Source organism: Chenopodium album, chromosome 14 (genome assembly GCF_948465745.1).
Source record: "Chenopodium album chromosome 14, dcCheAlbu1.1, whole genome shotgun sequence".
In the NCBI taxonomy this organism is placed as follows: Eukaryota; Viridiplantae; Streptophyta; class Magnoliopsida; order Caryophyllales; family Amaranthaceae; genus Chenopodium; species Chenopodium album.
The window spans coordinates 9,564,040-9,633,934 of record NC_137847.1 but is presented as its reverse complement, the minus strand read 5'-3'; the positions used below and the strand labels follow the sequence as shown (position 1 = coordinate 9,633,934).

General features: G+C 32.8%; 5 protein-coding genes and 1 pseudogene across 5 annotated transcripts; 5 read left to right on the top strand and 1 right to left on the bottom strand.

Moving 5' to 3' along the window:
- Window positions 1-5,090: 5,090 nt before the first annotated feature.
- On the top strand, window positions 5,091-5,960 carry LOC145578851 (auxin-binding protein ABP19b-like). Its single transcript, XM_081636150.1, has one exon. The coding sequence runs from the start codon at window positions 5,165-5,167 to the stop codon at window positions 5,795-5,797; it is 633 nt and encodes a 210-aa protein (XP_081492276.1). The 5' UTR covers window positions 5,091-5,164; the 3' UTR covers window positions 5,798-5,960.
- Window positions 5,961-18,560: 12,600 nt separating this feature from the next.
- LOC145578850 (auxin-binding protein ABP19a-like) lies at window positions 18,561-19,202 on the top strand. Its single transcript, XM_081636148.1, has one exon. The coding sequence runs from the start codon at window positions 18,561-18,563 to the stop codon at window positions 19,191-19,193; it is 633 nt and encodes a 210-aa protein (XP_081492274.1). The 3' UTR covers window positions 19,194-19,202.
- A 4,708-nt stretch (window positions 19,203-23,910) lies between these two features.
- Window positions 23,911-24,598, top strand: LOC145578849 (auxin-binding protein ABP19a-like). The gene has a single exon (XM_081636147.1). The coding sequence runs from the start codon at window positions 23,937-23,939 to the stop codon at window positions 24,573-24,575; it is 639 nt and encodes a 212-aa protein (XP_081492273.1). The 5' UTR covers window positions 23,911-23,936; the 3' UTR covers window positions 24,576-24,598.
- Window positions 24,599-26,583: 1,985 nt separating this feature from the next.
- On the top strand, window positions 26,584-27,262 carry LOC145578848 (auxin-binding protein ABP19a-like). Its single transcript, XM_081636146.1, has one exon. It carries the CDS (start codon window positions 26,584-26,586, stop codon window positions 27,226-27,228), a length of 645 nt encoding a protein of 214 aa, XP_081492272.1. The 3' UTR covers window positions 27,229-27,262.
- Window positions 27,263-32,816: 5,554 nt separating this feature from the next.
- LOC145577748 (uncharacterized) lies at window positions 32,817-33,911 on the bottom strand. The gene has a single exon (XM_081635203.1). It carries the CDS (start codon window positions 33,909-33,911, stop codon window positions 32,817-32,819), a length of 1,095 nt encoding a protein of 364 aa, XP_081491329.1.
- Window positions 33,912-36,329: 2,418 nt separating this feature from the next.
- On the top strand, window positions 36,330-58,748 carry LOC145577746 (indole-3-acetic acid-amido synthetase GH3.2-like; annotated as a pseudogene).
- The last annotated feature ends 11,147 nt before the right edge of the window (window positions 58,749-69,895 follow it).

Genomic DNA, 69,895 nt, shown 5'->3' with positions numbered 1-69,895 from the left:
ACTTATAAAAAAACTTGATATTCTAAATCCATATTTGCTAGATTCGACCTCCAAATCTAAATTCAAATCCAATCCACCTATACATTTTTTTTTTGGTATGTTTTATAGTAAATTGTAATAATCTAGGAAATTTTTTTATAATTTTTTTTTTATTATTTGGATTGTGGATGCATGTGAATATGTCATATTTAGGTTGTATCGGGCTCTGAGTCAACCTGAATCAGAGTCCATATCCAATTCAAAGCTGGACTTGCTTTTTATTTAGACTCGAATTTGGATTTTTTTTTTAGAGGACTCGAGCTCAATTACCATCCTTCTATGTTTATGTCTATGGGTGCTCACAAATGAAGTGATAAGTGATTAAGTAGCAATCTTGTCCAAATAAAAAAGGTTCACTACCCTTTTCCTTCTATGTTTATGGGTGCTCACAAATGGGTTGTGATTAAGTAGCAATCTTGTCCAAATAAAATAGGTTTACCACCCTTTTCATTCTATGTCTATGGGTGCTCACAAATGGGTTCTACTATATGGGCAACCGTTAACTTTGCTCTTAGGTGTGAATGTGTGAATGTGTGATAGACAATTCTTGCAACAAATTTCCTCTTTTTAACATAAAGAAATTCCTTCTAATATTAAATCCTACATAATCTAGCTTTTAATCTCTAATCACCTAAATAATGATTCACCAATGCATTAACATATCTCCTTTAATTAGGCCTGTTCACGGATCGGATATCCGATCCGAAATGGGATTTCGGATCGGATATCCGAAGCTTCGGATATCTAAAATTGATATCCGAACCCGATCCGAAAATTTCGGATATCCGATATCCGAAATCATTCGGATCGGATATTTCGGATATCTATTATCCGATAATATTAAAAAGTTGATTATGCTTATCTAATAAATCTCATTAATTATATCAATTTTGTAACATTAAGCCTTCCTGACGTTCCTGTACAATATATATGAGCATTGTAGTCTTTTTTTGCAAATTAAATTATCAAAAGACCACCTAAGTTTTAATTTCGGATATTAGTTCGGATATCCGATATCCAATATCCGATACCCGAAAATTTTCGGAGATCGGATATCCGAAAATTTGAAAACCAGTATCCGAATTCGTATCCGATATCCGATTTTTCGGATCGGATATCCGATCCGAAATGAAAACTCGGATCGGATATCCTAAAATTCGGATCGGTTGCGGATCGGATTTTCGGATTCTCGGATAGTTTTGTACAGGCCTATCTTTAATTGCATAACTATATTTTACTAAATTTTTTAATATAGATCCGGGTGCAAGATGTACCAAGGTTATTTTTGATCATTTAATCAAATCAACAAACTAAGCAAAAAAATATATCTTGGGTGAATCATCCTACCAGGTATATATAACAATCATTTGATATTTCACGCTTATCAAAGTAAACCTTTGGCTATTAATATCTTTAATTTACTATTAATAAATTCATCGATATTGATGTTTGAAAAACATAAAATTAGATGAATATGTTACATGTAAAACGTAAATGATAGTCATAAAGAAATATGTGAAGTGAAAAAGTCCAAATGATGCCAATAAAAAAAAAAAAAAGGAAATAATATTAAAATCACATAATGAAGCTTAACGTTTGATTCCAAGACCATCCAAGTACAGTAAATAATATATATATAGCATCTTTGTAATATAATTTTCTTGTCAATGAGGCATATCCATTGAAGATTTAAGGAGCTGAACGAGATAGGATATCGATCGTTGTCTCAATCATACGAAGTAAATAATTTGTGTGGTCCAACTGTCCAAGTTAGTTTATGGTCAAAATCCGTAGTTAAAATCCATATTTTATATCTATCACTTATGATTATCCTAAAGTATCTTATACATTAGATAATTTCGACTTTAAGTTCTTTACATTTCTAATTGCAAGTTTGCAACCCTATTACGTACAACAGACTTGGTCTTAAAATAAATAATATAAAAAAAAAAAAAGCATATAAACTTGTGTGGACTTGACTTATATTATTGTGAATCTAAGGTCTATATACGCAAACTGATGTTATGTTGAATGTAGTGAATCTAATTATAACATAGTGACCTTTATTCAAACTTGTATGACCTTTATATTATTGTAAACTTGAAATACACACATGCCAACTGATGTTATGTTGAACATATTGACCCTAGTTTTAACACAGTAACCTTTATTGTTAACATTGACAAGTATTTTAAAACTTTCATTAAAAAAAAAAAAAAACTTCTTCTAACATTTATAATAACACAATGACTTTTATTTTAACATAAAAACCTTTATTTTAATGGTGATTTTAAAAAAATGACCAGGCTAGTGTCTCTAATATTAGTGGTTCATAATAAATTAATATGATTATATCTAATATAGGAGTTTGTTAATAAATAGGGGTGTCCATCATTCGTATTAAAACCAAATTTAATTCAATCTAATCTAAATTATTAATGCTGATTGGATTGAATTTTTATTACGGAGTATTTTTTTTAACAAAGATTTTTAGAGTGGATCGGATTGACCTTGTTTGAAACAAATAAAGCAAAATATTAAATCGTGTATTTATAAATATGGACCATCTCCTTAGTCGTAATTGTAGCCAATTCGATATTGAAGTTAACTATTGGTATTAATCATGCAAAACTATTGTTATGCTTTTACCAATGTCAAAAAATTAAATAAAATCATCATAATAAAAAAAAATCATGCAAAACTATTATGTAGTCTATATTCTTCTAAAAGCTCAATAAAACCTAATCTTGCTTCCATGTAGACATATATAATTGATTCATCGTTAGTGAATAGTCTAATCTGTTCATAAGAATCATAACCCAAAAGTGTGTGGTTGGGATTTATATGATATTCATATTCTTATTGGTAGAGTATAAACATATTTTTGTGCTTTAACGATCAGCTTAAATTTTTTATTGAGTTGGTAAATTAATATGATATCGGAGCTACATGACACAAAGGTCAAGGGTTCGAATCTCATCCACACATCAAGTCCAATGAGCTCTTGTATGAGAAGGCGTGATAGAGTATAAAACATATTTATGGCCTTTAACCATTAGTTTTATAAGTACTAAAATAAAAATTGCTGACATTATCCGTTTCCCCAAATTGTACAGGTTTCACCTTCTCCTTTAATTTTTTCCTGTCTAAATTTTTTTTTTTTCCTTCCAATATTATTTTGGGAAAACTAAATATTGATTGCAAGATAAGTACATTATTTTAGGGTACATAAAGTTGATTGACCGAAGAAAAGTAAACCAGTATGTTACTAAAAAGAAATTAAAGAATTAGTGATTAAGGAAAAGAAACAAAATTGGGTCGATTATAAAAAAACACTTTGGTTAATTATTTAGCCGAAAGTGAGTATTTAATTATATAAGATGGGTAACTAATAATATTGATATAATAGACTATATGTGTACTGTTTAACTGATCCCAGAAGCTAATTTACTTTTTTTATTATGTCGTGTATTTTTTAATTAAGAGTCATTCAATATTCAACGTTCTTCTTTAACTAAATATTTAACATTCTTCTTTAACTAAATATTTAACATTCAATATTCAACATTCTTCTTTAACTAAATATTTAACATTCAAAATTCTTCTTTAAACTAATCAACATTCAACGTATTCTTAAGCTTTGAGTAATGAACTTATTTTATACAAAGTACGGAGTATTAAAAAAGAAGAAAACTAATTATTCAGAAAAAAAAAAATTCATGGTAAGTTATAGCTTTATCCTGGTCAAATTTCTTGCAATAATGATACATGAATAATATGTGTTATTCCAAAGAACCTTATGATGCTAAACAAACAATTTTTTTTTTTTTTTCATGTGATAAAGACTCACAAGAGTATAAAATAAATGTTTCAAAATTAATATGTTCGATCAATTCTTTGCACTTATTGTAAAGCATTAACTAAACTTAAAGCTTAAGTAATTTGTTCAGGTCCGGTAACATGTTTTATATACTCTATCACGTCACCTAACACGCCCGAGAGCCCATTAACTAAGCTTGAGGAATGGATGCAGTAGCTTGAATTGGGTCTAGCATTTCCTCATATCCAACACGAAAAAAAAACTCACTTTGAAAGGAGAGAGAGAGGGGGGGGGGGGGGAATATGTATGTTATGGTTGAGCTAATGGTTGAAACTAAGGAATATGTATGTTATGTACTCTATCACAAATGATTTGATTTTATACCTCTGAAACAATGAAACATGCTTCCTTTTACTAATAACTAATTCTCGTAAATTCATGTTAAAAGTAAGGTATGTGAATAAAATTATTTTATATACATATTTTTTTTATGAGAAAATGAAGAATCAAAGAAAGGCAGGGGTGAACAATTCAAGTACGTTGAAATATGCTTTTTGTAAAACCAGTGAAATGGCATACATGTATTATGTGCTATGTAGAAATCGAAAGGTTGTGAAATTGAGCCAAATTATGAGTTGCTTATGTTTTAAATACATTGAAGGATAATTTAATGAAATAGTATATGTGGTTTTTAATTGATGTAAAAGGAGAGGTAAACATGAAAAAAAAAAAGAAAAAAAAAGAATGTGTTCATGTTCTCTTCACTTTTTTTTTTTTTTTTTTTTTTTTTTTTTTTTTTTTTTTTTTTTTTTTTTTTTTTTTTTAACTTGAAATAAGGTATGTTGATCTAAATAATTCTTCTACTTTGTAATTTGTTCTACTACTATGATCTTATTTATTGACTTATAATTTGCCGTATTTGTAGGTGGCTACTGGCTTAATACATAAGAAACCAATTATTTAGTAGGATCTTGTTATATGAAGTAAGTTTTATCCTAATGAATTTATTTAATCATTATAATAATTATTATTATTATTATTATGGTTTCCTTATTTCCCAAGAAAATCCCATTCAAACAAACAGTATTAAAAATAGTACGTAGTATAATGAAAGATTTCCTTGTTTACCAAGAAAACACATAAAATAAAATAATACTTCCTCATACGGCCTTATACTACTATATAAACGAGCCTAAATTAGCACAACGAGAGACAAAAAAACCAACATAAGCACTACTACGTTACTATACTTGTACTAACCCACATCATTTTACACTCCTAACCTTCAAAACATTTTGCAAGCACATGGAACTTTCAAAAATTTGCATCATCTTCTCCCTTCTTGTTTCTTTCTCGTCCGCCACTAGTGTTGTTGAGTTTTGTGTTGCGGACTTTAACTTTCCTGTTACACCAGCAGGATATCCTTGTAGGAATCCTGCTAACTTGACCGTGGATGACTTTGTTTTTTCCGGTTTAGGTGTCGCAGGTAACACATCAAACATCTTCAATGTTGCTGTAACCTCAGCTTTCGATCTCACTTTCCCAGCTGTGAACGGCCTAGGTATTACCCTAGCGAGGTTAGACATAGGAGTGGGTGGAGTTGTTCCGATTCACTCACATAGAGTATCAGAAGTTATCTTAGTTACTGAAGGGACAATAATTGCAGGATTTATAGGCTCAGATAACACTGCGTACTTTAAAACATTAAAAAAGGGGGATATTATGATCTTCCCACATACATTGCTTCACTTCCAAGTTAACGTGGGTGATTCTCCCGCGGTTGCATTCGTTAGCTTGAACAGCGCAAATCCTGGTTTTCAATTTATTACTACTTCAATAGGAGCAAATAACCTACCAACTGAAATTATTCAAAAGATCACTTTGTTTGATGCTGCACAAGTACAAAAGGTGAAGAAACTCTTTGGTGGAACAAATTAGTAAGAAAATATACATCATTTACATCAATATGCCTCATGAAGACATGATATTGTGTGTTACCAATGTAGTATGCAACTTATAAATAAAATCATGTGTTGTAAAATAGAATAACATGATGTACAATAAAACGAAGTATCATATTACTTGTACTAGTTAATTTAATTTCAGCTTTATCAATTTAATAAAATATATATGTACGTAATGTTGAACTTTATAATATGTATATTTTTACTACCTCATTCGAGTTTTCTCATTGATTATTGATTTATAATTTACACAATATCTTAGTTCTTACATAATTAAAATTTACACAATAATATTTCTACAAATTAAAACATACAAGTATACAAATTCTCTAACAAAGAATGTAAATGCGCTGTAAAAGTCCACTATCATTCCTGAATAGTTAGTTGTGCATGTAATTTTTAATCATGTAATCTAATAATTATCAATTTTTTTTACAACTACTCTTAAGTCATATAGCGGCTTTCAAATATTATTAAATTACTAATCAATCCACAAAGTGAAATCCCAAAAGTGACAATCAAATGTCATGAAAGGGTAAAGATTTTAATTTATTTTTTACGTACCAAAAATTTACAAAGAGAAATCCAATTCAATTGGCAGGTCAATCCTCTTACAACTCTCAAAAATAGCAACTTTACAAAATTTAAATAGATACTTTCTCTGAGTAACATCAATGTAGCTTCATCTATCTATACTGTTAGATATCTCCTCAGATTGGAGTGTATTCCATTGGCTCATTACAAAGATGAGTCCTAATTACGTTAGAAAATGTCAAAAGAAATTTACACAATATTTACAAAATATATCCTTCTATAACTGAATATCTATCGTGTATTCTATCACACCCTCGTAGTCATAGCGGGAGGAAAACAAATGCTAAGACTAGATCTAAAATCCAATAATAGTTGTCGAGGTAGGCCTTACGTGAAGATGTATGCAAACTAATACCGAGAAGGTCATACATGCCCCAACGCCACCTTTTCTCGGACGAAATGAATATTCATTTCGACATGCTTGGTGCGTTGGTGCTGTACGAGATTGTGAGATAGATAAATAGCGCTGACATTATCACAAACAATAATAGCCTGCCAGAGAGGATAATGTAACTCCAAAAGAAGATTACGAAGCCAACAAGCCTCGGCAACAGCATTTGCGGCGCCCCTGTATTCTGCCTCTGCACTTGATTTAGAAAGAGTAGCCTGACGCTTAGAAGACCATGAAATCAGATTGTCACCTAAACATCAACAATAGCCAGAAGTTGAACGATGAGTGTCAGGACACCCGCCCCAATCTTCATCAGTATAAGTGATCAAGTTCATCTGAGCTGAAGGATATAAGTATAACCTGTGATCAAAAGAGCCCTGAATGTAATGCATGACGCGTTTTAATGCATCATAATGAGCCTCTCTAGGATCATGCATGAATAAGCAAACCTACTGAACTACATAAGCTATGTAAGGGCGAGGAAAAGTAAGGTGTTGTAAAGCACCTGCAAGACTGAGATAAATTGTTGGATTATGAAATTTAGATCCAGAGTCTGCACTAAGCTTGGATTGAATATTCACTGAAGTTTTCGTAGGTTTACAACTGCTTATGCCCGCACATTCTAGAATTTCTTGTGCATAATTTTGCTGAGATAGAAACAAGCGAGTATGATGGAGTACGAGTGACAGCAATGCCCAGAAAAAAATTCATAGGACCTAATTCATTCATCAAAAAACCGTTCCGCAAGTGAGAAATAATACTCCCACGTAGCCGATCTGATGATGTAACCAACACAATATCATCAACATAAAATAGCAAATATGCCATATCATTTCATGTTGGAAAATGAATAAAGAATTGTCACTCTTCGTAATGACAAACCCCATCTGCAAAAGATAGTTATCAAACCGTTGATATCAAGCTCGTCGAGCTTGTTTTAGGCCATAAAAAGCCTTGCAAAGTCTACAAACATAGCCTAGCTAGTAACCTCTTGTCAACTAACCCTAGGGGTTGATGCATACACACAAACTTATTTAAATCACTATGCAAAAAGGAATTTTTTACATCAAGTTGGTGAATAAACCACTTACGAGCCATAGCCAAACTCAACACCGTTCGAATAGTGGCAGGTTTAACAACCGGGCTAAATCTTTCATCACAGTTAATGCCTACAACTTGAGACCTTCCATCACAAACTAAATGAGCTTTGTGTTTTTCGAGATCACCATTAGCTTTCAATTTATTACAAAATAACCACATGCAATTAACAATATTAACCCTTGTTGGCCTTTGGAACCAATTCCCATGTCCTCATATCAATTAAATCACTATATTTATCACGCATCGCAGCATTCCAATTTGGGTAAAAGAAGAGCTTGTCTTTGAATTTTAGGAAGTGGGAATGAGTAGACACGTTTAAACCGGACTTCGGGTTAGATTTAAATGTGAGTGTGTTTGCATTTGGGGTGAGAGTGGTGGTGGTAGAGTAGGTGAAATGGGAGTATGACCTTGAAGGGTGGGGGGTGTAAGTGACGTTTGTGTTGCTAAAGGGTGGAGAGGTATAGGGGGTGCCTTCGGCCGGGATGGGCATTTGTGGGGTTGTTGTGCTCGTGCCAGTAAGAGGGGGTTGTGTGGGGAGCCAGCGAGAGTTGGGCGATGTTGAGCATTGCTGCTCGCATTAGCAAGTGCTGGGCTGGTCTGGGCGTGGCAGTGTTGCCTGGAAAGTCTGCTTGGCCCGCTGGATAGCCAGTGTGCGTTGGGCTACGCGAGGAAGCATATTTAGCCAGGCCACTCCATAAGTTTCTATGGCACACAACCCTGAGTCGCGGCCTGCCTGTGATGTAGGCTGTCCGGGTGTGTGATTGGGTTACTCGGGATAATGAGATGAGGCTTGCAAGGCGTTGCGAAATTGGGTTTATGAATATGGATTATTGGACGATAAAAAATCATATTCTGTGGATTAGAACAAAGAAATGTCATGAAAAAGAAGAGTGTTCTCATTGAATGTAACATGACGAGATATGATAATTTTATGAGTTTTTAGATCCGTAAACCTACCTCTATGCTCGGAAGGGTAACCCAAAAACAGACAAGGTATGGTAAGAGGTGCTAGTTTGTGAGGAATGGTATCAGACAAGTTCAGAAAGCAGAGACACCCAAAGACCGGAGGTGACTATATGACAGAACAACCCCAAATAGAGATTGAGTTAGAGTAATTTGATTGAGTGTTCTAGTAGGTAAGATGTTTAGGAGAAAAGTAGCCGTCTCCAAGGCATAAAACCAAAAAAAAAAAAAAACGGTGGATTAGAAGCTTGAAACATTAGTTTACGTTTAACATTGTTAATAGTATGGATCATTCGTTCAGCTTTGCCATTTTGTGATGATGTATGTGGACAAGAAAAGCGAAAAACCAACCATTTTAACATAAATAATTTGAACGGATCATTGTCGAAGTCACAACCATTTTCAGATTGAAAAGATTTGATAGGACGTTCAAATTGAGTGAGCACATATTGTCAAAAACTAAGAAAGGTTTGAAAGACTTGAGACATGTAAACAAGAGTAGAAGTCCACAAATAAGCACGAATAATCTCAAATGCAGAAAAACTTGTACTATTAGAATCATGAAACGGAAAATTAAACGAGCATGTATTCCCAATTGACAACCTACTCAAAAACTATTGGAGACTTGCTCCTTATTACGATCAATCAAATTTCGATTTTTAAGAAAGCTTAAAGTGGGGGCTCTAGGAGGACCCAAGTGATTGTGCCAAGTGGATGGAGACAAGGCTGTGAGAGAAGTGGCTAGCCAGGCTGACGGTGGTGTGGTGACAAGATAAAGATTTCCCGGCACTATTGCATCTGGTTATAATTTCCCCCGTTCGAAGATCCTTCACAGAAAAACCACTAGGATCAAACTTTATTGACACGGAATTATTAGAAGTAAATTTTCTAACTGAAATTAAATTTTTGATAATTTGTGGAGCTAAATAGACCCATCACGTAAAGAAAGGGATTTATTATCAATAATAGAATGACAGTAGCCTGTAATTGCAATGCGTTGACCGTTTCTCACTTATATATAATTATTTGTGCTTAAATTAAAAAGGGGTAAGAGATTACTGGCATTATTGGTCATATAAGAAGTAGCACCGGAATCCATATACCAAGATGGGTCATAATTCTGAAACCTATTGTCACGAAAGCATTGCCTAGCTCGGTTGGCGTCATCGTCAGATCGTACTCAGACCCTTGATTGACAAAGGCTCGTGTTGTTGGGCTGATTGTGGAGCTTGATAAAAGGCAGCAGGGGATCATGGCCTCGAAGCTGGTTAGTGTGGGTATGGGGGTGGCCCCATTAAGGTGTAGCTTATTGTCCCTGATAGTATCCTAGCTGGTTGCCCCATTGAGGTTGGCGCCTGTTGTTGCGGAGCTTGCTGTTGTTGTCTAGGGCCTCTATCGCGATCCTAGATGCGCCCCTTGCCGCGGCCTCTGCCACAACTTGGTGGTGCACCACCACGGCCATCCGACTTCTGCTTCTGTGACGCCGGCTAGGAAGGGTTCCAGGCTGATTCGGCACTGCGGTCTGTGCTTTAAAGGATGACACCAGAGTGGTTGTGTTGTTCGCCCTACGAGATTCTTCTATCAAAAGACGGGATCTAGTAGTTTCAAAAGAAGGCAGGGTTCCATCGGTTGAATCATCGCAGCGGCTGCATCAAAGTTGATATTAGTAAGACTCGAGACCAAGTGAATAACCAATTTTATTTTGTTCTGACACCGGGTAATCAACATTAGCAAATTGATCTTTTAAATTCTTTAATTGTCGACAATAAGAATAAATATCTGGAAAGTTCGATAAATGCAAGGAATTGAACTGTTTTTCAAGATAAACCGCCCTGGTAGATTTATATCCTGAAATATTTCCTTTAGTTTATTCCAGAAAGGATAGTTTCACGCAGATCAATAGAGATAGTGCCATAGATCCAATTCTTCAATATCGTGGCAAGCCTCTTCCACATATCATCAGATAAACCTGACGGTCTCTTTTCTTTCGAATCGATATGATTAATAACGTTGATGTACTTACTCACGATCAAGAATAAGAGGGATGATGTTTTTGATGTTATTCACACCGAAAGCAGGGTGATAATCAGAAGAGGACGAATTATCACCGTCCTTTGTCATGGTGGTCGGCGAGCTGGTGGAGACGGTGAAGAGGGGTGGTGGCTAAGGTAGGGAAAGGAAAAAATAATAAAAAAAAATTCAGAGAAAAATAAAAATTGCGGAAACAAAGTTGGATCAAAACCTGTGCTGTGATATCATGTTAGATTTTGTGAAACTCCTTAGATTGGATTGTATTCCATAGATTCATATACTCCCTCCATCCCATAATGTAGTTCCTGTTTTTCTGTTTTTGAGATCCAAAATGTTGTTCCTGTTTCTATTTTTGGATAGTATGTAAAGACCATTATACTCTCACTTTTTTAACTTTATTCATTATAGTTCTTAATTTACCCATGAATTTTGCACATGTCTTGTACTTTTTTCCACTTTCCTTCTCTAACTTTTGTCTATAATTGTATTTTTCACTTTCATTAATGTAATTCATCCACTTTTTCCTCCAATTTCTTAAATACCGTGAAAAACACAAAGAAGAACTATATTGTGAGACGGAAGGACTATATAGGTTAGAAAGATGAGTCCTAATCATGTTAGGAAATCTCAAAAGATATTTACACAATATTCACAAAATATATCCTTCTATAATAAATATCTATCGTATATTCTATCATATACTAATATGTTAAAAGGCGTTCTTGATAATGTCTATGTGCCACGTTGACCTCTCATTACGCAATGTCACCCACTGAATTTTTTAATATGCCACATCACCCACGCAACAAACAATACTCCTTATTGTTTTAACTGAATTAAAAATAAATAAGGATGGGAAGGTTCGAACACTCAATATCTTAGAAGAAAGATCATTGTTTAACCATCTACGCTAATCGTCACTTATGCTCTAATCTTGCACACAAATAAATTAATAATATACTATAAAAGTACTGAAAACATATAAACTATTAAATGCCGTTTAAAAACATTAAAAGTTGCACAACTACAAAAGTAGCAACGTGGGGCGTTGCCCTGTCTATTCACTAGTTATTAATCTTCAAAACATGGCAAGCTGTCAACTATGAGATGAACTAACCGAGCCGCTTTAATTTAGCATATTTGGGGTTTCTCGACCTGGCTAACACATACCTAGAGCTGTTAATTTGGGTAAACGGGTCAGCTTTGAGTTGGGTAAGTGTGGGTCACATCAACTCGAGTTGAGTCAACTCGAGTTAATGTCGTAACCTATGTGGGTCGGGTTCGAGTTGGGTCATGCTTGAGTCGGGTCATACATCTTATCGGGTTTGGGTTGAATTTAGGTTGGTTCAATAACAAGTCGGGTGAATAATAAGTCGAGTTTAATTTGGGTTTTTATGGGTTAAAACGGGTTAGGGTCATTCTCGAGTTTGAGTCGGATTAGGTTCAAGTCAATAATTTGCGGGTTATAATTAAGACGGGTCATACTTGGGTTTGACTTGAATTCGGTTCAAGTAAAAAATTTTCGGGTTATAATTAGGTCGGGTCATTTCCAAGTCGAGTCATTCTCAGGTTCAAGCCGGGTTTGGTTCAAGTCAATAATTTTCGGGTTACAATTAGGTCGAGTCATTTTCAAGTTGGGTCATGTTTTAGTTCGGGTCTCAAATATTAGGTTAATATATTTTAACAATTAGAAATGAGCAAATAGCTATAATTAATCTATGTAAGGAGTCGTATGTTTTGAACAATTGACTATTGAACCTAACTTATCATAGTTACTCGTTTGCACAAGCACACAACTACACAAGTGACTACGTAACTATATAACTATACTTTGATCAATATTAATAAGGTGGTCTAAATTGAATTTAAGGTGATTTGAAATCGGATCAAGTCAATAGCACGCAGGTTAGGTTGAGTTCGAAATGGGTTAGGAATAATTCGTGTTGAATTTGGGTCGGGTCAATAACAAGTCTTGTTGAATTCTGGTTGGGTTAGTAACAGATTGGGTTGAATTTTGGGCCGGTTTAGTAAGAGGTTGGGTTAGTAACAGGTCGGTTTAGTAACAATTCAAGTTAGTAACAGGTCGGATTACGTTCGGATTTTGACGGGTTAAAATGGGTTTGGGTCAATTTCTTTTCAATTCGGTTTAGGTCAATAATTTACGGGTTATATTCAGGTCGAGTCATCTCTATAGGTCGGTTCATATTCGGGTTCGGGTCACCATGTTTTCGAGTTCAAACGGGTCGGTTAATAATCGGGTTCGGGTCGGGTCAGCTTTTGATAGCTCTACACATATATTCATTTTTAATAGGAAAAATGGATACTAATAATCCCACCTTTATTCCGTCTTCCATAAACAATCTAACTTTTTGATTATTTCAAAACAATCCCACCTTTGGAAGGGATCATCCATTAACAATCCCTTTAACCTACAACTTGTTCAACAGGTTAATTTTTTTTTTCTAAATCTCTCTCCTCAAGCCACCAGTCTACCACCATGGCCATCTCGACCCTCACCCCTTACTGCCACTCCCACCCTCCAAGCCACCACGAAACGCTCCAACCATGTTGAAAAACCCTATAACCACCCCGAAAACCCAACCCAGCCTTGAAAACCCCCACATATCCTTGAAAACTCCAACCCCAGCCCCAAAAAACCCCACCCAGCCCCCAAAAATTTTAACCTAGCCTCGAAAACCCCCACCAAGCCCACCCCAGGCCCGAAAACACCCTAACCAACTTGTAAACCCGCCCCAGACCACCACGAAAACCTTATCAGACTCCTACACCCTCACTTCACCGCTCTCACTCACCTCGAAGGCCCCAATATTCAATTAATGTCACAATTTTTTCGATTATTCAGAGGCTCTTCATTTATACACTACCTTGAACATCTTGATTAAAAATCAACAAATGCGCGCAATAATTTTTATAGATACAAAATGCTGACAAATTCTCTAGATTATCCAATTTCATAAACAAATTGCTGCCATGTATTTGTTGATTATGCTTTTGTTGTTCATTAATCATAAGATTCAAACACAAAGGTAAATTTCTAGTGAATCACAAATGGAAGAACAAAAAAATTGTAGATAATATAGACTTAACAAAAAGCGACGGAGATGGTAGTGACGATGAGGAATGTGCCAGCAACAATGAGACGACGTCGAGAGCGAGGGGAAGGTGGTATTAAGGCTGGGGCGGCACAGGAGTTGCCATTCAGGCTTTATGAGTTGTAGGGTTGGGGATGTGCCTTTTTTTAAAAAAATTATTTTTGATTTTTTTTTTAATTTTAAAAAAATAGAATAAAGCTATTAAACGTCGACACATATCTTATAACTTAAGATAATTGGTTACCAAAACAGTCCAACTGGTAAGGGTCAGGAATCGTTAATTAAAGATCCCTATCAAAAGTGGGATTGTTATGGAATAATTAAAAGACAGGATTGTTTATTATAGATAAAGTATGTGAGATTATTAATTTCCATATTTCCTTTTTAATAATTAGGTACAAGTATAATTTAAACTCAATGATTTTAACTTTTACCTTCACCAAGCAACTATTTCCTTTGTTAAATACAAGTGATTACCAGTAGTAGTGATAAAAATTCTGACGAAACTCAGCCCCAAGTTACTTAGCGAAACTCGAAATTAAAGGACGTATAGGAACACGAATCAATTTTTTCCTCAAAAAAAAAAAGGAACACGAATCAATTCAATGATTCATACAAACTTGTCTCTATTACACAAATGACAAATCTATCATATTGATATTGCAGTATGGGGAAAGACACCGAAAATTGCTTCATTTTTAATAACTTTATATATGATCAACGATGTAATCTAATATTTATAATCTTTTTTTTTTTTTTTTTTTTTTTTGAGGCAATTTTAATCTAGTATCTATATCAATCCCACGCAAACATGGGTTGACTGAAGATCGAACAGAAAACGATTTTTTTTTTTCTTTTGTAAAGAAAATGTAGATAATTCAACAGTACATTAAAAAGGAAAAGGAGGTAGAGATTATAATAACTTTAGGTCTTTAGTTAGTTAGAGTATTTAATTGATATTAGAGGGTGCTTCGAAACTAATTAATTAATAGTGATGTGATAAACTACGCGTTTCACTTGTTTTTAAAGCTTTTTTTTTTTTTTTTTGGTCCTCTAGATTTTTCTTATTACGCGCAAATATTCTATATTCAGTGTAAACATGAAACAGTCTACATTATTTAAATAAACAATCAACACTTTCTAAGATTTGAGTAATGAACTTTTTATATATAAAAAGTAAATTAAAGGAATTGTTCAGTAACATGCATATAAAGATTACGTCGTTATGCCTAAGTCAAAGTAATCATAAATAATCCGACTTGGCTTATTAATTATTGATTCATTGACAAAGTAAAGGGGCAAGCAAGGGTCAAAATCACAAGGACTATTAGAACTAGCGTCATGATAATATAAATTGTAGAGGTGATTAGATTAAACTCGTAGTTTAGCAGAATTCTTTGGAGCTGTGAATTTGGGTATTCAAGTCGGGTTTGGGTCGGGTTAAATCAGGTTTCGGGTTGAATTAGGATCAGGTTTTTCAGGTCAATTTAGCCTCAGATCAGGTTCAGGTTCTGGTCGGGTCAATTTTGATTTAGATTATTTCGGGTTGTTTACCTTTTCGGGTATAGGTCGGGTTCGATTCGAGTCAAAATCAAATCGGGTTCAATTTTAGGTTCGAGTTGTGTTGAGTCGGATTTGGACGGGTTAATAGATGGTATATTCGGGTTCGGGTTAGGGTTGGGCTAGATAATTATTTGGTCAGATAATCTTAAAGTTAGATCATTCTTGGTTTTGGTTCAAGTTCAATTCGAATAAATATCGATGTGGTGAACCTGAACCTATATAATTACGCCTTTTATAATTTGATCAAATATTATCAAGATTTTATTAAGCCTATATGCGAAGTAATAGAAAACAAAAGGTATATAAGCTGAACAAATTGTACCAATATTTTGTTAAGGATTGAGGGTTTACCGGAACGAAAGGTGTGTAAAATTTTATTAAACCTTTCATGACTCGAGTCAATAACAGTTTGTGTTAGGTTAAAATCGTTTTCAGGTTCTAATCGGGTCGGGTACTAATTCGGGTTCAGATTGTTGTCGGGTCGGATTAAATCGGTTGACGGTTACTATCAGATCAGGTGCAGGTTCGGGTTTAGGTCATAAAAAATTGGATCAAATCGGTTGTCGGTTAACATCAGGTCGATTCAGGTCGGGTTACAGGTCACTAGTTTCACCCCATTATTCGGGTATAGATCAGGTTCAGATCATTGCCGGTTCAGGTCGAGTTCTCGGATCAGGTTAGTTTTTGAGGAATTCTTACTCTATATGATTAAGGCCCTAAGTTATCGGGATTCCGGATTCACAAATTGTGTGCAAAGTGAAATGATTGATTTAGATAATAACTTCCCTTTGTTGCTAGAATTCAAATGACACAAGAACTAAGCATCTTTATATTTAGCTATCGTTTTAGGGGAGCAACTTCATATGATAGGCAACTCTTTCCCGGTAGAAGATTAAGCAATTTCTTGGCATATAAGCAATACATAATAATATAAAATAAATATAATATAATATAATATCTATAGTAATATATGAAGTTGGCAAAATTCGCCGTAACACCCTGAAGTATGGCTTAGGTGCACTGAGCACCCTGAACTTTACGTAGTAGCCAAAACACCACCAACTATGGTGTTAGGTACAACGCATCCCATTAATGAAAATTTCCGGTAATTTATTTCACTGGGATGAGGTGAATATTCACTCTCCAGAACAGTTTTGTAGTCTTCCATCCACTTAGCACACATGGATTTACCTCATCCGATGTAATAAGTGGCCGGAAATTTTCATTTAAGGCACACGTTGCACCTAACACCATAACTAATGGTGTTTTTGCTACTATGCATAGTTCAGGGTGCTAAGTGCACCTAAGCCGTACTTCAAGGTGTTGTGGTCAATTTTGCCTATAAAGTTAAAAGGGGTTTTGGGTGATAAATTTCACTTTTCCAAAATACCCCTTTCATTTTCTTCTTTTTTATTTAAAAAAAAAACTACCATTTTTTTTCAAAAAAAAAAAAAAAAAACACCAAATATCCTTATTTTTACAAAAAAAAAAAAAAAAAAAAAAACCCTACCATCAATTTATTTATTTATTTTTTTTTTTTACAAAAGTTATATCCTACTTCCTCCGTTTTTTAATAGTTGCAACACACACTTTTTCACGGTATATAAGAAATATGGAGTTCATATGATATAATACACTTTAAAATGAGGTGTGTGGTTGTTAGGAGTGTAATTTAGTGGGTCATGTGCTTTAAATAAGGGAAATAGTGCTCCTTCCATCCCCAAAACATCGACCCTTTTGGCATAATTTTAGTCCCAAAATGATCGACCTATTTGCATTAAAATACCTACCAATTTACAACAATATTTGTGCAAAATTAGATTTCCCATATAAAATTTTGTTTTTTCATATATTTTTAATACTTTATCTCTCTACTTTTTTACAAACCCCATGTAAATTTATCTTTCCAATATGTTTTTATTTCTTTTTATTTAAGTTTCTTAATAACCGCGAAATCAACCCAAAAGGGTCGAAGTTTTGGGGACAGAGGGAGTACATCTTTTCCCTAAAATAACTTTCCATTTATAGTGTATTGCAAATATTGTGACATTTCCATTTTAGGAAAGTATTGCAAGTATTATAAAATGGAGGAAGTATTATCTAACCACCATGGTTTTTTCAACATATTTTTAAATAACATATATGTATATATTTTTTGTTTTTTTATCAATAATTTTTAAACCTATTTTTTATTTTATTTTATTAGAATAAGGAGAATAATATTTCAGGAAAAAATATAAAACAGAATTAGAGAATCGAGCATGACATATTTTTTTTATATTGCACACACATGCATCACTCGTGTCTCTAAGCTTGTAATAAGTGTTAATCAGTAATCACCTATAATGAAAGTGATTATTAGAGATTTGGAGGAAATATTCACATTCATGTACAATTTCAATTCAGACTCGAGATGAAAATTGAGCTTAATTACTCCACCTAGCAAATATTTACGTTCCTTGTTTAGAATTTTGTAGTTATTCACAATTTGAGGAAATATTCTTACTTTATTCTCAATACATAAGAAAAAAAACTTATTCATGTAGTTATTTGTATATATAATTTCATTGAGTGCTTAAAAAACTGGTAATGCTATATTAAAAATATATGTAATGAAAGATATATGTATTGATAAACGTGTAAAATCCAAATTAGAACCCAAAAAGGAAATAAAGAGATAATTTGTAATTGTTTTCCGTCGCTGTATAAAAAACGATTTTGATTTGTTGTGGAGCTTATTAATTTGTGTTTTACTTACATAATCCCATCAAATAAGCAATGACGATGATATAATTATAAACTTTTCTTGTTTCCCAAGGATGCACAATAAAAAAGGTACTTCCACCGCCTAATGCTTCTATATAAAGGAACCCAAGTTTCACAATGAGAGACAACAAACCAACATAAGTACTACTATTACTTAATACTACTTGCTATACCCTCATCATTTACAATTCCAACTTTCTAAACATTTAGCAAGCATGGATCTTTCTAAAGTTTTCATCATCTTCTCTCTCCTTGTTTCTTTCTCGTCCGCCACTAGCGTCATTGACTTCTGTGTGGCGGACTTCAACTTCCCTGTTACACCAGCAGGATATCCTTGTAGGAATCCTGCTAACCTAACCGTGGATGACTTTGTTTTCTCTGGTTTAGGTATTGCAGGCAACACAACAAACATCTTCAATGTCGGCCTTACTGAAGCATTTGACAACACTTTCCCGGCTCTGAATGGTCTAGGGTTATCCATGGCGAGGTTAGACATAGGAGTGGGTGGAGTTGTTCCGATTCACTCACATAGAGTATCAGAAGTTATCTTAGTCATTGAAGGAACAATAATTGCTGGCTTTATAGGCTCAGATAACACCGCGTACTTCAAAACATTGAACAAGGGGGATATTATGATCTTCCCACATACATTACTTCACTTCCAAGTTAACGTGGGTGATGTTCCTGCTCTTGCATTCGTTAGCTTGAACAGCGCAAATCCTGGTTTCCAGTTTACTACTACTTCTTTGGCAGCAAATGACTTACCAACTGAAATAATTCGGAAGATCACTTTGCTTGATGCTGCACAAGTCCAAAAGCTGAAGAGAATATTTGGTGGAACAAATTAAAATAAGTAAATAAAATAATAACATACACATATACATTAATATGCCACATGATCTTGATTGTTAACATTTTCACGTGTAATTTATAAAATATGTATTGTAAAATAGAATAACATGTACAATAATATGGAGTATCATATTACTTGTACTAGTTCTTTTCAACACTAGCTATCAATTTAATACATTATGCATGTATCGTTTGATTCTGTATTATGAATATATATTGATACTCGGATGTCCTACAAGTTAAGAATGCTAGAACGCGTAGTTCTTTCTCATTCTGTCGATTCAAGTTTTGTCGTTAATTAGTTATATAGGTATAAAACCCTAATTTTTTGAAGAGAATTAATGTTACAAAATCCAATGCTTCTTCTGAATATGATGTACATTTTCACAATAGAGAACATAATCATATACTTCGTATAATTGTTTTCTTTTACATGACATATTCTACAAGTTGAAGTCCACACCATCTAGACTAAGCTATAAAAGTCCAATACCATTATATTACTGAATAATTGTGAATGTAATTATGTGAATTATATTCACTTTTATTTTATCATAAAATGATATAAGCATAAAACTACTCGTTTACTCTTAAGATATATTAGTGGCTGTGAAATAATATGAGTACTAAATTACAACTTAAACACACAAAGTCGTGATACCTTCAAAAGTGACGATCAACTCTCATGAAAGGGTAACATTATTATTTTATGCTAGAGGCTTTTTTACTTACCCAAAATTTACAAAGAGAAATCCAAAAGTTAATGACTTAGTGGCTATGCAATCTTCTCTCAGCTCCTGAAAATGTAGCGGCTTTTAAAAATCAAATTTGACATTATTGTGTTTAATAAGTTCTACAATAATCACACCATTCGTTGCGTCATTTTATTGTATAAAGATTGCACTTTTTTTTTCTTTTTTTTTTTTTTTTTTTGGTGCACTAGATGTTACTTTTGCACTATCAATATACTCGTATTGCATAAAATAGATACAATTATTATGACGTTCATGATTGTAACCAAATGTTAGTGTAAATGGCTTTAAAACTTTGAACTCAAATTAAAGGATATTGGTCAAATGAAGATAATTTTATTTATATTTCAGACAACTTTTTAAAAATCAATGACAAATGGACACACTGTTTAAAAAATAAAATATCTTCAAATTGTAGTAAGACCGATGAATTATAAATAACTTGCACTCAAAGAAATACGAACTGTTTATAATAATGTAAAATTACAAAAAATAACCTAAGTTATTACATAACAAGACAACGTGGAGAGTACATTCGAGTATGAGATTCGTTTAATCATGAAAGTCGTTAAGAAGCTAACTAGTTTGCAGTCTCATTAGAAAAATATGTATATTAATAGGGAATTAGATTGAATCCAAAGAATCTAGTCACAAACTTTCAATAGTTCAATGTACAAGTATATTTAAATAACAAGATTATCCCATTGATTATTCAGAGCTGAAAGTTGTTAAGAAAATTACATGCTCTAAAATTTATAAATTACTCCCTCTGTTTTTTTTTTTTTTTAGTTGCATCAGTTTGACCGACACATTTGTCGAGATGCAACTTTGACCATTAATATTTTTAATTGTTAATTAGTAAAAGTTATAACAAAATTTTATTTTGAAACTAGACATTATGACGAATCTAATGATACATTATATAATAACATATATTTATTTTATAGAGGTAAAAAAAATTAAGTCAATTATGGTATGTGAATAGTGCAAAAATCAAATTGATGCATTTAAAAAAAAACAGAGGGAGTACTTAACAAGGTTCCCTATCTACTGTGTCATTTTTTAAAAAATGACACCATAATATGATGACGTGTCTTGTTATGATTGGTCAATTTTTGACTTATTTTTAAAAGCCTAAATTTACTATACATGTATGTATAATTGTAAATATATGTATTTTTTTTAAAGAATACGTAATTAATTTTTTGTTTTTAAAATCTATTTTTATCTTTCTAAAATCATTTTCGAAAAGTAAATTATAATTAAAATTTAGAAAATAAAAAAAGCATCATTGTTCATGATTGTTCTTCATTCATGATCTAAATTAACCACCCAAAAATCTTGTATAATCTATTCGCAACTTAGACGTAAAAATTTCGTCCAAACATCGAATTTATTGGGTTTCGAATATGCTCCCATGAACCATATACGAATTTCGTTTTAGGGTTCGATTGATAATTTTGATTTATGTAAAAATCAAGTTGTTTGAAAGTTTTGAGGATGAAAATAGCATTAGGAGCGTGTATTATGATGATTTAAAGCACGGATATTTCAATTTTTATGAAGATCATATCAATGGATAACGAGGGTGTACTCTGCAATTTAGAGTTAATTTTTTTTTTTAGGAAAAATTGTCAAAAATAATACAAACTTTGAGCGGTCTGCTAAAAACAAGTCAATCTTTTAATTATTTCTAAATAATACAAACTTTGAGGGATACCCGCTTTAAACAAGTTATTTTACCTACGACTTATTTAGCCGGTTAATTTTTTTATTTATCTTGTAAAGTTATTTAATAGTTTTATAAAAATAATACAATGTCACGTGTTCCAAATAACCTGTTCATGAGGTAACTAATCGGTTTTAACGTGTTTAAAGTGGATACCCTCAAAGTTTGTATTATTCAAAAATAATTAAAAATTTGACTTGTTTTTGGCGGATTGTTCAAAGTTTGTATTATTTTTGACAAATTTTTTTTTCACAAACTTGTTTGATCCAGAATCGATATCTGCATTTTTTTAATTTGTTTGTGGTTAGGTAATTACATGTACTGAGTTAGGTCATTACCTGTTTTTATTTAGGTCATTACCTAACCCACAAACAAGTTCGTGAAAACTTAATTATATTTATTGGATCAAATAGGGGTTGGCGGGTTGCGAACAAAAAATAAATGCGACCACTTCATCTTCAAGACACTTGATACTCCATGTTCTTTGACAAAATTGCACAATTTGAGTTCACATAAATCAGATTTTCAAACCATTCAAAGTGGAATTCGTCCTTTGCAAATTCTTATAAATGAGATTGTTGCTGAGATTTTTTTATGAACAAAAACCTAAAATAAAAAATTGCAAAAAGCAAAAAGCAAAAACACATTTTGTTTTTGAATTTTTATCTCGATTTTAGTTCGGATTTACAAATTTATGAACAACTAACATTGATTATGGGAATGGGGAGCTAAACTATGACGTGATTGATGAATAATGATGAACAATATGAACAATGATGAACAATTTTAATTTTTTGAATTTTAATTATAATTATAAATTCGAAAATTAATTAATATTATAAAAATAGACTTTCATAATTTATAATTATGTATTTCTTAAAAATTTACATGTATTAAAAAGAATACATACAAAAATAAAATTTTAATACATTATGGACATTAAAAATAATTCAAAATGAAAATAAAAATACTAAATACAGGCCAATCAGATTTCACCACATCAGCAAATTGTGGTGTCATTTTTAAAGAATGGCATTGTAGAATTTTTAGTTTTAAAAAGATTACCCAATAGTTAAGATTGTTTTAGGCTCATCAATAGTTTGGATTTCAGAGATTTTGTTTGATAAAACGGACATGAGTCTAATTGAAATATGTAAGTAGTATTGTATGTCAAGAGTAATATCTTCATAGATCATAGTCATCATACCAGTAAATTAACATTCTAGTTATTAGCCATTTTTTAAAAATAATTTTTCATGATATTTTTAAAAGCATATACGAAGTATATAACAATATTTATAATACAATTCTTCTGAAAATGAAATACAAAGTATATAATAATAATAATAATAATAATAATAATAATAATAATAATAATAATAATAATAATAATAATGGTATTCTACAAATTAAATACACTGTACTCAGCATAATGTTAAATATTAATGTATATTTGAAATTTGAGACGTTTGAAGCGCAAAGCTAAGCCGTATGAAAATTCAAAGTTTGAACGTAGTAAGTTCATGTAGATCTACACATAATCCAGTTGAAAAAGCTTAGATTATGTAGAACAAGTATCACCTTTTTAACCATTCAAATCATTCACTAGAGAGTATAAGCTAGGAATAGGTAAACTCGTATAAAATTAGCAATTTTATCAACAACCTTTTATATTACTTTTGATAAAAAATACAAGTACCTTTTTTCTTTGTTAACTTCGAAGGCCATGTCCATCACCAGCTATTGCAACGGTTGAAGTGAACCATAAATGAAAAAAAAAGGACAAATTAAGTAATTTTGTTATCTTCATCCACTTTTTATGAAAATATTTCCTTGGTTTAAAATATATTTTTATGGATTTACGATATATAAAATGATTCTAGGCCTATTTTCCTTCATTTTTTGTTGGAATAATCAAACCATTTGTCAATAGTCAAATTATTTTAAAAAAAATATTTTTTAGATCAACCCCAAAATTAAATTAATTAATAGTTTGGCTTTGTTACTCTACCATTACTTTCATCCAAGCTAAGATTGTATGTGGCAGCTTACATTGATTTCGAGTATCCACGTTAACAACGACGATGACGAGGAATATGACATTAACTCATTTATATATTAATTAAAACAAGTGATTAGCGAATAATTCCACCTTTCAAATGTTATAAATACAAAGACAATATCACAACTACATGAAACACAACATAGTTAGACATACAATAATTTATTCTAGCATACATTTCAAAATTGTTCCAAACATGGATGCTCATAAAATAATCTTCCTTTTCATTTTTCTACTTGTTACTCTCTCATCATCTACCACAAGTGTCGTCGATTTTTGTGTAGCAGATTTCAATTATCCCGATGGCCCAGCTGGATTTCCTTGTAAGAATCTCGCTAATGTTACTGTGGATGACTTTGTTTTCTCTGGTCTAAGTGTTCCAGGTAACACAACAAATATTGTCAATGCTTCTGCATTCCTAGCAATTGATGTTACATTTCCTGGCCTAAATGGTCTAGGCCTTTCGATGGCAAGATTAGACTTTGGCGTGGGTGGAGTTATTCCAATTCATGCACATAGGGTATCAGAGGTTATCCTTGTAGTCGAGGGTACAATAATTGCTGGATTTATAGGGTCGGATAACACTGCTTACTACAAAACATTGAATAAGGGGGATATTATGATCTTTCCACATTCATTACTTCACTTCCAAGTAAACGTTGGTGATTCGCCTGCTCTTGCGTTTGTTAGCTTAAACAGCGCCAACCCTGGCTTCCAAACCACAACTGTTGCTCTAGCTGCAAATGATCTTCCTACTGATATAATTCAAAAGATCACTTTGTTGGATGCTGAGCAAGTGAGAAAGTTGAAATCAATCTTTGGTGGCACTAATTAATGCTATGTTGCAATGATATATGTGTTTTATAAAAATTTACCTCTACGTAATAAAAGATGATATGCAATGTATTTTATTTTCAAAAACTTAATATATTTATAAATTAAGTTTATCCGTTTATCCGTGTACATGAACACACACGAGTGCCATTGTAAAATTGAATAACATGTACTTTTTTTTTTCTTTAGGTTTTTGTATTAAGTTTTTATTTAAACCCAAAAAGCTTGAGATTATATGTTCGAAATTTATAATGATTATGTTTGAGTTCTTTTATCGTTTTATATGCGAGTTTTTATCATTATATACATTAATTTCGAAATGAAAAAATTAAGAAAATTACCTATTTTGAAAATTCATTAATGTGAATCTAATAAAACCTCATTTGATGTTTTTTTTTTCCTTTGAACTAGCGTACATATAAGATCAAAATTTAGGTAATTATAAAATTAAATAACTTATCTAGATCTAATTAAAAAAAGAGTTTAAAATTCAAAAATTAAGTTCAAATCAAATCTAATAATTAAAAAAAGTTGATTTAAACATAGCCTAATTTTGTAATATCATATTATATCATCTATATGACGAGAGACTGTCTAATAAAAAAAAGCCCTACTTCAGTTAGGCGAAGCCCAATACAACTTACTTCTAACATTACTTAATCTCGACAAATGAAAAAATTCCTAGCAGCCAATTAGGCCATGTTCACTTCTCCTTATTTTTGCCGAACTAATTTTATTTTTAGTTAATTGAATTTATTTTTGATCATATTATTTACCATTAAAATAATATAATAGTGCCTATTTTATAATGTGAAAATATAAACTACGATCATATTATTTACCGGAGAGTGAGGGATAGCTCAAGCGGTTAGAGCTCCCCTCACGATTTCAAGTGATCCTGGGATTAATTCTCATCACCTGCCCTTGTGGCTCTCTAAACACCAAAAATTATATTATTTACCATTAAAATAATATAATGGTCATATTGAAAACAATCAATTGTAAGGAATATTTGCCTGATGATAATCGAACTTCACACCTCAAGGATGCGAGGCCACCTTTGGCCCACTGCTCTAAGAGGTGTTTCTCTTATTTTTTTGTTAGTATTATATAAATTAAAGAATATATTTCTTAACAAATCTATCATATCAAGCTAGTGAAGTTACGTAAAAACATACATTTGGTGACTTTTATTACTCCAAATAAGCACACGTATGTACGAAGTATGTTGTTACCCCAACATTTATGAGTCTTATAATTGTTGTAAGATTTGTGGGTCTACACAACTTAGTTGAACCATGTGTTAGCTGTGTAAATATCAATTAAGAATGGAGTTAACCAAGTAAAGTACTACCTCCGATTTTTTTTAGTTGTAACTTTAATATTTTATATCTCATAAATAATACCCCAAACTTGCAACTAATAAAAATCGAAGATAGTAATAAAAACATTGGTTAGGATGGTTATCAAGTAGTACTTGGTTAACCAGATCGTGTTAACCTGTGCGAGATTTTGATTTTGTCTTCCCCATATCATCAAATTTTTTTTACAAAAAATAATCATTCGTCAAAAGAATTTATTTATTACGGTAGCTTGTTGCCAAATTAGACACTTCGTGAGTAAATTTATAGAAGTTTCTTTTGCGTTCAAAATTCCGTTACGCTAATTAATTAGTTGATCCTTTAAAGGGATTAAATACTGAGCAAAGAATTGTGAACATAAAGAAAAAGCAAGAAAGTAAATCCGGGGGTTAAACTTTGAAAATAATGTATATATGATTTCATAAAGTTCTCAGAAGATGTTAATAGGACTTTAATCTTTATTCCCACGTAAGTCATGATCCCATGCATTAAGAATTTTATGATTATGAAATTTCTACGAGGTTGTATTAGTACGTGCACATTCTATATATAGGGACAATGTAAAAGACACTAACACATTAACCAAAACATATCTTCATTCATAAGATTCATTCCCACTCTATCTTATATCTCTAACTTCCCTCAAACATGGATGCTCTCAAAGTTATCTTTCTCTTAGCTCTCCTCGCCCCTTTCTCTTATGCGACATTAGTTGTTGATTATTGTGTTGCGGATTTCAATCATCCAGTTGGTCCAGCAGGATACCCTTGTAAAAATCCTGCTAGCCTTACAGCAGATGACTTTGTTTTCTCTGGTTTGCGTAATCCAAGTAACATAACTAACACAGCTAATCAGCTTTTCAATCTTGATTCCGCTTTTGCTGTAGATGTAACATTCCCAGCCTTGAATGGTCTAGGCCTTTCCATGGGACGTCTAGACTTCGGTGTTCGTGGAGCTGTCCCAATTCATTCACACAGAGTGTCAGAACTTATCCTTGTATCCGAGGGAACAATAGTTGCTGGTTTTATAGACACAAATGGCACTGCATTCTACAAAACATTACATAAGGGGGATATCATGATCTTTCCACCTACATTACTTCATTTCCAAGTTAATGTCGGGAAAATTCCTGCTCTTGCATTTGTAACCTTAAACAGCCCGAGTCCTGGCTTCGAAATCACTACTCCTTCTCTAGGTGCAAATGACCTTCCTACTGAATTGGTTAAGAAGATGACTTTGTTGGATGCTATACAGGTGAAGAAGTTGAAGAAACTCTTTGGTGGCACTAACTAATTCTCCGATTCTACTACGTGCATGGTATTTCAGCTACCATGGTATTCTACTACAAATCATTTTTTTTCGTGTACGTAATAATTATTTCCGTTTCTTAATGAGAAATCATTATGTGTAATGGTATACATGAATAATTCAATCACCTGATTGCCCATCTAATTATTGTTGATAATTATGCTTAATGTGTAAAATGAGGCATTATTTATTTGCTAATTCGTCTAAGCTGAGCACATTTAAAATATGAACAAATTTATCTAATTAAACTCTCCGTCTTTTTACTTTATATTTAAACTGCAGACTTGCATAGAAAAATTAATACTTCAATATAAATCACCCAACAACACTAATAATTCCAAAGGATTCAACCAAAATAAAGTTTTTCACTTTCCAAACAAACATAAATTTTAACCATTTAATTAGAGATGAGCAAATATATATATAAATTTTTTATGTTCCTAACTATAACAAAATTTGCTCGTTTAAGCCAAATGAACAAATTGTCTCTTTCTAGATAAATCCAGTTGTATCACTGTATGGTGCATGATCTGAGTTTCATTTACTCTCACCCCAAAAATATATCCGCAAATTGGCCTGGAATCTCAATGCCCTCCCTACATTTAAAAGGTGTTTATATTTTCTCTCAACCCGGCCATTTTGTTGGGGAGTCCCAACACATGGTGTTTGAAATAAGATGCCAGTTGCAGTAAAGAAATCACGCAAACAATTCAAGTCGGTGCGATTATCACTTTGAACAACTTTAATTGTTTGAGAAAATTGTCTATCGACCATTGCCATAAAAGACATAAACATACATAAAACCTCCGTTTTATCAATTAGCAAATAAATCCAAACAGCACGAGAGAAATCATCAACTATTGTCAAAAAATATCGAGCACCACAAGATGATGCATGTCTATAAGGGCCCTATAAATCACAATGTACTTTTTCAAAAATTCTAGATGCTTTATTCTCACTCAAAGAAAAACTATCTCTAGGGTGTTTTGTAACACCCCCAAATCTCCCTCTACGGAAATACCAGTATAATACGTATAATTATGTCGTAGAGATAGACTTGGGCGTATTACCGCCGCATGATTACACAAGGCTACTCAAATAATTAACTCAATAACAAAACTCGCAGCGGAAACTCAACTTTCTTTTATTAATACTTATAAAAATAGTAATGTTGTTATGAATACTCAAAATAAAGACAAGACCAACATTCCTAAATTAGGTGAAGCAAATCCCAGGACTCCCATATGCTCATTCATGAGTCCACCTGAAAATAGTCAACACTGCTTACCATTATGGTAAACAAGGCGAACCAAAACAAATAAGAAATACAGATTAGCAACTTATGCTAAGTACGATAAGTGCAAGATAATGTAAACTCAATTTATTTGCAAACATGCTTTAAAAATTAATTCCAATAATTAATCCAATAAATTCCAAACTCATTATTCCAAAACCGATTCCAATGATTCAATATTCAAAATAATAGTTAATAAACCAATTCCTTTATTAAGAACCAATTTCTTTTAATCCAATTCCTCACCCAAGTGTGCACACCCCCCAAGTTACTCTCCTTATATTACAAGGCTATTCTTGAGGAAAGACCGGGTCATACAAAGTCCAAGGCCTTATCAATAAACCAAATCCGCATAGTGGGATTGCCAACATGCTTATAAAGCATTAATAATAATAATTCAATGGTTCAATAAATCCTTTTAATATCCAATAAATTCCAATATAATTCAAACTCCTTTTTAATAATTCCACATACTTTCAAAATCAAAACCTTTTAAATAGATACTTGAGAATAAAATCTTATATTAATAACTTTTCAAAATCAATAACTCTTCCTTGAAAAACCTTTTATTTAATTCAACAAACATTTTAAAATCAATTCCTTTATTTAAACACGATAAGTAATTTAAACCATTCAAAACATGATTTAAAAATCAATCATTCAAAATACTTTTATTAAAACAAATTAAATATTTAAATCAATACCTCCAAACATAATTCAAATCAATTTAATTCAATCACCAATAAAATCATATAAAACATGTTATTCAAACCAATCACTTTCAAAGGTATCTAGCCACCTAAACGTACCTTGATCCTTGATAGAAAAACCACACAAAACGAACCTCAAGAACTTTGATTCCGAATATCAATCAACACTTCGCACTTTCAAAGTTCAATCACGAATACACCTTGCAAATAACATAACCATTAGGTTATCACAACATAAACTCAAATCTAATGTGCATGGACTATAAAATTCTTTTAAAATAATACTTTAATATAAAATTATAGCTTTGAAATAGATATTTGTATTTTAGAAAACTAACCATGAAGAAGATAAAGGAATAGGATTAAAGAGAATTGAATTTTCGTTGGAAAGAATAGGCAGAACTTGCAGAGGTCATAACTCCTTCAATACAACTCCGAATTGGGTGATTCTTGAGCCTAAAATCAAGGATTATTCGAGAGGAACAATCTTCTTTGAATCGTCAATACCCCAAAAACTGACCAGAAGTGCCCGAAAACTGGGTTCAAAGATAAACGGGATGATTTGTGTAAAAAGAGGAGAAGAAAAGTATGAAAAGGTTTAGGGAAAAGAAGAAGAAGAGAGAAGAAGAGAATTGGGTTTTTGGTGTGAAGAATATGAGAGGTATGAAGGGGTATTTATAGGCTCATGAATGAGGAAATTATGGTAGGAGAATGTAGGATGAATTATGGTAAAAAGAATTAAGGAATTACTTGGAGAAGTGAATAAGGAAATATGGAAACTTTTGATATTAAGGTGATTAAGAATAATAGAATTTAGGAAAGTGTGTTTGTCATGAAAATAATATGGCAAAAGAGATTACTTAGGGAATAATCAAAGATGAAATAAGGTAGGAAAATAAGATGATCAACTCTTTATGAGATGGAAAAATAAAATTAAGGTTTTTGCAACCGCCACAAACGGTCGCAAAAATAGCAAAAACGGTCGCAAAAAACGATTGCAACCGTCAACGGTCACAAAGCGATGGTCGCAATTTCCATGGTCGCAAAAAAACAAATTTAATACCGGTTGACGGTCGCAAAATTAATGTGACCGTTTATTCTATTTTCAACGACAAGTACTAAGACGGTCGCAAATATAAAAAATTGCGACCGGTAGAGCTGCGGTTGCAAACATCGGTATTTGCGACGGCTATAGGCGGTCGCTAATTAATTACAAAAAAATAAAAAAAACAGAAACAAATGCAACCTAGCCTGCATTCACACCGTACCCACGCACGACCACTGCCAACCTCCCAAAACAACCTCTACCCACGCACCACCACTGCCAACATCCAACCCAAAACCACCTCTACCCATGCACCACCACCGCCAATCTTAACCCAAACAACCAGAAACTAAACCAAAATACAAAATTTAAATCAAAAATAACAATAAAAACCCCACAAAATTACCCACCAAAAACAAACCACAAAATCAAACCCAAAATCAAAATTAGAAAAAATCAAACCCAAAATCAAAATGAAAATAAAACTGAAATTTAACAAAAATAAAACCCAAAAATTAACAAAAAATCAAAACGAAAATTAAACCCAAAACGAACATAAATAAAAAAATTATCAAACATTCGAACATGAAAATTCGAAAAAAAAAATTAAACCAAATTCGAAAAAATCAAACAAGAAAAAAATATAAAAACGAAAACATACCTCAAACCCAGAATAGACTTTGAATTTCACCTCGAATTTGGTTTATAAGGCCAAATTCGACCATGAAAAGTCTAGATCTAGCCTTTTCATGGTAGCCTTTTCCTGGTCGAATTTGACCCTAAAAACCATTAACTTGTTTAAGCATGAGCTTGTGATGGTGGAGATCGTGGCGGTGCAGTGGGCTCGTGCTTGTGACGGTGGTGGTAATGGAGGTGACGGTTGAAGGTTGGTGTTGATGACGGAATTCACAAAGCTTCGTAGTGCAATTTTTAACCTAGTTCTTTGAATTTTGTCTCATTTGCGGCAATTAAAGTCAGAGAATAAATGAAGGAGAGAAGGAAAAATGGAGGAGATAAAGAAAAAATGGAGAAGAGGAAGGATGATGGAGGGACGCGAAGAGAGGAGAGAGAAAGGAGAAAGAAAGAGAAGAGAGAGAAATGAAAAAGAAAGAAAATGGCTGAATTGAAATATTATTAGGGTTAGGGGTGAGTGGGATCCTTTTTTATACCACCTTTTTCTTAAAAAAAAAAAAACTAATTACGACCGCCTCAAAAACGGTCGCAAATTACGACTGTTTCTATAACGGTCGTAATGGTCGCAATTTGTGACCGTTTTTGGCGGTTGCAATAGAACTTTTTTATTTAGAATTATTTTTAACATGTATATTATTTTAAAAAAAAAATTAAATACCTTTGCGACTGTTAAATAGCCTAAAAACGGTCGCAAATATTATATTTTGTGACCGTTTTAATGACGATCGTAAAAAAACGGTCGCAATTTGACCGAATTTTAGTAGTGAAGAGATTTTGAGGAGATAATTGAAAATACAATTTACCAAAATAAATCACCCAAAAATCCATCATGGTGGCCGAAAATTTGAGCTTTCCTAAGCTCATATTTTCATACCTCCCTTTAGATATTTAGGGAATTAATTTGCTAGTTTTAAGGAATTAAAAATAATTGTGTAAATAATATTTATTGTATAAAATAACTAATTAAGAAAATACCAATTATTCACTAAATAAATTCACTAAGAAAATCAGATTTCTACACTTAGAAAATCCAAAAATCATAGCTTATTATTTAGGAAATTAGGACCTCCGAATTAAACAATTAAAATATAATTTTGATTAGTTAAAATATCCGAAATATATATAAATAATCCGGTTTTTAAAATAAAATAAATGGATAATAAATCTTATCCGAAATCCAAAAATAATAATTGAGTTTTTAAAACTTTTGGTGCCAAAATTCAAATATCATTTTGGCTCCAAAATTCAAATAGTAAAATAAATTACTAAACTACCCTTTTTAAGAGAATTCTAATTAATTAAATAATTAGAAATACGTTTCAAAAATACGGGATATTACATGTTTAGCAGAAAACAGACTTCGCATGCTTTATTTAAACTACCCTTACAATTATGAACGGGAGGAAGGAGTTTGACCACTTTTTCTGACGGATGACCCATATGCTTGTGCCATAGTTCTAACGTCGCCGAAGAATCAAAGATAGCCACATGTTGTACTGATGCCCGTCCATCGAAGTAAAACAGTCCATCTTGCCTAACACTCGTTCCAATCAGCTCCCTCAACTGGTTCTATATAACACACATATTAGAAGTAAATTGGACAGTAAAATTTGTATCATCGATCAATTGTGATACCGAAATTAAATTGCACATAAATCAGGGACAAATAACACATGATTAAGAACAATTTTGGAAGATAGGCGAACCGAGCCTTCGTGGCATTAACAGTTTTGCCATTCGGGAGACCCACCAAACAATGTAAGATGTGATGTGTATCGAATAGCCATCTGTTATCACATGTAACATGTCGAGAGGCACTTGTGTCAACGATCTATAAGTCATTGTCAAACTCACCATTTAAACGGTCATCGGGAATATTTGTGTTACCAACAAAACCGGCAATTGCTTTCCATTGTTCGATTGTGAATGTTTGAGAGGAACCACCCACGTTGCTGTTATTGGAAGCCCCGGCTGATGTTGCCTGAGCTGGATTACGGCCTCTAGAGCTCGACTGCTGTGGCTTGCCACGTTTAGAGGGGTTTTGCCACCAGTCAGGATACCCTTTTAATTCAAAGCAATCAGCGACCATGTGCCCTGTCTTCGTGTAGTGGGTGTGAACAAGACTTGACTTATCAGGTTTATCATCAGAGGCTGCTGTCCTCAGCTTCCCTGTACTTGTTCGAAGGGAAAACCCCACGGCCTCAGGTTGCTGCTTATCGGGAATTTGTTTGGCAAGCTGTACTCTCTCATCTTGCGCCACCAACTGATATGCCCGATCAAGAGTCGGCATTGGATCTTGGGACAAGATGTTAGTTCGAGTCTGCATATAATAATCGATGCACAATCCCATCAAGAACTTATGAAGACGAGTATTCTCACGCTGTTTCTCATGCTCCACCCCTGCTGTGCACTTCTTGCAACAAGCACATGTAATAATCGGCTCATGGTTGTTTAATTCTTCCCATAAAGCAGTCAATTTACCGAAGTAAGAGGCCACCAACATAGCCTTCGTCTGCTCACATTTCGCAATTGAAGCTTTCAATTGTTGAATCCGGGGACCAATAACTGTGGCAAACCGCATCTTAAGAGTGTCCCACAAACGTTTCGCATCTTTATATTTTGACAGAGTACTCTTGACCTCAGGGTCAATTGTGTTCATGAGCCACGAAATTAACATAGCATGGGTAGTGTTCCAATCGGTTTGAATACACGAAGGAGAAGGCGTGGTGATTGTTCCATCAAGAAAAACAAATTTACGTCGACCCTCCAACGCGATTTGAATGTCACCGACCCATTCATCGTAGCTTTCTCCAGGAAATCGAGTCGGAGTGATGAAATCTCCAGGACTGTCATGAGGACCTAGATAATAAGGGGATGTGATGTCAATTCGTGGCGGTGGCGGTGGTGGAGTATCATCACCAGCCATGGCAAAAGGTAATGTTTTTTATTTTTTTTTCTTTTTTTTTCGAATTAAAGACCCTAACTGTGCGACTGATACCATGATAAATTGTTTGGGCTTAAAGCTTGAGTCCTTTTTCTCATTCATGCCATCATATATAGAGTACTAGGTTTCCCTAAATTAAATAAGATAAAATCAAAAGATATGCTAATATTATCTTCTATCAAACGTAGGCTATATTTAAGGAAACTACTCTAACCAAAATATGTGGTAAAATATGATAATTATGCTAATGATCCTCCTTACATTCCTAACACATTTAGAACTACCATAAAATGATGCCGCAATACACAATTTTCTTTTTCTTTAGATAAAGTGTTAGAGAATATTGTCTTTAGATAAAGTGTTAGAGAATATGTGAATATTCTCCGTATATATTCTATATAGATAGAATATTCACAATTGTCCATTGTGCGATGCGTCCTTGATCTATTGTGACAACGCTTTTGCTGTTTATTTGTCTTGCAACCCGGTACAAAATCAGCGTATAAAACACAGGAGATGGACTTTCATTTTGTACGGACCAAGGTCGCTCTCGGCTAGGTCAAGGTACTTCGTGTTCCTTCCTCTTTCCAGTATGCAGATATCTTCACCAAGGGATTCCCGTGACAATTATTTCTTGATTTCAGCGTCCGGCCTCCTACCGCTCCAACTGAGGAGGACTGTTAGAGAATATGTGAATATTCTCTGTATATATTCAATATAGATATACTCTAGTGTAATTTAGTAATTATTGTATTCTCTCCGATTAGGTCTTGTACACACCTATATATATTTCGTTAATGAGAATAGTCCAATTAAGGAGAATTACACTATTCTACATAAAGGTAATCAACAGAACAACCTAAATTTTTAAAGAATACTAAGGCCCAAGATTTTTAGGATGGACCCATTAGACATTCATACAAAGTACCAAAATATTTACCTACTTTTAAAATCAAGAAGTATTCATATTTTTCAAATATTTACCTACTCTCAAATAATATATCTTCATTTTACCTAATTCAAAGAATCAAAGCTTAATAACCACGTAAAAGCCCATAACAAAATATTCGGAAAACTAGAAAGAAGTCACTAGAATTTCAATAATAACCAAACACCTTAAGTCAATTAAGGTTAATCAACAACCATTAATCATTTGTTTTTTTCTGAAAAAAACAACCATTAACCATAAATGCGTTGTTGTTTATACATAAGTGGAGTATTATGTACGTAACTTCTAACGTGACCATGCCGTTCTTTTGCCATGCATTTACTACGAAGTATTAATCTATTACCTTTTTTTCTTTTTTTGACAAAGATTTCATATAATGGAACAACAGAACAGGCTAAAGAACTAACTACAACAAGAAAACACAAGACGACCGAGGAACCTAAAAACAAAACAAAATTACGATTAAAAGGACCAGAAAAGTAAACGACCTTGACGAGCACGAACAACCAACCAGTGAGCAGGAGCAAACCAGTGATGAGGGACTTTACAAATCCAACTAAAATCGAATTGTAATAGAATGTCTCTAATAGCCCCCAACAGCCAAATACAAGAAATATCATCCGAGCAAGAACGACACAGCATGGAAATCAGAACTGTGCTATATCCATGTAGAGTAGGGGACACAAGAAACCCTTTCCCTTAGCATCCTAAAGAGCCCAAAAGCAATCCTGTAATTCTGACTGTAATCCAACCTGCTGCCGCCCCCGCAGTATGATCACGACCATAACAAGCACCATCAAGGACAATACAATAATCTGCGAGATCTGAAAGCGAACCATGTAAACACCCAAATGTAACAGTGGAAAGACAAAGGGACTAACACCATCGAGAAAACGAAACAAAGCTAGAGATCTTAGCAGCTTCCAAACAATGCAATTTCCACCCAAAAAATACGAAGAACTGATGCAGGAGACCAGACCGCTTGTTTAAAAATAACTTGGTTACGAGTTAGCTAAATCACCCAAAAAAGAGAGACCGCAATGACTAGACTATGCTAATTCCGAGAATTTCCATAAGCAGAGACCAGCTCTGCGAACCACATTGAGGAAACGAGTGAACTGACAAAGAAGTATGCTGGAGGGCTAAGGGACCAGTGGTCAAGAGATGAGAAATAACCGAACAATCCCGAAACAGATGCGAATTCTTCTCCAAGTGAGCATGACAAAGGACAAATACAGGATTTACTAGAAGACCCCGGGAATGCAAAGTAGCAGGAAGAGGTAAAGCATCATGAAGCAGTTTCCAGCAAATTAAAACATCCTTAACTAAGACATAATCGACATTCCCCTAAAACGCTTCCATCACGAAGCCGCAATTGGATCACTGGGCATCGATACCATAGACTGTCAAATCAGCATTGCATAAGCCAATTTGGTGGAAAACTGACCATCATGAGTAAACTTCCAGCAAACATAATCATCCATCAATTTCTGAGGGCGGTCAGCAGACAAAACACGAGAAGTCGTAATATTGTCATAGAGCCGATGGACCTTAGAGGTATTTCATGCGTAAGAACGCGGATCAATGATAGAAGAAACATGAGTCGTCAAAACTCTGACTCACTCAAACTATTAATCTATTATCACTCCAATGCAAACAAGAGCTCCTATATTAAGCTACTACCACAAGCTGCCTGCAATATTATAGCACTCTCTTATATATCTTACATCTTGCAACACTATTTGAATTATAATAAACAACACTGGCAAGTAGAGAGTAAGATGTTGCGGTGCTAATATTGCAATTCATAGAGGGGGTGACGAGCAAGTGTAAGGAGCAATAAAATGAGGTTTTAACTAGGATAATAAGCAAAAACGCCAACACCAAGTACTTAAAACGACATGGATGAATGGGTGTGTTGATCTTGAGACGTTTAAGAACAAGGTTCCAGTGGTGACGTACGATAACATTCAGCCGGATATCCAACGTATTGCTAATGAGGATTCCTCACCAATTCTTTGTGCACAAACAATTACTGAAATTTTCATTAGGTAATTTTCTATAATTTGTTGTTTTTAATTTTTATACTTAGGTCGTCACTTTACTTATTCACTTCGTATTTTTTAGCGGTGCAAAGAACCACAGTCCACTAGGGGTATTCGTAAACCAGTTAGAAACAGAATAAAAGACTAGATTAAACTAGAACATCGAAAAATTAAAAAGAAATCATTTTCAGTCCAGTCCAGTTCAAAACCCTTAGACAAGGTCTTGGGTCGAATCAATTTTTTGTTTAAAATTATTAAGAAAACTTCTATACTATTTAGTTTGTACCTTTAACATGTTACAAGCATTTTTATATTATGGAGTATAAGTTATTTTATGTTAGACGTTCATCTTTCTATAATGTATACATAATTTCCTAGCTTTGAATTTTATACCACCCCTAGATCTGTTAACTCCTATTTTTATATTACTCTTCTATCACATTTTACTTATTAATAAAATATTAACTCGCTATCTATTATAAAAATACCCATCGTCATAAATATTTTACTCATGGTCTATTCAACGTACCTTCATAAACACTTAAAAATATATATATGGAGAGACTAGTATTGCATTAATTTAGGAATTGAATATGGACAAAATAATCAAGGATCGATTGAAGTAATACCTGATTGTGCTTGATATTTCCATTGTTAATTCCTATGACCTAACCCTAACGGATATTTATCACTTGTAATTTGCGAGATATCTGAATTTATAGTCAGCCCTACTAGATTTCATGTCACAATTTAACAGGATATTTATCATTTTCTATTTACACCCAAAAAAAATTATAATTTTCTAAATTGAGATTATTGCAGCTCGGGAACTTCTGCAGGAAAAGCAAAATTAATTCCAACAACTGCTGAGGATAAGGATTCGAGGATGCTGCTTCACAGCTAATACATGTCATTTATGAATGAGTAAGGGCTTATTTAGTTCACCTTATTTTTGTTTATCTGAACTTATTTGATCTGATCTGATCTAGTCTGGTCTAATCTGATCTGATCTTAATTGATCAAATATGATCTGATTGACTTATTTGACCAAACTTTAACCTTAAGTGTACGATAATCTATAAGGAAAAAATATAACAAGTGGGGTCTTGTTAGATTCGTAATAGTGCGTATTTTTATTAATATATAGTTTTCATAATTTTTTTATTACAAAACTAAAGAAATTTAGCAATAAAAAAATGCACATAAACGATGATCTGATCTGAACTTATTTTTCTGATCTGAACTTATTTTTTCTGTAATAAGTAAAAATAAGTTGAACCAAACAAGGCCTAAGTCGATCTCTATAATCGCCATTACTCGAAATTGGGACTTAATTATATATATTTACGCAGAAATCAATTTTTGTTATTACACCTACATATTAGTTACAAAGTCATACTAACTAATAATACCTCTTTTATTTTATTTAAGTTGTTTACATTTTATTTTTCGCTACTTGTAAAATTTTATATGTTAATGTAGACACCTAAAAATGTCTCCCAAAAACCAAACCCGATGATGAACAACCTTTCACCGCCATTATTGGTTGGATTAAGTATTTAATCTTGGAGTGCTTAAGTCCATATTCAATCTTAATAAATTTCATAAACCAACCCAATTCTTAGCCCATTTTCCCAAACCATTACTTATCTTCCTCTTTTTGTGTCAACATCATAAAACCGAGATAATCTGATTTCGTGGATATATAATTTTGATCCAAATATTATTTGGTTGGATAGGCCTTTCAATAATATTTCCAATGATATATCATAAGCCCAATTTCGATTTAAAACGAAGAAGATATGAGCAAAATTCTAAACTCGGCCCAAAACCGACACCCTTTCACTTAAACAGCCATATCTTAAAATATAAAAATGATTTTGACCTTATTCTAATTGGGTTGGAAATTAGACTTGATAAGATTTCCAAAAATATATTATAAGCCTTATTCCAAGTTACGAATCAAAAGTTATTATAATTTTAAAAACACGTAAAAAACTGGAATTATCGCGCAACAGCTAAAATGTCACGCCACGGTGCATGCCAACGTGGCATGGTGCCTTGTACCGTGTCACGGTGATTTTTCGTGTTCCGCGCTTTTTTTTCTCACGCGCTTATGAATCTGGACGCATTTTTAGACAAATTATACGCCGCGACACGGCGTGCTTCACCGTGCCATAGTGGATAGTACCGTGTCGCGGTATTTTCCACCGTGTCACGGTGCCCAATTAGGGCTTTTTCTGCGACTCTTATCTCTTCTAGGGTTCCGTACTTCACCCTACGCATTTTCTCTATAAATACCTCCCTCCTTTCCTCAGTTTCGGGGAACCAAAAATCATTCTCTCTCCCTCTTCAACAACAATCATTTTATTCTCTATCTCTTCTCTCTCTCTCTCTCGCTTTAGCCTAAATCCTTGCCACCTTATTTTTCCATAATACTTCCCCTAAGCACTCTAAGAAGTCCATACTTGACCCGAGATTCCGTCCTTAAACCAAGGCGTGAAGGGTATAATTAACTGAGGGTTTGGACCAAATCAACTCTACTTTTATTTAATTTAATTTCAATTTGATTTATATTTTTATTGAAGTTACTAACGATTTATTCATGATGTAGCAATTTAAAGGAGCACGCGAAATGTAAGTAATTAATTAATTTAATTACTTATTTTATTATAATATTGCTAGTATCATGATTAGGTTTAATATTATTTGATTTGACTAACGATATTATGGTTAAATTGCTTCCAATATTAATGTTTATTCTATTATTATTATGATCACCATATTGCATGTTAAAGGGAATATGTAATTGAAAATCACGCCTAATAAGATAAATTGGACGACCGGTTTAGATTTCTTTTTAATCTTGTTGTTTAATCAAAGTGATCAAAATATTTTAGAATTATATGTTGCATTAATATTCAACCAATTTGGCATAATAATAGTTTGGAGAAAATTGAATATTTTGTTTGTATCCCTTTGAGATCGCAGGAAATACTTTTCACTATAAGGATCGAGTAGAGGTCAATACGGGCGAATGTGACTCTATGATTCACTTCGTACCATCATCCCCGATCCTCCTTTCGTGGTTCCGAATCATATGGAGTTAGGAATCACATGGATTATGAATGGGGTGTAACCTTCACGGGTCAATCGTTGTTGCTTTTCGTTGTCCCTTTATCGTGGTTGCCTTAAATGATCCGTGAACGGTTTACAAGTTCCTTAAAAACTTGTTGGCGGCTCCCTACTTTCCGTGTCCCTAATCGTATTATGTCAATTTCCACTTCCTATGAGTGTCAAGCATATTCACACATGCTTAACGTAGGTGCACTTCAAACGACGCCTACAGTTAATATCTCTTTTCTTGGTAAAACAAGTAAAAAAAATTTATACCTCAAAGTCATATTTTGATATGAGTGTAATAAGTTTCCAAATGTCATAAAAATAAATGGAAATGTTGTCAAAGTTAAATGGTAAATAACGTTAAATGTAAGATTGTAAATTTTTTTTTCTTTGGTAATCGTAAGTGATAAAAATTCTAGCATAGTTGTCGACTACGGACGACTAAAGTCGAGTATAATAAGAGACTAAATCTCAACCGTTGATATTTGTTTATCTAATCCTAGCCATCCACTCCAACACCTATGCTACACAGTCATTAAAAGCTTGTTTGGTTACTAAATGATTCTTTTTACACACATGAACTTTATTTTTACAAAAATGGAAAAAATAGCAATTTTAAATATATCGTCCTTAACCTATATTATCCTCAAGTTTAGATAACCTTCATAACGTATGAATTTAACTTCATCTTCAACCTAAGTCATTTTCATCTTAAAACCTTATTGTTCAACCTAAAACCTTCATCGAATGCTTGTCCATCCATAATTACCAAAGTATATTATGACATCAATAAAATCAATGACTATTTATCATAATTCAAGTTCAATTTAAATCAAATATAGTCCAAAATTTAAATTAATTTCAAAAATTATAAATAATTTATTGATATGTATTATTAAAATCGTTTAAAGATTTACTTATTATATATTATGATTTTGTGTTAACTTTTAATCAATTTCAAGATAAATATGTCATTGTTAAAATGTTAAGAATTAATTTTCTAATTTTATTTTATCTTATGATTTCTAGATTAAATACAGGAATAGTCGAATGATTTTGTTTTTAACTCTAATTAGTCACATAATCATGAATTTGTGAATAATCATCCGCATTGTTGAATGTTGAAAGCCTTGAAGCTATGGACATGCTTTTAGGTTGAAGATGAATAAAAATAACTTAAAAATAGATTAATATAAAACCGAAAGAGGTAATTCCATGATTTAAGGTACAATTACCTTTTTTCTTTTTCCCTTTTATAGAGATGGCGTTATTTAGGGAGGCCAATAATTAATTTAGTTATTTTTTAAAACAGATAAGCGTTATTTGGGGGTGGAATATACTATAAAATATTTTCTTATATTTGATTGCTTTAATTATGGTAATTAGTGGATATGAATTCAGAAAATAAATTATTAAAACTTTATTTTCTGATTTTATATCCATTAATTAACATACTTAAATCAATCAAATATAAAGTAAATTAATTTTTTTCCGAGTATAAGGTGATTTTTTTTTTTTTTTTTTTTTTTACGGGAAGATGAATCTTTTTCGTAAATAAAATATCATAAAAATGTTTTTTTTTTTTTGACAAGAAATACAAAGTTTAATTATATCTTTATTTGATCCTTTTCTTTAAGGAATAATTAAATTTTCTTTCTTTTATTAATGAAAATTTTAGCAGTTTTTTTTTTTTTTTTTTTTTTTTTTTTTTTTTTTTGTGAAACAGGAAATTTCAAAAAAATAGATACATATAATTTAAATGGGTTAACCATAATAAACACAAAATATACGTTCTTATAAGAAAACACAAAATATACACATTAAATTAATTATTTAACTTTTAGTTACTGAATTATAATAAGAATAAGTTTCCTTATAAAATAAAAAAGAAAAAAAGAAGATGAAGTTAACGTAAATGATAACTATCTTTTTTCATTTAGGAAAATCTATCCTTATCTTATCAACAATGATTTTGTTGCAATATCTTATAAATGTGTTACAAAATAGTGTATGTGTATCATTTTAATTTAAGTAGATTAGGTCCCGTGCCATGCACGGTAATATTATATACTTATTCTTTAAATTACATTTAATGAAAAAAAACATAGATTTATATAAAATACTATAACGAATTTATTATGAAAAATCTTATTAGCCAGATAGATATTTTTATATACGTATTTGACAATATCTATATATTTTTGTATATTTCACCAACTAATAGGTATCATTTTTTTTATTCTTATTAACCAATTGAATTTTCTAAAACTATTTACTACATATTTAACGCGTAAATAGATTTATATTTGATTTTTTTTTTTTAGAAAGTAAATTGGTTTTGTAATAAACGTAGTACATTACACTCATATGTCACATGTTAATTGTGCACCAAAAAAACAAATGACACATGTTAAGAATCCAATTTTTTTTTCTTAACTTTATGCTCCATAGTTGTTAATATTTTTTATGGAAGGTTATATCAAATATTTTATTTTAAGTAATTAATATTCAAATTACTTTCTTGGAGCTTCTGATATACAATATTATGTTATAAAAAATATTCAAAAAAATTTATGTAATTATTGAAGCACATGACACTATGTTTGGGAAAAATTATGTTAAAGCTTGAATTTTTTTTCTTTTAATTAAGTTTATATAGTTGCCTATGATACATTAAATCTTTTATTTGTGTATAAATTTGTTATATTTTATTTTTGTTTAAAATTTATTTCCTAAAAAAAATAAAAACACTAAGGGACACACTAGAAATGACATGTGTCATTGCTGGTGTGTCTTTTAGTACATAATTATTGAATTGATTGATTGTAATAAACTAAACTACCTATTTTAACTTTTGTTTTTGAAGGGCACCAATACTCCATACACGTATTTTGAAAAATTCATGTACATACAAATAAAAACAACATATACACACTTTTAACATTCTATTTAATATTTCTCTCTCTAGGTTTATTTTGGGCATTCTTAAATTAAATTTAGGGATTCCCAGAAAAAAAATTAGGGATACCTAAATATATAAGAATCTAATTACATTACGAGTTGAATTCTACGTAAGAGATATTGAATTGATTGTAAGATGAGTTCTACGTAAGGGATTTTTTTGTCAAACGTCAAGAGTGACATAAATTTTTATGCTTTCTAAATGAAATTATCCTCCAAATTATGTTGATTAAAGTCAAATTAGTATTAGCTTATTATTTTGGGATTACCTAATAATGAATAGGGGCCGCTTATATATATATATATATATATATATATATATATATATATATATATATATATATATATATATATATATATATATATATATAGAGTTTTGTACATTAAAATCGATAAAGAAAAATATATTTATGTTCATTTTGGGTACTCCTGCAATTAGGGATATATAAAAAAGGATCTAGTTTATGCAATGCGAGTTATGTAAGAGATACATAACATATATTTGTCAAATAGTAGAGTATTACGTTACGTCCGTAAATGAGTTTTATTCTCTATTTGTGCTGATATAAGGCAAATAAATTTTAGCTTTTAAATTGTTTAAGACCGTCTAGTTAGACTTTTTGTTACATCTAATGTATATGTTTTGGCCAAGCAATTATCTGATAAGACCTTGGTTCCCCAATAAACAATTCAATATTCAAAATGAACATAATTATTTGAATCAACATGGAAATATATATCCATGTAAGTCTTGGGTATTTCTAAATAAAAATTAAAGGTACTTAAAAAATGATCTAAAATTATATATACACTATGGGTTATGATTTGCTACGTAAGAAACATTCTTGTTAAACATTAGAGTAACAAAAAATATTAGGTCACGCGAATGCGTTTAATTTCAATGATTATTCTCCAAATTGTGTTTGCTTAAAGGCAATTTAATCTTAATTTTTTTTTTTAGGTATACATAAGTTATATTTTGGCATACCTAAAACGAAGTGGTTTAATTATTTTATTTTATTTTTTATTTTTTTTTTGGAAAATATAGAAGTATAAGTAAGGTTATTTCGGATAATCACATCTATTGTTATTATACTTGACTAGATTAATTCCAACTCTATCTAACCAAGGTCTCATTAGCTTAGTCATGATTCTTGTTAAAGTGGAAAGCCAAACTAAAAATGTTGTAAATAGTTGTTGCTCGGTCAAAACATTACCTGTAACTCACACATGATGATCCTTGTGTAGATTGAGACACCCTCTTATCTTAAATTAATTTACGAATACGAGAAAATATATACTTGAATTGAATGTACGTAGTATGTAGCAAAGAACACAACTAGGCACTCCCAAACGACTACTAGTTAGCTAGTCCCAAAATAGTAAAACGCTAAAGACCAGTAAAAATCAAAATTCAACATACAAGTATCCTAGCAATTTCGATTATTAGTCCTATTGTTCGCAACGGATTACTCAAGCATTTAAAAAAAAATCACAACTCCTAGAGCATATATAAGCTTTTAGATATCCCCAATTTAATTTTGGGTATTCCCAATATTTGAATGTTATTAGTCAATCAGAACGATAGACAAAGATAAGAATGGATTAATTAAAACAAAGAACGATGTATAAAATGTTTCTCATTTTGGGTGTACCTAGGTTAATTATATTTGGCCGTATCTAAAACAAAGTGGTTGATATTTTTTTTCTTTTTTTTTTAACAAAATATAGTAGTATAAGGCTATTTTGGATATTCACATCCATTTTTAGTACTCTTGATTCGATAGAATCAAGCTCTCATTAGCTTAATCACGGTTCTTATTAATGTAGAAAGTCCAATTTTAAGTGCTGAAAATAGTTGCTCAGCCAAAACACTATTCATTACATAACGATCCTTGTTTATACTGAGAAATTACATTATCTTAAATTAATTTAGGGCCAAAAACATATACTTGTATGTACTTAGTACGTACTAAAAGAAACAACTAGGCAATCCCATATAATTACTAGTTAGTCCTAATTAAAATAAAATGCTAAAGATATGTTTCCCCTTAATCGAAGGATAATTATCGAAATTCATACACACAAATCATAACAATTTCGATTATTAGTCATATTGTTTGCAACGAATTAACCTTGTATAGAACAAATCTCACAACCCCTATCTAGAGCTTATATATATATTTTCTTTTAGATATCCCTAATTTATTTTTGTTCATACCCAAAATTTGAATATTATTTGTCAATAAGGACGATTTACAAAGATAAGACTTGATTAAAACATATATCCATGTGTATAAAATGCTTCCTATTTGGGTATACCTAAGTTATTTTTGGGAGTACTTTTTATTTTATTTTTATTTTTTTTGAGAAAATTTTTTGGGCATACCTAAAACAAAGTGATTCAATTCTAATTTCTTACAAAATATATATTTATAAGGTTATTTCGGACAATCACATTTTTTTTTTTAGTAATTTTTTTCTAGATTTATTGTCATTCAGCTTTTTCTAACCAAGGTCTCGTTAGGTAGCATAATTAATTCTCTTATTAAAGTAGAAAGGTTGAATTTTAATGCTTAAAATATTTGCTCAGCCAAATTAAAACATTACCTATTACATAATAACGATCCTTGTTTAGATTGAAAAACCCCTTATCTTAAATTAATTTAGGGATACGCGAAAATATTTACTTGATTGTACTTAGTACGTAACAAATAGGTGATCCCAAACGACTACTTGTAGACACCTGATTGTGTCTCCCCAAAAACCAAACCCAGTGATACTTTTCACGTTATTGATATCGAACAAGGTAAAAATGTGAAAGAGCCTCGTGGAATGCGGTCGTTTTAATAAAATACTTCTTTCTGTTTTCGAAAACATTTCTTTTTTTACTCTATTTATGAAAAACGTCACGTCCAGTTTAGTTTGGTCCAGGATAAGGGTCCAATAATGGTGTAGTTGGATGGGTTTTGAAAAGACCTTTCCAACGACATATTATAAGCCCAATTCCAACGAATAATAAGGAAGTTATGGCCAAAAAACTAAACTGGGCTCAAATCGGATTTTACCTACGGCCCAATGATCGTGTGGAGGGTCTAAAGGTTTAATCCCATTCCTAAATCAATTAGAATTTATTATAAGCTTCTATAAGTTTTTAAAAGATCTTAATTATCCTTTTGAAAAGATAAGATCAAAGAATTAGAAATTGGATAAAACTTTCCTTTTTTAAGTCCTAATTCTATTCGAAATGAAAGTCGTACAAAGACAGTCAGATATTATTTTCGTGCCTCAGAATTTTTATCCAAATCTTATGTGGTTGGATGGATCTTGAAATTATCTTTCCAATGATATATTATAATATTAATTCCGAGCTATAACAAAAAAGGTATGAAATAAATACAAAACTCTATACAAAACTGATACCGTCCCACTATTTCGGCCATATCTTTTATTATAAAAAATATTTTAATTTGATTCTAATTGGGTTGGAAATTTGACTTCAATATCTTTTCAACGACATATTATATGCCTTATTTGGACTTCTGGATCAAAAGTTATGATAAAAACAAAATCCGCAAACACTGCTGACCGACGAGTTTTATTTCGATTCGAATTCGGATTCTTTTCTATTCCTTCGACCCTCTTTTTTCCTTATAAATAGGGTCGTATTTTCCTGGTTTCAATCAAAAATTGTCATCTCTTCTCTCTCTTAAGCCAAAACTTATTCCTTCTCTCTCTTGATTTCTAAGCCTAGCCTTTTCAAAATACAATATTCCTCATTCACGAGACTTAGACACACCTAGCCAAGCTCGAAGTTGTCTTCGCCATAGATGTGAAAGGTTGATAATTTCTGAGGGTTTGGTCCCAAATCCCTGTTTCAATTATTTAAATTAATTGTTTGATTTAATATTTTCCTTGAAGTTACTAACGTGTGTATTGTTTTGATAGAAAGATATACGAGGCAACAAAGTAAGTTGTTTTATTTCTTTTGAAAGCATGCTTAGATTAATTTAATTCCTAGTATCATGTTTAGGTTGCTTCCTATTTCTTCTATCATGTTAGTATCATGCCTAGGATCTTGTTAATATTATTATGCTTTGATGAGATTGAGATGATGATGCTGATTTGTTATATTAGTATTATGTTGCTTGATATTATTATTTTTATTGCTTGATCACGCCATCTCTTGAAGGATTAAAGGGAATTTGTATTTGTAATCACGCTTAATAAGATAATTAATAATTTTATTTAGGCTAATATGATTATAATTCAAGTAATCGCCAATAATAGATTTGTTTGTGCATTAATATTCAACCAATATAGATTAAACAGGTTTAGGGTTAATATATTGATTGTATGTTAGTCAGAAAGCGCACATGAATATGAGAAAAATAAAGTTGAGGCCTATTTAGGGCATGTTCAATCTCTTTTAGGTTGGATTTGTACCTTCATCCCCGAATATCCAGTCATGGTTCCAGACCACTATGGAGTTAGTGATCTCTTGGATCATGAAGGGGTACGGTGTAACCTTCACCCTGTGAACGGTTTACAAGTTCCTAAAACTTGTTGGCGACTCTTTTACTCTATCTTCCTTCCCTTTGGACGCCACCATACTTAAGTGTATGATTACAGTGGAGCTTAAGTGTGGGATACTTGAAATTATTTCCTACACTACTAATTAGTCCCAAAAAAATGCTACTCGTAATAAAGATATGTTTTCCTTTAATCGAAGGATAATTATCGAAATTCATATATACATGCAAGAATCCTAGCACTTTTGATTATTATTCCTATTGTTTGCAACGGATTACTTCGACGTATGTAAAACTCACAACTCCTAGAGCATACATAAATTTTCTTTTGGATATTTCCAATCTAATTTTCTTCATACCCTAAATTTGAATTATATTAGTCAAATAAGACTATAATTGACAAAGATAAGATTTGATTAAAACATAATCATGCATGGTGTATAAAATGTTTTCTATTTTGGGTATACCTAAGTCATATTTAGGTGTACCTAAAACGTAGCGTTTTAGTTTTGTTTTTTATTTTTATTTTTTTATTTTTTTTTTACAAATTTTAGAAGTATATGGTTATTACGGATAGTTTTTTTTAAAAGTATGTAGAAAGCCCGGACGAAAAAGGCTACTTATATAGAAAAAATGTAGATTCCCATATAGTTATTGTGTAGCAAAAATGTAGATTTCCCACTCTACTAATTGTTGCGAAACGTACAACAAATATGTAAATCATCACTTACTTTTTGTTTAACTTGCCTAAATAAAATTTAGGTTTGCTAACGCCTTGTTATCTTCACTTTATTTTTGCTGAACTTAAATTATTTTTACTAAATGAATTTTTTTTTCCAATGAACTGAAATTAATTTTACTGATTCTTTATCATATTTTTTTTTCTGGTGAAGATTCTTTATCATATTTCAAAATAACTCTAAACACATGTATATATTTATGTATTTCAATATATACGAAATTAATAAAAAAAAATATGTGTATATCATCAATATTTTAAAATACAAATATGTATGTATAAGTACATATTTTTTAAATTATTGCATCAAAAAAAAATTTAAATTATTTTGACAAATTATTTTTACAAAAAATAATTATGGATAGATTTTAGTGAAAAAATATCACCACGATTCTTTTTTTTTTTTTTTTTTCGAAAAAATCACCACGATTCTAAGAAAACTAACCATGTACTTTTTAATTTTTTTCATTCTGTATTTTGTTTTTTCTGGTGATAAATAACAATATTTTCATTTATTTTATGTCAAATTAATTTTTTCCTTACTTGAGATAATTAAGGATAGTTCCCTAAAAAAAAATTAAGGATAAATTTTTTTAATAATATCACCATGATTCTGTTGGATATTTATTTTATAAATATTTTTTTATATTAATGATGAATTACGTAACTAATGTAGAGTTGTGTTGTATGACTATTGGATTGTATATTTGGATAATTGTAACTTTTCATTGATGATTGTTAATGTGAATAGTTGTGTTATTTCATTAACTCTTCTTTATTTATAATGGATAATTATGTCATTTCGTTAATTTGCACTTTTTTATCCATGTTTCTTTGTCTATAAATAGTTGTTGGTTGTTTTGTTTTATGGGTGGATATTAGTTTATGATTACTCTCTCTAAATGTATATGCATATAGTTGCGGTTACTCTAATCTACTTTGTTCGCTGGTTTCATATGATTACAATACCACTTTATAAGAAACGAAACCCGTTCTATCCTAGGAGACAATTGCTTAATAACCTTGGTTCTCGTAGAGGGAGCAAAATTGTATTAAGGACACATCGTGATTTGTTGGGCTCGGATTATAATAATTACATTTTGAATAAAGTATAAAGGTACGTGTAATGTTGAATTTATTTTATATATTAGATATATATTATTTGGTTTTTAATACTAGTTTCGTGTAGTATCTTCAACAATCTTAAGACAATTTTTCTTTATTTTTATTTTTTTTTAAGTACTTGTATTTGTTGCTTTTCGTTTTACGAAGTATATAGTTTCTAAAGTTTGACTTTAAAATAACTTTGTACTTGTTCCATTTATGTTTGATGCAATTGGGGATTTGCATGTGTTAAAATATTAAGAATTGAAGTTTTTATTATTACTCAATTTTTGATGTTTTATTTTTGTTCTTAGTTGCGTAAACTTTAACAATTTCTTGGTTAGGTAAAGGTTGTAATTGTTTAATTAACTTCCTTTTAGTGTATTGCATGTGATTATTTATTTAATTATATTTTTCTATTGTTGTGATAGAAATGGCTACAAACTCCAATTTGGTTACTCCATTGCCTACTGCCAATCATGGGGAAAAGCCAGAAAAGTTCAATGGGACTTATTTTAAGAGATGGCAACAAAAAATATTGTTTTATCTGACTACATTGAACTTGGAAAGGTTCCTCACAAAGAGGAAGCCCCTAAGTTGAAGGATGGAGAGGCCGACAAAGACATGGTCGCCACCATAGATGCTTGGAAGCATTCCGACTTTTTGTGTCGGAATTATGTACTTAATGGTCTTGACAACACACTTTATAATGTGTATAGTCCGATTAAAACGGCAAAAGAATTGTGGGAAAGTATAGACCATAAGTACAAGATAGAAGATGCCGATTCAAAGAAATTCATTGTTAGTAAATTTTTGGAGTTCAAGATGGTGGATAGTAAGACTGTAATGAGTCAAGTCCAAGAACTCCAATTAATTATCCATGAAATACATGCTGAAAATATGACTTTGAGTGAGTCTTTCCAAGTGGCTACTTGTATAGAAAAATTGCCACCATCTTGGAAAGATTTTAAGAATTATCTTAAACATAAGAGAAAGGATATGTCACTCGAAAATCTTATTGTTCGGTTAAGAATCGAAGAGGATAACCGAAAAGCTGGTGATAACACTATCATGTCTTCCAAGGCCAATGTGGTTGAAGGTTCTTCGAAAACCAAGAAAAGGAAGCGTACTAATGGTGACTCCAACCAAAGCCCAAAAAGAAGTTTAAGGGTAAATGTTATGGGTGTGGTAAACTTGGTCACAAGGCCAAAGATTGCAAAAATCCCAATAAAAAAAAGAAGAATGCTCAAGCTAGTTTTGTGGAGGTTGATAAGGTCTCCGAAGAACTTGATGATATACATCTTTCGGTGATGATATCGGTGTGTAACATAGTAGGTAAACCAAAAGAATGGTGGATTAATACAGGTGCAACCCAACATGTTTGTGCAAACAAGTCAATGTTCTCATCTTATACCCCTGCATCGAAAGGAGAAAAATTGTACATGGGAAATTCTTCAACTTCTATAGTTGAAGGAGTTGGTAAAATAGCACTAAAGATGACTTCTGGTAAGACGGTGACGCTAAATAATGTGCTCCATGTGCCTGACCTTCGCAAAAATTTAGTGTCTGGATCATTACTTAGTAGGAATGGTTATAAATTGGTCTTTGTATTTGATAAGTTTGTACTTTCTAAGAATGATATGTATGTAGGCAAAGGCTATCTTAGTGATGACTTATTTAAGTTAAATGTAATGACTATTGTAACCAAGGATGACAATATTAATAAGACTGCAACTTCTGTTTATTTACTTGAGTATTCTTATTTATGGCACTCAAGATTAGGCCATGTTAATTATAATTCCTCACGAAAATTAATTAGCATGGAAATATTACCATATTTTGATTGTTCACAAAGGAAATGTCAAGTGTGTGTTGAATCTAATTTTACTAGACAACCATTTCATTCAATTGATGGAAGAAATACCGAACCTTTAGATTTAATACATACTGATTTATGTGACATGAAGTCACTGCCATCTAGGGGAGGTAAAAATTATTTTGTAACTTTCATAGATAATTGCAGTAGATATTGTTATGTCTATCTTTTGAGTAGTAAAGATGAGGCTATTGGTGCCTTTAAAAACTACAAAAGTGAAGTTGAAAATCAATTGGGTAAGAAGATTAAATTAATTAGAAGTGATAAGGGTGGAGAGTATGAATTTCCTTTTGAGGAAATTTGTTCAGAATTTGGTATTATACATCAAACCACTTCTCCTTATGCACCGCAGTTTAATGGAGTTGCGGAAAGAAAAAATAGGACATTAAGAGAAATGATAAGTGCTATGTCCAATAGTTCTGGTTTACCAAAAAATTTGTGGGGGGAGGCTATTCTAAATGCAAATTATATACTTAATAGAGTGCCTCATAAAAAGACACAAAAAACACTCTATGAATTATGGAAAGGAAAGAAGCCATCCTTGAAATATTTTCGAGTATGGGGGTGTTTAGCTAAAGTTTCGGTTCCAAAGCCTAAAAAAGTAAAAAAATAGGCCCGAAAACTATAGATTGTGTTTTTTTTGGATATGCACTAAATAGTAGTACCGGTTTTTGTTATACAAATCAAAAATAGAAGATATACACGTTAATACAATTATTAGGTGAAGGGACGCTGTGTTCTTTGAAGACATCTTTCCATATAAATCAGAAATGGGTGACAATAGTCGTGAAGATGGGTCTAATAGGAAAAATAAAAGAACTCAAGATATTAAGGATCTCGAAATAGAGGAGCTTAGACGTTGTAAACGACAAAGGACTTCTACATCATTTAGTCCGGATTTTCTAACTTTCATGTTAGAAGATGAGCCTAAAACTTTTAAAGAGGCCATGTCGTCTCCAGAATCTTTTCATTGGAAAGAAGCTGTCAATAGTGAAATTGAATCCATAATGCATAACAATACTTGGGAATTAACAAATTTGCCATCAGGTGTTAAGCCCTTGAGTTGTAAATGGATTTTTACGAAAAAGAGAAAAGTTGATGGATCTATTGACAAATACAAGGCAAGACTGGTTGTAAGGGGTAATAACCAATGAGAGGAACTTGATTATTTCGATACATATTCTCCGGTTACCTGAATAACATCCATTAGAATGTTAATTGCTCTTATAACATTAAATGGCCTTGAAATATATCAAATGGATGTTAAAACTACATTTTTGAATGACGATTTAGAAGAAGAGATTTATATACAACAACCGGAGGGGTTTGTTGTTCTCGGACAAGAAAATAAATTTTGTCGTCTTGTTAAATCTCTTTATGGTTTAAAACAAGCACCGAAACAATGGAATAAAAAGTTTGATGATGTAATGTTGTCAAATGGGTTTAAAATCAATTGAGTGTGATAAATGTGTTTATATTAAGACAACTCATAATGGATATGTTATTGTGTTCTTGTATGTTGATGACATGCTTATAATAGGATGTGATATTAATCATGTTATTGTCACTAAGCGCATGTTGACTAGTAGATTTGAAATGAAAGATATGGGTGTTACGGATGTAATTTTAGAGATTAAAATTCATAGGACATCTGATGGTTTAGCTCTTTCTCAATCTCATTACATTCAGAAAGTTTTGAGCAAGTTTAAGGGTTTAGGCATAAATCCTATGAGGACACCTATAGACATTAATTTACACCTTGCCAAGAACAACAACCAAGGTGTATCTCAAAAAGAATTTGCTCGTATTTAAGGCAGTTTAATGTACATCATGAACTGTACTAGGCCTGATATAACCTTTTCTATTAGCAAATTAAGCCGTTTTACGAGTAATCCAAATGGAGATCATTGGAAAGCGCTAAAATGTGTATTGGGTTATCTAAAGAAAACTCAAAATTTTGGTTTACATTACACTAAATATTCTGTTGTACTTGAAGGTTATAGTGATGCAAATTGGATAACTGGCTCCAAGGATACGAAATCTACCAGTGGATATTTATTTACACTAGGTGGAGGGGCAGTATCTTGGAAGTCATCTAAGAAAACTTGTATTGCTCGATCTACTATGGAGTCTGAATTTATTGCTTTAGATAAAGATGGTGAAGAAGCTGAGTGACTTCGAAATTTTCTAGAAGATATTCCTGATTGGCCAGAACCTATGCCTGCTATTTGCATACATTGTGATAGTTAAGCTGCTATCGGAAGGGCAAGGAATGTCATGTATAATGGAAAGTCTGGACATATACGTTGTAGACATGATACCATTAGACAACTACTCTCTAGTGGAATTATCACGATGGATTTTGTAAGGTCAAAGGATAATATTGCGGATCCGTTAACAAAAGGCTTAACTAGAGAGCTAATGGATAAGTCATCAAAGGGAATGGGGTTAAGACCTATCAATTAGTTATTGTAGTGGCTACCCAACCTAGTTGAATGGAGATCCCAAGATCTAGGTTTAAAGGGAAAACCAAGTTATGATAACTGTAAAAGCACAATAGAGTACAAAAACTCTAATCCATTCCTATATGTGACATTGGTGCTTATACGAGAAAGGTTAAGTTTAAGCTTAATATTAAGCTTAGATTTTTAATGATTTCTATTGGAAGGTATAGAATTCACCTATGTGAGTATGAGGACGGGCCGTCTCTATGAGAATTTTGGGGTCGAATTCTCTAACACACTTGCGTAACCAGGAGTGTCCATGGCTAAAACGGACACGAACATGAGAACAAACTATTTTAGAGAAATATTTGTGTGATTTCTATTGTCTTAGCTTACATTTCAAAGTTGGCTGGTCAAAGTTGAAAAATACTACTGATGGACTGAGTAAGCTCGATGGACTTCACTAGGGGTGGTTCAAAGTCTATGACTACTAATCCCAATGCACATATTTTTCGTTGAGTAACCGCAATTACATAACATACCATCATGTTTCATAATGAGTCTTTCTCATTAATGTGGGGGATGATAAATTTTAATTGTTTGTGAATGAGAAATGCTTCAATAATGTGGGGGATTGTTGGATATTTATTTTATAAATATTTTTTATATTAATGATGAATTACGTATCTAATGTAGAGTTGTGTTGTATGACTATTGGATTGTATATTTGGATAATTGTAACTTTTCATTGATGATTGTTAATGTGAATAGTTGTGTTATTTCATTAACTATTCTTTAGTTATAATGGATAATTATGTCATTTCATTAATTTGCACCTTTTTTCTTTAAATAGTTGTTGGTTATTTTGTTTTAGGGGTGAAATATTAGTTTATGATTACTCTCTCTAAATGTACATGCATATAGTTGTGGTTAATCTAATCTAGTTTGTTTGCTGGTTTCTTATGATTACAATACCATTTTATAAGAAACGAAACCCATTCTATCCTGGGAGACAATTGCTTAATAACATTGGGTATCGTAGAGGGAGCAAAATTGTTTTAAGGACACAACGTGATTTGTTGGGCTCGGGTTATAATAATTACATTTTAAATCAAGTATAAAGGTATGTGTAATGTTTAATTTGTTTTATATATTAGATATATATTATTTGGTTTTTAATACTAGTTTCGTGTAGTATCTTCAACAGATTCAAGGAAACTACTACATACGTTATTTTTGTCCAAAAAACATGATGTTTCATACGTTACCATTTTTCTTAATTAAAAAAAAAACTGCAATTTCGTTTTTTTAACAATGGCAATTAATTTTTTAAAATGAATGAAGGAGTTATTTAATGATGGTCTTAAAAGAAATCAGGTATGTTACCTCCACCAATGATGTTCATGGTGACGGTGATTGTTGATTGTCAGATTGTGGTGACGATTCATGAATGCAAATCATGCCCCCAACAAAAATTAAAACCCAAAATGTAATTAAATATGTCAACTTAAATTTGTTTATTAGTAAGTGTTACGGAGTACCAATTATGACTTATGAGCAATTAATCACTTTTTTGGACTATCTATAACTAACATATTGGGACTAGCTAGAGTTGTCAAAAATTGATCCGACCCGAGAACTCGACCTGAACAAGTGATGATCTGAATCTGACCTGTACCCGAACAATGGGGTGAAACTAGTGACCCGTAACCCGACCTGAACTCAACCTAATGTTTACCGACAACCAATTTAATCCAATACTTTATGACCTGAACCTGAACCCGCACCCGACCCGATAGTAACAGTCAACTGATTTAATCCGACCCGACAACAATTTGAACCCGAACTAGTACCCGACCCTATTAAAACCTAAAAACGTTTATAACCCAACACAACCTTTTATTGAAGCGAGTCATGGACGGTTTAATAAAATTTTATATACCTTTTGTTCTGCTTATATATTGGTACAATTTGTTCGGCTTATATACATTTTGTTCTCTATTACTTCGTTTATAGATTTAATAAAATCTTGATAATGCTTGAACAAATTATGCAGGGCGTAATTATATAAATTCAACTTGACCACATCGAATTTATTCGAATTGAATTTGAACCAAAACCAAGAATGATCCAACTATAAGATTATCTGACCAAATAATTTTCTGACCTAACCTTAACTTGAACCCGAATATACCATCTATTGACCCGACCAAACCTAACTCAATACAACCCGAACCTGTAATTGAACCCGTTATGAATTTGACTCGAATCGGACCCGACCTACACCCGAAATTGACCCGACCCGACCCGAACCTAATCTGAGACTAGATTGACCCGACATAACCTGATCTTGATTTGACCCGAGACCTGATTTGATCCGATCCAAAACCGACTTAAATACCTGAATTGACAGCTCCAGGACTAGCCCGTTTAAAAAAAAAAAAAAAAACCATATTGGGACTAGAGTTGAGTTTTTGTTTATTATTCTTAAATTTATTCTTGCATTGGTGTGTTAGCTTGTATCATAAATTTGGAATAATCTTTTAGTCCGTGATTTACTCATTGGTTATTCACTTTCAAAATAAACAAAATAATTTCTTAATATTTTATGTATTTAAAAGATTCCTCCCTTATATTAATTACTAGATTTACTATAGTATATGTTTTCTGATTTATATATACTCTGTATTTGTTAACCTAATTAAACTCCCTTAACGCAAATTATGCCCCCTAAAAAAGAATAACGTAAATTAGTTTTATTTTATTTTATTTTTATTTTTTATTAATTTTCAACATAAAATCATGGTCATTAAGCTTCAACATTGAACAATGGCTTATTAAAAAAAACATTCAACGATGGCGGATGATTATTCACGAATTCATATGACTAATATAAATTAAACTAAAAATCATTTTAATTCTAACAATTGATCTCGAAAGATATAATCCATAATTTTTCAATCGAATTTTTTATATACATAGTTAAATTGATACAAACATTAAAATAAAAAATTAAAGCATAAATGTGATGATTAAACATTAATCTTATTGTATCCATATGTATAGTAATTTGGTATTTTTTTGGATATATAATGAAGATTGGAGGTTGAAGATAGAGTGCCCCATTAATACAGATCAAAAATTTCCATTGAAGATAGATGAAGCTATCAAAATAAGGATGAAGATATACAAAAGAATTTTGTCAATCGTTTATTTTGAACAATTTTCTTTAATTTTATAACTTTTATAATATTATAACTAGGAAAAAAAATAATTACCCTCTAAAAGTACTGAACCAAACAACCCTTTGCTGACTGGGTGCTGACTGGTCGCTGACTTGTCATGACTTAAATGATGTGTAACTTTGGTTTTTTAAATTTTTTTTAAAAAAAATTATTCGAAGGCTAAGATTAAGCAATAAAAAATACCAACAGTTCAGATTTAATCTCCTATTGTAGTCGACTATAGTCGTCCTTAGTCGTATGTAGTCGACGACTACGCTAGAACCATCCACGTAAGTAATATATTTATAGTTACCCTTCCCTTTTTTTAGCTTGCAAATTAAATGGAACTTTACCCATAATTGTTATATGGTCAAATTTGTATTATCAACAGATGCATACCAGAACTAGGCAAAGGGAAAAGGCTCTATTTTCTATTCACCAAGACAGAAAAAAAGACTCTAGGAGGCCAAATGGTTAGTCCATTTACCACAAGCCTCTTCAAAAGTAGCCATATTAGAAACCGACCCAACAATAATACTAGCCCTAACGAGGCGATACTCTACCTTGACTCTTTCCAGCCCATGTACGCGCAAATGTTATGTGGTCTTTATGAGCGTGATGAGGTCTTATGTATAGGGGCCATCTTTGCATCCAAGTCCACTTTTCCAACCTCTGTCACGAAATCACCACCGGCACTTTAAGCTCAACGATCACTCATTCGGGCCTCCGAGTCTGAATGGCTAAGATCATGAGGCCCGACCTGGATCTTGCACGGTTAATAAACCATGTATGTGAAGGTGAGAATTGGGAGGGGATAATCAAGAGGATTGGGCCCAATACAAACTACTTGAATGTGATTGTGACTGGTGAAATGGCTTAATATATTTCTATGTTAGACTATTATAGTGGTGGGCTACATACGGTAAGTAACAAGTACGTTTACTCTGAGTGTTTGTTTGGACTTAATTTGAACCCAATGTGTGCTCCCTCAGAGGTCTCCTACACGATTTTGCCTAACATTATGTGTTATGAGTTTATCCCACTTGACGACAACTCAACTCATTACAATGTAGACTTGGCTAATGTGGAGGTTGGAAATGAGTATGAGATTATAGTCACCACACAATCAGGATTGTGTAGGTAATTTATCTTAGTACATACTCTTGGATAACAATGTAAAATTGGTAGCCTTTTGACAATGTGTATGTTTTTAATTTTTTTTTTAACAGTCCAATATTTAATACTTTCAAATGTATAGGTACAAAGTCGGGGATAAGTTATACGTGACAGGATTTCACAACTCAACTCCACTAGTTAAGTTTGTTAGGAGGAAGAACGTTCTACTCACTATCGACATATATAATACGGATGAATCTTAGTTGCAAAATTCAAATGAGAGCGCATCAACTCTACTCAAAACCTTCAACGCAAGAGTTGTTGAGTACACAAGCTATTCAAATGTCAAATCTAAGCCAGGACACTATGTCATTTATTTGGAGTTTTTAACTAACTACACCTTAACTAAGCTAGATCATGAGGTATTGGCCCAATGCTCTTCAGCCATTGAGGAGGCCCTTAACTCGGTATATCGATGAAGTCGGGTTGTACACCTGTCAGTCAGGCCACTAACAAAGTTGTTAGAATCGCGATCCGAATCTAGATGGTGATGATTCTAGAAATGTAGAGACAGACTCTTTTTTATCTTGATGGTGATGGTGATCTTGATGGGTATGTAACGGGAACGGGAACGGGAACAGGAACAACCGGAATAGAGAGCTTCGATGATGCCAATGATAAGAATTTTGGTTATAATGAAGAGTAGTTTGTTGATTATTCAGTTTTTTAGCTTTTATGAGGTTTGAACTATGTTTTTCTTATACTAGATGGACTATGTACACTTTTAAATATTTGTAAAATCATCTTAATTATGTAACAACGATCATATATGAGCAAAAGTGTGTTTTCTAACAATTATTTTTACTTAAGAAACATATACTAGGCACATTTAACCAATTTGGTTACTTATTTCTTCAAATTTATAAGATCTTACGATTCTACGATCCGATCCTTCCCCCCCTTATAGATCCAAAGTAGGATCCCAATCCTGACAACTTTGGCCACTAGAGATTCGAGCGGTGAAGAATGGAACATTTGAGGAGTTGATGGACTATGCAATATCAAGAGAAGCATCTAAGGTACCTAGGTGTGTGAATGCCATGTCTATTGTGGAGTTGCTAAACTAAAGTAGTTTTGGCCCAATCAAGCCCTACTATGCCCCATTGGAGCCTAAAAGGCCATAATGAGGTACCACATCTTAGCGTGGGTCTTAAGTTGTTCTCTGATCTTTTTTACTTACTTTTTAGAATTTCGTTTCAGTTTAATGATAGGGGAAAAACTAGGTCGTTAACTAATCCTCCCAAAGCCAAACAAAATTTATAATCACTTAACAAACCTAAATACAAGTATAGAGGTAAGTCAAGGGTCGAACCACTAGGAACGGTTATGTTCAAGTGCTCTCAATTGTGTGCCTAAGCTAGGTCGAAGTCAAGTGTTAAGAGGTAACACAAGTGTAGGGAATATTTCAAGCATCCCACACTTGAGCCCCACTGTGATTATACACTTAAGAATGGTGGCGTCCAAAGGGAAAGAAACTAGAGCAAAAGAGTTGCCAACAAGTTTTAGGAACTTGTAAACCGTTCATAGGGTGAAGGTTATACCCCTTCACGATCCATGCGATCGCTAACTCCATAGTGGTCTGAAACCATGACTGGATATTCGGGGATGAAGGTACAAATCCAACCTAAAAGAGATTGAACCTGCCCTAAAAATAGGCCTTTACTTTATTTTTCTCATATTCATGTGCGCTTTCTGACTAACATACAATCAATATATTAATCCTAAACCTGTTTAATTTATGTTGGTTGAATATTAATGCACAAACAAACCTATTATTGGTGATCACTTGAATTAAAATCATATTAGCCTAAATAAGATTATTAATTATCTTATTAAGCGTGATTACAAGTACAAATTCCCTTTAATCCTGCAAGAGAGGGGGTGATCAAGCAATAACAATAATAATAAGCAACATAATAATATAACAACAAACATCATCATCATAATAATAATCTCAATAAAGCATATTAATAACAAGATCATAGGCATGATACTAACAAGATTCATAACCAATCCTAGCATGTCACTAACATAAAGATCAAAGCTTTAATCCCTAATATGATACTAACATGATAGAAGAAATAGGAAGCAAACTATGATATTAGAAACATACATGATATTAGAAATATTAGTTATTACCCTAAACATGATACTAGGAATCATAAAGACATTCTAACATGATACTCGGAATTAAAATAATCTAAGCATGCTTTTTAAAGAAATAGAGCAATAAAAACTACCTACTTTGTTTCCTCATATCTTTTTCTATCAAAACAATACACACGTTAGTAACTTCAAGGAAAATATTAAATAATAAATCTAATCAAAGAATTGAAATAAGATTTGGGACCAAACCCTTAGAAATTATCAACCTTACACGTCTGGGGCGAAGGCAACTTCGAGTTTGGTTAGGTGTGTCTAGGACTCGTGAATGCGATATTTTTATTTGAAAAGGGAAGGCTTAGAAAGAGGGAGAAAGAATAAGTTTCTAGCTTAAGAGAGAGAAGAGAAAGAATTAGATGATTGTTGATGATTTAAAAACGGAGAATATCAACCCTATTTATAGAGAAAATAGTTCGGAAATGATAAAATAGAGTTAGAATTCAAATTGGAATAAAATTGGTTTTGTCGCACAGCGACAGGGTCCAATGCAGCGTGACAAAGCTACCGCGATGGGACAGAGCTGTCGCGGCACGACGATACAGTTTTTTGCGGATTTTGTTTTTATCATAACTTTTGATCCAAATGTCGAAATAAGTCATATAATATGTCTTTGGAAAGCTCTCAAAGTCTACTTTCCAACAAAGTTAGAATCAGATTAAAATCTTTTGTAGAATAAAAGATATGGCCGAAATAGTGGAAAATGTCAGTTTTGGATAGAGTTTCGTATTTCTTTCATATCTTTTTCGTTATAGTTCGGAATTAATATTATAATATATCATTGGAAATATAATTTCAAGATCTATCCAACCATATAAGATTTGGATAAAAATTATGAGGCACGAAAATAATATCTGACTGTCTTTGAACATCTTTAAATTCGAATAGAATTAGGACTTAAAAAAGGAAAGTTTTTATTCAATTTCAAATCCTTTAATCTTATCTTTTCAAAAACGATAATTAAGATCTTTTAGAAACCAATAGAAGTTTCTAATCAGTCCTAATTAGTTTAGGAATGGGATTAAACCATTGGACCCTCCACATGATCATTGGGCCGTAGGTAAAATCCGGTTTGAGCCCAATTTAGTACATAATTGACTTTATGTAACATGTAATTGGTAACAATTCTTGAAATGAAAAATATTAGATTAATAAGTAACACTTTGGTAACACTTTATTTGAATGTAACACTCATTGTAACACTTTTAACATAAGTAACACTCCATAGTAACACTTTTAAAATAAGTAACATTTTACGGAAACACTAATAGGTGTTACATTATTTGAAGGTGATTATTCATTTATAATAAAGTTTAAGTTAGTCTTAACCTCCAAATTTAATTACCAATTTATTATATAAGTTTATGATTACCGCCAAAGCAATTAAAAAATAATAATTTGGGCCTCAATTAGTTTTAACCGCCAGAATTAAGGAAAAAAAAACAATATCTCAATCCTAGGTTCAATTTCATTCCTCATTCGATCAGCAGCGACATTCGTTCTTCCATTATCACAAAAAACCCAATCTCGCAATTCAAGTTCAATTCGCAAATTACATCACAACATCAGTCGTCAATTCGATCGTCATCTGGGGTTCTACAACTTGCGCTTCCAATAAGGTATATTAGTTATTTTTTTGGTGGATTTTTTTTAATTTTTAGGTTATGTAATCATTAAATTTAACGTGAATTAAATTATCATCACAATCTAGTTATAGGGTTGGTTTTGATTGGATTCTATATTTATTTCAATTGAAATTTGCACTTGATGTTATTCATTGTTTCACGCAATTTTTGTTTTTTTTTTTTTTTTTTTTTTTTTGTATATTAACGGATTTTCTGAGACATACTTGTGTAGAATGCATTTTTTTTAATCAATGTTCTCATTAGTTATGTGGCTTGCAACATGCTTTTCATTTTATATGTATGCATGTATATATGCTTGGCTTGGTGTGATGTGATGTGATGTGCAATCGAATGATTATAAAAATTGAAGATTTAGTTAGTGAAATTAGCTTGGGGTAATTGGCCCTTAATTCTGATAGTAATTGTGCTAGTAGCTAGTTTTCAGTCATTATAATAGCTAGTTTAGAATAAGGATTAATAAAAATTAGTTTAGATGGTTTCATTTGATTCAATCAGTTTTAGATTTTCTTTCCTTAATCAATAATCAAAGCTTGAAAGGGCTTGCCTAGGTCCTTGATTAAATATGTTAAGATAAGCTCAAACTTAACTCATGAAAGTGGGGTAGCAGCTTGTCTTTAAATTATCTTCTTGAAAGTTATTAAACAATAGGAGTTCCATATTTGAAATAATAGGGTAGAAAGTTTCTTAGATAAAACAATACACAAGATGCCTACTCCTCAAGCAGAACAATATTTCAGAAAGTTGGCATATTCTCCAGGTCCTTTGTTTTGTGGATATCAATAAAGGGAAAGGTGGTCTAAAATGCTATTTCCCTTTGTCGCTGTTAGGTGGGTGGTTTTTACCATTGAATTTCCCTATTAAATTCTTGGAGTTCCCATTCCCCTCTGTTTTGTCACCCCTCCCCAACGTGGAACTTGCCCTTTACCTCTTTATCCTCTACCCATCTTCTCTACTTTCCATCTTCCATTCTCACTCTATAGTCCAAACCCATTCATCCCTAAAACTTTGGTGAAGATTCGACAGGTTGTATAAGCCTACCTAGAAGGCTAGCAGAAGTGTATACCTTTGCCTTGGGTTAAAAAAAAAAAAACTGACATCAGCAGTTTTTAGATGATAGTAACCTAAAGACAGGGAAAAAGTTTCCTAAATTAAGCTGTTTTCTTCTCTGAAGTATAGTAGTCTTCTAATCTAAGCATACAATTGGACCTACTTGTTTGTTTTTTGTTGTTATTATACAAGGTTGAATTTATGGGCGTTTATTTCTATGGATATTGTCATTCCTTTTAGAAATGTTAAAATTATATGCCAATATTTTAAATCTTTGAATTCACTATGTTTAATTTTGATAAAGGAGACGAAATGAGTAGTTGGACCAACTTCTTACAATCTAGTCATGAGTATGAGAAAGGTGTAGAGGATTATTTAGATAAAGCATTCTCTACACGAGCAATTGGAGATCAAATTACTTGCCCGTGTAAGGCATGCTATCACCACTTTTGGCATCGTAGAGAGACAGTGTTCAATCATTTGATTGCAAACGAGATCAAGCCTGACACTGAAGGATGGCATTGCTATGAAAAGGGCATGTCAACAACATCAAATAATAAGAGGGATGTTAAAGACATGCATGACGATATTGAACGTCTGATATATGATGTTCATAGAGATGTGGCAGAAAGGTATGAAGGTTGTAGGGAATATTTCAAGCCATTAACCCCAAGCTTGAACCCCACTGTGATCATACACTGAAGCATGGTGGCGTCCAAAGGGAAGGAAGCTAGAGCAAAAGAGTCGCCAACAAGTTTTAGGAACTTGTAAACCGTTCACAAGGTGAAGATTACACCCCTTAACGATCCAAAAGGTCTTGAACCAAATAGGGTTCGGGGATGAGGGTACAAATCCAACCTAAAAGAGATTGAACCTGCCCTAATAATAGGCCTCTACTTCATTCTTCTCGTATTCATGTGCGCTTTCTGACTAATATGCAATCAATAGGTTAACCCTAACCCTGTTTATCTATGTTGGTTGATTATTAATGCACAAATAAAACTATTATTGGCGATCACTTGAATTATAATCATATTACCCCTAAATAAGATTATTAATTATCTTATTAAGCGTGATTACAAGTACAAATTCCCTTTAAACATGCATAAAAGGCGTGATCAAGCAATAACAATAAATAAGCATCAAGCAACATAACAATAATCATCAAAACAATAATTATAACAATAATAACAATCATAATAATCATAATTATCATAATCATGTTAAAGCATAATATTAATAGCAAGATCCTAGGCATGATACTAACAAGATTAATAACAAACCCTAGCATGTCACTAAACAATAAAGATCAAAGCTTTAGCCCTAACATGATACTAACATGATATTAGAAAAGAGGAAGCACTCTAAACATGATACTGGAAAGCAATAATAACATCCTAACATGATACTAGGAATTAAACAAATTTAAACATGCTTTCTACAAGAATAGAGCAATAAGATTACGTACTTTGATGCCTCGTGCCTCTTTCTAATAACAAAATACACGCGTTAGTAACTTCAAGGAAAATATAAAAAATCAAACAATTAAATTAAATAATTGAAATCGAGATTTGGGACCAAACCCTCAGAAATTATAACCTTTCACGTCTAGGGCGAAGACAACTTTGAACTTGGCTAGGTGTGTCTAGATCTCGAGAATGCGGAATTTTGTAAGAGGGAAGGTTTAGAAAAAGAGTTGAGAGAAGGAAAGCTTCTAGCTTTAGAGAGATATGATTATTTTTGTCGATTGTTGATTGTAGATGATAATTGGTGATTATCGATGAATAAAAACGGAGACTTAGGACCCTATTTATAATAAAACAGTCCGGAAATAGGTAGAATTTGACAAGGAATAAAACTCCACTCTGTCGCTGCAAAACCGACCTTGTCGCCAGGCGACAGGGTCTGTCGCGTGGCGACAAGGCTTGTCGCGTGGCGACAGCCTGGATTCCTACGCGCTTTCAAACACGGAGTCCACTTATCAATCAAAATCAATTTGTAAAGTCCGTATGAAAATTGAAATCGTATTTTTCATAAAATAATGTTTTATTCCAAATAAAACTTTATCAAAATATAATTATTAATTCTAATTCTATTAGGATAAAGAGAACCCTCTAGAGAATTCTAGAAGACTGTAATTAACTCTAATAACTCTAGGAATAATAATTAATATTGGGCCCTCCCCTAGATCATTGGGCCGCATGTAAAGATCAAACCGGGCCCAGTTTAGTATTTTGGCCATAACTTCCTCATTATTCATCGGAATTGGGCTTATAATATATCGTTGGAAAGCTCTTTGCAAGCCCTATCCAACTACACTATTATTGGACCCTTGTCATGGAACAAACTAAACTGGATTTTCTGTTTTCATAAAATAGAGTTGTTTTCGAAAATAGAAAGAAAGAATTTAATAAAAACTAACCGCAACACTTGAACTTTCACACTTTCACCTCGTTCGATTATCATTCGACGCAAAAGGTATTCATAATTGGGTTTGGTTTTGGGGAGACACATTTGGGTGTCTATAGAAGCCCCCACTTTGACTGAGTTTGGAGAAACGCAAGTTTCGAAAACGAAAGTCAAAGTAGCGATGGGACGGAGAATGACTCAAAACGTTCTGCGATCCTAAATCATTCTTGTAATGCCGATACCTGCAAACTAGTGTTAGTTAAAATAGATAAAAGAGTTAAGAAACACGTATCTTGCACCGTCGAGCACACGTCTATGAAGTAACCGATTTTTGTTCCATTTGGTGAAGACCGCTCTGCTTGTAGCTGCCTCCTATCTTATCGAAGATGACTCTGCTTGTAGTCATTCTCCACTGCTTATGACCATCTTCCACATCATAGGGAACACGATCGAAGATAACTCTGCTTGTAGCCATCTTCAGTTTTTTTTTTGTGACCATCTTCCACATCCTAGGGAACACGATCGAAGACAACTCTGCTTGTAGCCATCTTCATTTTTTTTGTGACCATCTTCCACATCCTAGGGAACACGATCGAAGACAACTCTACTTGTAACCATCTTCATTTTTGTTGTGACCATCTTTTAATCCTAGGGAACACGATCGAAGACAACTTTGCTTGTAGCCATCTTCAGTTTTTTTTTTGTGACCATCTTCCACATCCTAGGGAACACGATCGAAGACAACTCTGCTTGTAGCCATCTTCAGTTTTTTTTTGTGACCATCTTCCACATCCTAGGGAACACGATCGAAGACAACTCTGCTTGTAGCCATCTTCAGTTTTTTTGTGACCATCTTCCACATCCTAGGGAACACGATCGAAGATAACTCTGCTTGTAGCCATCTTCATTTTTTTTGTGACCATATTCCACATCCTAGGGAAAACGATCGAAGACAACTCTGCTAATAGCCATCTTCAGTTTTTTGTGACCATCTTCCACATCCTAGGGAACACGATCGAAGAAAACTCTGCTTGTAGCCATCTTCAATTTTTTTTGTGACCATCTTCCACATCCTAGGGAACACGATCGAAGACAACTCTGCTTGTAGCCTTCTTCAGTTGTTGGTGATCATCATCCACATCCTAGGGAACACGATCGAAGACAACTCTGCTTGTAGCCATCTTCAGTTGTTGCGATAATACTCCAAAGAATATCACCGAAGACCAATGCCTGTGGATCCTTTAAAGTTCGCTTGAACTTTGCTTCCGCTACACCAGTACGTCGACGCTTTTGTTGTTTATGAACCATTATGTTGGCCTTCTGCTGCTTATGAACCATTATGTCGGTGCCTTTGCAATGAGCCAATGTTTAGGCGCTTTAAGCTAAGTGAGACGATCTTTCATCAGGTCGATCATCTATTGTGATTGTAATCGAGCCGATTACTTAATCATGTCAAATTGCTTATAGGGGCTAACTGGCGTACCAAGGAACCCGAAATTGTTGTATGAGGTCCGCATAGTCACTTATGAGGGCCATGTATCCTGTCGCCGCACCGGTGCACACTGGGACAATCTGGCGCCGCGCTTTTCTTCTGTCGCCAGGCGACAGATGTTGCCGCCAGGCGACAGCCTTGTCGTCTGGCGCTGGAGTCGGGTCTTCCCTATTTTGCCTTGCTGCCGCTGGGATGCTCCTGTATTTATCTTTGACTATAGGACTTTGCTAATTTCTTTAATTATTTTAGGGTTGACCTAAGGTTTAATGTCGCTTAACTCATTGACTTGACACGACTCAAGGTATAAACTTGACTCGCTGTGATTGACTCGAGGTTGACTCGACTCGAAGTGAAATGACACGTGTGACTCATGACCCGTGTGTGCATTAAATTTTCCGTCATTTTTTGTGGAGGGTACCAAATTTCTCCCGAAAAAGAAAAACACGAAAAAGATCGAAGTGAAGTTTTTGAAGGTGCATGTTGAATGAGCTTAATCCGTTAATGTTGTCTCTCACAGTACAAGGATTGTAACATCTTAGACTATCCTAGTTGACTTGATAATGAAAGTATTTAGGTAGCTTGAGCGCGGAGGCTAAGTACTTCATACTTTGTGATGCAATGATGATTGATCTTGATTTTTTTATGACAAGGCATGCTCCAACGTTGTGTTAAGATTTCATGACAAATGGTTCCTAAGGGAAAGACTATTTGATCATGTATCTGTGTAGTGTGTGAAAGTGACACTAAAGTTAGGCCGCAAGAGCTAAGTGTGTTGAAAAATATATTGAAAAGAGTCAAATGATGGTGACTCTTGGGCTGGGTAGGCTAATAATGTAGGGATCAAGCCCCCGAATCTAGCTCTAAATGAATAGGGATGAGCATTGGAAATTCCTTGATATGATCAATTATGAATGTAAATATGAATACATTTTTATTACGACCGCACCCCAATGTGAGGTTGCCTACGTATCCGTTAGGAATCAGGCCAAACGTAGCTCTAGCCGAACCTCGCACAAGTGTGTGTATACCTCAAAGAGGTCTTTTGAGGGTTGTACCGTGGTTAGGCTAAAGGTTGAAGAAGAAAGGGATAAAGGCTCAGGACCCTACATAAGCCCCCAAGGTGTGCAATCTTGCTTTTGAATCTTTGTATTTTTATGCTTGAGTGTTTTAACTCTTTTTTGCTTTTGTATTTTTTTTGTTTTTATTTTTATAAGTGTGGGCAATCCCGATCATGCGGTTTATCACTCACTTGGCATTCATGTTTCTCAGGCACGGTACCGAGCACTCGATAAGAAACGCAATCTGAGACGTGTTCATATCAAAGACATATTCATGTCAAAGACATTGAAACACTTGCCCTTTTGTACACTTTTATTGTTTTTGATATTTTATTTATTTTGATCTTTTGAAATCACTCAAGCTTTTTTAAAGTTGCATAAATTGCACACCATCCCATCCCAAGGTTAGGTAGATATGGGTTGAAAAAATAAAGGTCTATCGTTAGACGAAGTTCATAGTGGTTTGTCAAGATAGGATTGTATATTTGAAGGGTGAAAGGTGACATGATGTGGGTACAAGGGGTGCCTCAAATCATTGGTATACATTGTGCTTAGTTTGGCCTTTTTTTTTTTTTTTTTTTTTTTTGCAATGCAATGTAATGATCATATGCAAGAAATAAAATGCTCATTTTATTGAAAGGGAGATAAAAAAAACCTACAAAGCAAATCTAAAGAAAGGTGCCTATGCTAGACTTATTGGGGAAAGTAAAAAAAAAAAGAAATAGAAAAAGAGGTCATGAAATCTTGTCGTTGACGCTCGCCTCTTGTCTTGTGTCTTATAAAAATCATCACTCGGTCTTCTTGCCGACTGGAGGTATAGGAAGCTTGTTATTGTCGATCAAATATTGGATTGTTTCCTTTTGCTTCCAACAGCTCTCGGTAGTATGACCCCTACCTTGATGGTACTTGCAACGTACATTTGGGTTCCAACTAGGCAATCTCTTCTCAAGTGGGGGATCTTGAATGGGTCCAATAGGAGTAATGAGTTCCTTTGCATGGAGTCGATCGAAAGCATCATTATAGCTAATTCCAATAGGGGTGAAATCCTTTCTTAGTTGCTTTCTAAATCCTCAATTATCCATGGCTAAGATTTCATTAAGGTTGAAAATACCAACACTGTTGCTAGAGTAGGTGTTTTCGGAAGAAGAAGGATATCGTTCTTCTTTCCTTTACAGCCACTGTTGTTATCGTTACTAATCCTGGCCTTCTTGTCGCGCGGAGGAACATGAAGGAAACTTGAATCAGTGAGGTCTTGGACGCGATCTTTGAGGATGAAGCGTCCTTCGGTAGTGTGATCATGGCCTCTATGGTGTTGATAATGAGAACGATGTTCGATAACCATTATCCAATCTCTTAGTCCTTCTATTGCACCCATAAGCATGACAACGGTATTTCATAATTCCTGAACATCCTCTTCCAGGGTTGACGAGCTTAAGAAAATTTCCTTTTCGCCGACCATTACTATAACCCCTTTTGTTTTATAAAAAAGTGATGTTTTATCAAAAGTGTTGTCCTGGTTAAGTGCTCTTCTTTCTTTGACCAAGTACCGTGGAAAGGAAAATTAAGGGATATTCGTTGTTAATTACTTGACTCAACTCTATTCAACATGCAATAGATGGAAGATGGTAGGAAGAATGAATATTGTGACATGGGGAAAGCATGTAGAGAATGGAAAGAAGATGTAGATGGAGAGATATGAAAAAATTAGGAATAGAATGTACCCCCAACTCAAATGACGGAAAAAACCGACTCATGCATGAACCTAAGACACGGTCATGGTGACTATATAAAGTGTGTGCTAACACTAGTGAAAGTATGTGACATGCTTTGACTCTTGTGTATGACCATGTGACTAAGTGTCTAGACTCAATTAAGGACTTAGACATGGCTAAAGCCATTAACAAATTGGTTAAACTGATTAGCAGACTGTTTAATTAGACTCGTCATGATGACTCGAGTAAGAAATTGGACTGTCGACGGA

Coding starts and splice junctions, on each gene's coding strand:
- LOC145578849 (XM_081636147.1), top strand. CDS start 23,937: ATGGATGCTCATAAAATAATCTTCCTTTTCATTTTTCTACTTGTTACT.
- LOC145578850 (XM_081636148.1), top strand. CDS start 18,561: ATGGATCTTTCTAAAGTTTTCATCATCTTCTCTCTCCTTGTTTCTTTC.
- LOC145577748 (XM_081635203.1), bottom strand. CDS start 33,911: ATGGCTGGTGATGATACTCCACCACCGCCACCGCCACGAATTGACATC.
- LOC145578851 (XM_081636150.1), top strand. CDS start 5,165: ATGGAACTTTCAAAAATTTGCATCATCTTCTCCCTTCTTGTTTCTTTC.
- LOC145578848 (XM_081636146.1), top strand. CDS start 26,584: ATGGATGCTCTCAAAGTTATCTTTCTCTTAGCTCTCCTCGCCCCTTTC.